Here is a 72089-nt window from a genome sequence, read left to right as displayed (position 1 = left end):
CTGTATCTATAGTGAATTAATATGACAAGAATGTTTGCAGTTTTACTGTATGGTGGACAACATAATACGTGGTCTGTAGCTATAGTAAATTAATATGACAAGAATATTTGCAGATTTACTGTATGGTGGACAACATAATACGTGGTCTGTATCTATAGTAAATTAATATGACAAGAATATTTGCAGTTTCACTGTATGGTGGACAACATAATACGTGGTCTGTATCTATAGTAAATTAATATGACAAGAATATTTGCAGTTTTACTGTATGGTGGACAACATAATACGTGGTCTGTATCTATAGTAAATTGATATGACAAGAATATTTGCAGTTTTCATGTATGGTGGACAACATAATACGTGGTCTGTATCTATAGTAAATCAATATGACAAGAATATTTGCAGATTTACTGTATGGTGGACAACATAATACGTGGTCTGTATCTATAGTAAATTAATATGACAAGAATATTTGCAGTTTTACTGTATGGTGGACAACATAATACGTGATCTGTATCTATAGTAAATTAATATGACAAGAATATTTGCAGTTTTACTGTATGGTGGACAACATAATACGTTGTCTGTATCTATAGTAAATTAATATGACAAGAATATTTGCAGTTTCACTGTATGGTGGACAACATAATACGTGGTCTGTATCTATAGTAAATTAATATGACAAGAATATTTGCAGTTTTACTCTATGGTGGACAACATAATACGTGGTCTGTATCTATAGTAAATTAATATTACAAGAATATTTGCAGTTTTAATGTATGGTTGACAACATAATACGTGGTCTGTATCTATAGTAAATTAATATGACAAGAATATTTGCAGTTTTCATGTATGGTTGACAACATAATACGTTGTCTGTATCTATAGTAAATTAATATGACAAGAATATTTGCAGTTTTACTGTATGGTGGACAACATAATACGTGGTCTGTATCTATAGTAAATTAATATGACAAGAATATTTGCAGTTTTACTGTATGGTGGACAACATAATACGTGGTCTGTGTCTATAGTAAATTAATATGACAAGAATATTTGCAGTTTTTATGTATGGTGGACAACATAATACGTGGTCTGTATCTATAGTGAATTAATATGACATGAATGTTTGCAGTTTTACTGTATGGTGGACAACATAATACGTGGTCTGTATCTATAGTAAATTAATATGACAAGAATATTTGCAGATTTACTGTATGGTGGACAATATAATACGTGGTCTGTATCTATAGTAAATTAATATGACAAGAATATTTGCAGTTTTAATGTATGGTGGACAACATAATACCGGGTCTGTATCTATAGTAAATTAATATGACAAGACTATTTGCAGTTTTAATGTATGGTGGACAACATAAAAATATTTGCAGTTTTAATGTATGGTGGACAACATAATACGTGGTCTGTATCTATAGTAAATTAATATGACAAGAATATTTGCAGTTTTACTGTATGGTGGACAACATAATACGTGGTCTGTATCTATAGTAAATCAATATGACAAGAATATTTGCAGATTTACTGTATGGTGGACAACATAATACGTGGTCTGTATCTATAGTAAATTAATATGACAAGAATATTTGCAGATTTACTGTATGGTGGACAACATAATACGTGGTCTGTATCTATAGTAAATAAATATGACAAGAATATTTGCAGTTTTACTGTATGGTGGACAACATAATACGTGGTCTGTATCTATAGTAAATTAATATGACAAGAATATTTGCAGTTTTCATGTATGGTGGACAACATAATACGTTGTCTGTATCTATAGTAAATTAATATGACAAGAATATTTGCAGTTTTACTGTATGGTGGACAACATAATACGTGGTCTGTATCTATAGTTAATTAATATGACAAGAATATTTGCAGTTTTACTGTATGGTGGACAACATAATACGTGGTCTGTGTCTATAGTAAATTAATATGACAAGAATATTTGCAGTTTTAATGTATGGTGGACAACATAATACGTGGTCTGTATCTATAGTAAATTAATATTACAAGAATATTTGCAGTTTTAATGTATGGTGGACAACATAAAAATATTTGCAGTTTTACTGTATGGTGGACAACATAATACGTGATCTGTATCTATAGTAAATTAATATGACAAGAATATTTGCAGATTTACTGTATGGTGGACAACATAATACGTGGTCTGTATCTATAGTAAATTAATATGACAAGAATGTTTGCAGTTTTACTGTATGGTGGACAACATAATACGTTGTCTGTATCTATAGTAAATTAATATGACAAGAATATTTGCAGTTTCACTGTATGGTGGACAACATAATACGTGGTCTGTATCTATAGTAAATTAATATGACAAGAATATTTGCAGTTTTAATGTATGGTGGACAACATAAAAATATTTGCAGTTTCAATGTATGGTGGACAACATAATACGTTGTCTGTATCTATAGTAAATCAATATGACAAGAATATTTGCAGATTTACTGTATGGTGGACAACATAATACGTGGTCTGTATCTATAGTAAATTAATATGACAAGAATATTTGCAGTTTTCATGTATGGTGGACAACATAAAAATATTTGCAGTTTCAATGTATGGTGGACAACATAATACGTTGTCTGTATCTATAGTAAATCAATATGAAAAGAATATTTGCAGATTTATTGTATGGTGGACAACATAATACGTGGTCTGTATCTATAGTGAATTAATATGACAAGAATGTTTGCAGTTTTACTGTATGATGGACAACATAATACGTGGTCTGTAGCTATAGTAAATTAATATGACAAGAATATTTGCAGATTTACTGTATGGTGGACAACATAATACGTGGTCTGTATCTATAGTAAATTAATATGACAAGAATATTTGCAGTTTCACTGTATGGTGGACAACATAATACGTGGTCTGTATCTATAGTAAATTAATATGACAAGAATATTTGCAGTTTTACTGTATGGTGGACAACATAATACGTGGTCTGTATCTATAGTAAATTAATATGACAAGAATATTTGCAGTTTTAATGTATGGTGGACAACATAATACGTGGTCTGTATCTATAGTGAATTAATATGACAAGAATGTTTGCAGTTTTACTGTATGGTGGACAACATAATACGTGGTCTGTAGCTATAGTAAATTAATATGACAAGAATATTTGCAGATTTACTGTATGGTGGACAACATAATACGTGGTCTGTATCTATAGTAAATTAATATGACAAGAATATTTGCGGTTTCACTGTATGATGGACAACATAATACGTGGTCTGTATCTATAGTAAATTAATATGACAAGAATATTTGCAGTTTTACTGTATGGTGGACAACATAATACGTGGTCTGTATCTATAGTAAATTGATATGACAAGAATATTTGCAGTTTTCATGTATGGAGGACAACATAATACGTGGTCTGTATCTATAGTAAATCAATATGACAAGAATATTTGCAGATTTACTGTATGGTGGACAACATAATACGTGGTCTGTATCTATAGTAAATTAATATGACAAGAATATTTGCAGTTTTACTGTATGGTGGACAACATAATACGTGATCTGTATCTATAGTAAATTAATATGACAAGAATATTTGCAGTTTTACTGTATGGTGGACAACATAATACGTGGTCTGTATCTATAGTAAATTAATATGACAAGAATATTTGCAGTTTCACTGTATGGTGGACAACATAATACGTGGTCTGTATCTATAGTAAATTAATATGACAAGAATATTTGCAGTTTTACTGTATGGTGAACAACATAATACGTGGTCTGTATCTATAGTAAATTAATATTACAAGAATATTTGCAGTTTTAATGTATGGTGGACAACATAATACGTGGTCTGTATCTATAGTAAATTAATATGACAAGAATATTTGCAGTTTTCATGTATGGTGGACAACATAATACGTGGTCTGTATCTATACTAAATCAATATGACAAGAATTTTTGCAGATTTACTGTATGGTGGACAACATAATACGTGGTCTGTATCTATAGTAAATTAATATGACAAGAATATTTGCAGTTTTACTGTATGGTGGACAACATAATACGTGGTCTGTGTCTATAGTAAATTAATATGACAAGAATATTTGCAGTTTTAATGTATGGTGGACAACATAATACGTGGTCTGTATCTATAGTAAATTAATATTACAAGAATATTTGCAGTTTTACTGTATGGTGGACAACATAATACGTGGTCTGTATCTATAGTAAATTAATATGACAAGAATATTTGCAGTTTTACTGTATGGTGGACAACATAATACGTGGTCTGTATCTATAGTAAATTAATATGACAAGAATATTTGCAGTTTTACTGTATGGTGGACAACATAATACGTGGTCTGTGTCTATAGTAAATTAATATGACAAGAATATTTGCAGTTTTTATGTATGGTGGACAACATAATACGTGGTCTGTTTCTATAGTAAATTAATATTACAAGAATATTTCCAGTTTTACTGTATGGTGGACAACATAATACGTCGTCTGTATCTATAGTAAATTAATATGACAAGAATATTTGCAGTTTTAATGTATGGTGGACAACATAATACGTGGTCTGTATCTATAGTGAATTAATATGACAAGAATGTTTGCAGTTTTACTGTATGGTGGACAACATAATACGTGGTCTGTAGCTATAGTAAATTAATATGACAAGAATATTTGCAGATTTACTGTATGATGGACAACATAATACGTGGTCTGTATCTATAGTAAATTAATATGACAAGAATATTTGCAGTTTCACTGTATGGTGGACAACATAATACGTGGTCTGTATCTATAGTAAATTAATATGACAAGAATATTTGCAGTTTTACTGTATGGTGGACAACATAATACGTGGTCTGTATCTATAGTAAATTGATATGACAAGAATATTTGCAGTTTTCATGTATGGTGGACAACATAATACGTGGTCTGTATCTATAGTAAATCAATATGACAAGAATATTTGCAGATTTACTGTATGGTGGACAACATAATACGTGGTCTGTATCTATAGTAAATTAATATGACAAGAATATTTGCAGTTTTACTGTATGGTGGACAACATAATACGTGGTCTGTATCTATAGTAAATTAATATGACAAGAATATTTGCAGTTTCACTGTATGGTGGACAACATAATACGTGGTCTGTATCTATAGTAAATTAATATGACAAGAATATTTGCAGTTTTACTGTATGCTGGACAACATAATACGTGGTCTGTATCTATAGTAAATTAATATAACAAGAATATTTGCAGTATTAATGTATGGTGGACAACATAATACGTGGTCTGTATCTATAGTAAATTAATATGACAAGAATATGTGCAGTTTTAATGTATGGTGGACAACATAATACGTGGTCTGTATCTATAGTAAATTAATATGACAAGAATATTTGCAGTTCTAATGTATGGTGGACAACATAAAAATATTTGCAGTTTTAATGTATGGTGGACAATATAATACGTGGTCTGTATCTATAGTAAATTAATATGACAAGAATATTTGCAGTTTTAATGTATGGTGGACAACATAATACGTGGTCTGTATCTATAGTAAATTAATATGACAAGAATATTTGCAGTTTTAATGTATGGTGGACAACATAAAAATATTTGCAGTTTTACTGTATGGTGGACAACATAATACGTGATCTGTATCTATAGTAAATTAATATGACAAGAATATTTGCAGATTTACTGTATGGTGGACAACATAATACGTGGTCTGTATCTATAGTAAATTAATATGACAAGAATGTTTGCAGTTTTACTGTATGGTGGACAACATAATACGTTGTCTGTATCTATAGTAAATTAATATGACAAGAATATTTGCAGTTTCACTGTATGGTGGACAACATAATACGTGGTCTGTATCTATAGTAAATTAATATGACAAGAATATTTGCAGTTTTAATGTATGGTGGACAACATAAAAATATTTGCAGTTTCAATGTATGGTGGACAACATAATATGTTGTCTGTATCTATAGTAAATCAATATGACAAGAATATTTGCAGATTTACTGTATGGTGGACAACATAATACGTGGTCTGTATCTATAGTAAATTAATATGACAAGAATATTTGCAGTTTCACTGTATGGTGGACAACATAATACGTGGTCTGTATCTATAGTAAATTAATATGACAAGAATATTTGCAGTTTTAATGTATGGTGGACAACATAAAAATATTTGCAGTTTTAATGTATGGTGGACAATATAATACGTGGTCTGTATCTATGGTAAATTAAGATGACAAGAATATTTGCAGTTTTAATGTATGGTGGACAACATAATACGTGGTCTGTAGCTATAGTAAATTAATATGACAAGAATATTTGCAGTTTTACTGTATGATGGACAACATAATACGTGGTCTGTATCTATAGTAAATTAATATGACAAGAATATTTGCAGTTTTAATGTATGGTGGACAACATAATACGTGGTCTGTATCTATAGTAAATTAATATGACAAGAATATTTGCAGATTGACTGTATGGTGGACAATATAATACGTGGTCTGTATCTATAGTAAATTAATATGACAAGAATATTTGCAGTTTTAATGTATGGTGGACAACATAAAAATATTTGCAGTTTTAATGTATGGTGGACAACATAAAAATATTTGCAGTTTAAATGTATGGTGGACAACATAATACGTTGTCTGTATCTATAGTAAATCAATATGACAAGAATATTTGCAGATTTACTGTATGGTGGACAACATAATACGTGGTCTGTATCTATAGTAAATTAATATGACAAGAATATTTGCAGTTTTAATGTATGGTGGACAACATAAAAATATTTGCAGTTTTAATGTATGGTGGACAACATAAAAATATTTGCAGTTTAAATGTATGGTGGACAACATAATACGTTGTCTGTATCTATAGTAAATCAATATGACAAGAATATTTGCAGATTTACTGTATGGTGGACAACATAATACGTGGTCTGTATCTATAGTAAATTAATATGACAAGAATATTTGCAGTTTTACTGTATGGTGGACAACATAATACGTTGTCTGTATCTATAGTAAATTAATATGACAAGAATATTTGCAGTTTCACTGTATGGTGGACAACATAATACGTGGTCTGTATCTATAGTAAATTAATATGACAAGAATATTTGCAGTTTTAATGTATGGTGGACAACATAAAAATATTTGCAGTTTTAATGTATGGTGGACAATATAATACGTGGTCTGTATCTATAGTAAATTAATATGACAAGAATATTTGCAGTTTTAATGTATGGTGGACAACATAATACGTGGTCTGTATCTATAGTAAATTAATATGACAAGAATATTTGCAGTTTTAATGTATGGTGGACAACATAAAAATATTTGCAGTTTTACTGTATGGTGGACAACATAATACGTGATCTGTATCTATAGTAAATTAATATGACAAGAATATTTGCAGATTTACTGTATGGTGGACAACATAATACGTGGTCTGTATCTATAGTAAATTAATATGACAAGAATGTTTGCAGTTTTACTGTATGGTGGACAACATAATACGTTGTCTGTATCTATAGTAAATTAATATGACAAGAATATTTGCAGTTTCACTGTATGGTGGACAACATAATACGTGGTCTGTATCTATAGTAAATTAATATGACAAGAATATTTGCAGTTTTAATGTATGGTGGACAACATAAAAATATTTGCAGTTTCAATGTATGGTGGACAACATAATATGTTGTCTGTATCTATAGTAAATCAATATGACAAGAATATTTGCAGATTTACTGTATGGTGGACAACATAATACGTGGTCTGTATCTATAGTAAATTAATATGACAAGAATATTTGCAGTTTCACTGTATGGTGGACAACATAATACGTGGTCTGTATCTATAGTAAATTAATATGACAAGAATATTTGCAGTTTTAATGTATGGTGGACAACATAAAAATATTTGCAGTTTTAATGTATGGTGGACAATATAATACGTGGTCTGTATCTATGGTAAATTAAGATGACAAGAATATTTGCAGTTTTAATGTATGGTGGACAACATAATACGTGGTCTGTAGCTATAGTAAATTAATATGACAAGAATATTTGCAGTTTTACTGTATGATGGACAACATAATACGTGGTCTGTATCTATAGTAAATTAATATGACAAGAATATTTGCAGTTTTAATGTATGGTGGACAACATAATACGTGGTCTGTATCTATAGTAAATTAATATGACAAGAATATTTGCAGATTGACTGTATGGTGGACAATATAATACGTGGTCTGTATCTATAGTAAATTAATATGACAAGAATATTTGCAGTTTTAATGTATGGTGGACAACATAAAAATATTTGCAGTTTTAATGTATGGTGGACAACATAAAAATATTTGCAGTTTAAATGTATGGTGGACAACATAATACGTTGTCTGTATCTATAGTAAATCAATATGACAAGAATATTTGCAGATTTACTGTATGGTGGACAACATAATACGTGGTCTGTATCTATAGTAAATTAATATGACAAGAATATTTGCAGTTTTACTGTATGGTGGACAACATAATACGTTGTCTGTATCTATAGTAAATTAATATGACAAGAATATTTGCAGTTTCACTGTATGGTGGACAACATAATACGTGGTCTGTATCTATAGTAAATTAATATGACAAGAATATTTGCAGTTTTAATGTATGGTGGACAACATAAAAATATTTGCAGTTTTAATGTATGGTGGACAATATAATACGTGGTCTGTATCTATAGTAAATTAATATGACAAGAATATTTGCAGTTTTAATGTATGGTGGACAACATAATACGTGGTCTGTAGCTATAGTAAATTAATATGACAAGAATATTTGCAGTTTTACTGTATGGTGGACAACATAATACGTGGTCTGTATCTATAGTAAATTAATATGACAAGAATATTTGCAGTTTTAATGTATGGTGGACAACATAATACGTGGTCTGTATCTATAGTAAATTAATATGACAAGAATATTTGCAGATTTACTGTATGGTGGACAATATGATACGTGGTCTGTATCTATAGTAAATTAATATGACAAGAATATTTGCAGTTTTAATGTATGGTGGACAACATAATACGTGGTCTGTATCTATAGTAAATTAATATGACAAGAATATTTGCAGTTTTAATGTATGGTGGACAACATAAAAATATTTGCAGTTTTACTGTATGGTGGACAACATAATACGTGGTCTGTATCTATAGTAAATTAATATGACAAGAATATTTGCAGTTTTCATGTATGGTGGACAACATAATACGTTGTCTGTATCTATAGTAAATTAATATGACAAGAATATTTGCAGTTTTACTGTATGGTGGACAACATAATACGTGGTCTGTATCTATAGTAAATTAATATGACAAGAATATTTGCAGTTTTACTGTATGGTGGACAACATAATACGTGGTCTGTGTCTATAGTAAATTAATATGACAAGAATATTTGCAGTTTTAATGTATGGTGGACAACATAATACGTGGTCTGTATCTATAGTAAATTAATATGACAAGAATATTTGCAGTTTTACTGTATGGTGGACAACATAATACGTGGTCTGTATCTATAGTAAATTAATATGACAAGAATATTTGCAGTTTTAATGTATGGTGGACAACATAATACGTGGTCTGTATCTTTAGTGAATTAATATGACAAGAATGTTTGCAGTTTTACTGTATGATGGACAACATAATACGTGGTCTGTAGCTATAGTAAATTAATATGACAAGAATATTTGCAGATTTACTGTATGGTGGACAACATAATACGTGGTCTGTATCTATAGTAAATTAATATGACAAGAATATTTGCAGTTTCACTGTATGGTGGACAACATAATACGTGGTCTGTATCTATAGTAAATTAATATGACAAGAATATTTGCAGTTTTACTGTATGGTGGACAACATAATACGTGGTCTGTATCTATAGTAAATTGATATGACAAGAATATTTGCAGTTTTCATGTATGGTGGACAACATAATACGTGGTCTGTATCTATAGTAAATCAATATGACAAGAATATTTGCAGATTTACTGTATGGTGGACAACATAATACGTGGTCTGTATCTAGAGTAAATTAATATGACAAGAATATTTGCAGTTTTACTGTATGGTGGACAACATAATACGTTGTCTGTATCTATAGTAAATTAATATGACAACAATATTTGCAGTTTCACTGTATGGTGGACAACATAATACGTGGTCTGTATCTATAGTAAATTAATATGACAAGAATATTTGCAGTTTTACTGTATGGTGGACAACATAATACGTGGTCTGTATCTATAGTAAATTAATATTACAAGAATATTTGCAGTTTTAATGTATGGTGGACAACATAATACGTGGTCTGTATCTATAGTAAATTAATATGACAAGAATATTTGCAGTTTTAATGTATGGTGGACAACATAATACGTGGTCTGTATCTATAGTAAATTAATATGACAAGAATATTTGCAGTTTTAATGTATGGTGGACAACATAAAAATATTTGCAGTTTTAATGTATGGTGGACAATATAATACGTGGTCTGTATCTATAGTAAATTAATATGACAAGAATATTTGCAGTTTTAATGTATGGTGGACAACATAATACGTGGTCTGTATCTATAGTAAATTAATATGACAAGAATATTTGCAGTTTTAATGTATGGTGGACAACATAAAAATATTTGCAGTTTTACTGTATGGTGGACAACATAATACGTGATCTGTATCTATAGTAAATTAATATGACAAGAATATTTGCAGTTTCACTGTATGGTGGACAACATAATACGTGGTCTGTATCTATAGTAAATTAATATGACAAGAATATTTGCAGTTTTACTGTATGGTGGACAACATAATACGTGGTCTGTATCTATAGTAAATTAATATTACAAGAATATTTGCAGTTTTAATGTATGGTGGACAACATAATACGTGGTCTGTATCTATAGTAAATTAATATGACAAGAATATTTGCAGTTTTAATGTATGGTGGACAACATAATACGTGGTCTGTATCTATAGTAAATTAATATGACAAGAATATTTGCAGTTTTAATGTATGGTGGACAACATAAAAATATTTGCAGTTTTAATGTATGGTGGACAATATAATACGTGGTCTGTATCTATAGTAAATTAATATGACAAGAATATTTGCAGTTTTAATGTATGGTGGACAACATAATACGTGGTCTGTATCTATAGTAAATTAATATGACAAGAATATTTGCAGTTTTAATGTATGGTGGACAACATAAAAATATTTGCAGTTTTACTGTATGGTGGACAACATAATACGTGATCTGTATCTATAGTAAATTAATATGACAAGAATATTTGCAGTTTTACTGTATGGTGGACAACATAATACGTTGTCTGTATCTATAGTAAATTAATATGACAAGAATATTTGCAGTTTCACTGTATGGTGGACAACATAATACGTGGTCTGTATCTATAGTAAATTAATATGACAAGAATATTTGCAGTTTTACTGTATGGTGGACAACATAATACGTGGTCTGTATCTATAGTAAATTAATATTACAAGAATATTTGCAGTTTTAATGTATGGTGGACAACATAATACGTGGTCTGTATCTATAGTAAATTAATATGACAAGAATATTTGCAGTTTTACTGTATGGTGGACAACATAATACGTGGTCTGTATCTATAGTAAATTAATATGACAAGAATATTTGCAGTTTTAATGTATGGTGGACAACATAAAAATATTTGCAGTTTTAATGTATGGTGGACAATATAATACGTGGTCTGTATCTATAGTAAATTAATATGACAAGAATATTTGCAGTTTTAATGTATGGTGGACAACATAATACGTGGTCTGTATCTATAGTAAATTAATATGACAAGAATATTTGCAGTTTTAATGTATGGTGGACAACATAAAAATATTTGCAGTTTTAATGTATGGTGGACAACATAAAACGTGGTCTGTATCTATAGTAAATTAATATGACAAGAATATTTGCAGTTTTACTGTATGGTGGACAACATAATACGTGGTCTGTATCTATAGTAAATTAATATTACAAGAATATTTGCAGTTTTAATGTATGGTGGACAACATAATACGTGGTCTGTATCTATAGTGAATTAATATGACAAGAATGTTTGCAGTTTTACTGTATGGTGGACAACATAATACGTGGTCTGTATCTAGTCCTCATCAACTCATATAAATGTATGTCCTCATGTTTCATCCAATTGCATACTCTGTAGTTTTGGCATTTGCAGTAGATAGTTCTCCATTGACAAAATTTGAGTTGGAGTTATTTCCCTTTGGCGACCATGTTGTAGGGCAAAATGATTGATTTTTAACAACTATTTCTGGTCTAGTGCTCAATATTATAAGTCGAAATTTGATTGATTTATGGAGGAATTTGTATACATTGCCCTACAACATGGCAGCAAAGGGAAACAACTCCTTATGTCAACAGAAAACTATCTAGACGTAATGGTTTTATTAACATGAACTATTGTTTTCCCTTTATGTCAACAGCAGAATGTTAGGGGATATGGTGATGTACTCAAACATTATGTAACATTTTGAAAAATGTAAATATCTGAAGGCATGTCTAATAGTAAAATGGAGAATGGTCTATACATAACATTTAAATATATGGAAATATAAAATGGTAAAAAATCTCCATAATGGGAGGTTCAAAACCTCAATAGGTTTGGAAACTCTCTGAGAAATTCCACAGATCTGGGCTATCATTTTATAAAATCAAAGCATGATAGCACTGGAAAAAGCATTTGCCATTAATAAGAAATATACATGCGTAAAAGTGTCTCATTCTTTTAAAACAAGTACAAGATTAGTCCCATTCACAAATCACAAATTAATTTCATACCAAATATCACCAGTTAAACAATTATCAGTTATGTGAAAACATTTAACCTGTATGAAATACAAGAGTGCACACGCTGAAATGTTTCGCCTTCTTTACTAACCATTGATATTATGTTGATATTCCTTAATATAAAGCTTTACTACAACTATCACATAAACTTAACATGATCCTAGAAAATGAGGTCAAGGTCAGATAAACCAAACGAGAAATACATGTACACCTTACAATCATTCAATACACTAAATATAGTTGACCTATTACTTATAGTTTCTAAGAAACAGACTTAACCAAGAAAACTAAACATTGACCAATGAACCATGAAAATGAGGTCAAGGTCAGATGAACCATGCCAGGCAGACATGTACACCTTACAATCATTCAATACACCAAATATAGTAGACCTATTGCATACAGTATAAGAAAAACAGACCAAAACACAATAAAATGCTCCGCTGGGCGCAGCTTGATACGACTGCAAAGGTCGAACCCTGAACAGTTGGGGCAAGTATGGACACAACATTCAAGCTTGATACAGCTCTGAATTTGGATTGTGATTAAATATTTGACACAGCATAGGTTTCTGACACAGAATGAATGTTGTCTAAGAAGTTAAAAATTTTTAATTAACCTATTATGGTCCAATATCCAAAATCTAAATACATGGTTAGATTCAGCATATCAAAGAATTCAATTTTTGATGAAATCAAACATAGTTTCATTTTGGACCCCAACTTGGACCAACTTGAAAACTGGGCCCATAATCAAAAATCTAAACACATGTTTAGATTCAGCATATCAAAGAACCCCAAGAATTCAATTTTTGATAAAATCAAACTAAGTTTAATTTTGGACCCTTTGGACCTTAATGTAGACCAATTTAAAAAATGGGACCCAAAATTAAAAATCTAAATACACGGTTAGATTTGGCATATCAAAGAACCCCAATAATTCAATTTTTGATGAAATCAAACAAAGTTTAATTTTGGACCCTTTTGACCTCAATGTGAACCAATTTGATAGCGGGGCCCACAAATAAAAAATCTAAATACATGGTTAGATTCAGCATATCAAAGAACCCCATATATTCAATTTTTGTTGAAAGCAAACAAAGTTTAATTTTGGACCCCAATTTGGACCAACTTGAAAACTGGGCCCAAAATCAAAAATCTAAATACATGTTTAGATTCAGCATATCAAAGAACCCCATATATTCAATTTTCGTTAAAATCAAACTAAGTTTTATTTTGGACCCTTTGGACCTTAATGTAGACCAATTTAAATAAAATGCTCCGCAGGGCGCAGCTTGATACGACCGCAGAGGTCGAACCCTGAACAGTTGGGGCAAGTATGGACACAACATTCAAGCTTGATACAGCTTTGCATTTGGATTGTGATTAAATATTTGACACAGCATAGGTTTCTGACACAGAATGAATGTGGTCTAAGAACTTAAACATTTTAAATTGGACATTCACCTATTATGGTCCAATATCCAAAATCTAAATACATGGTTAGATTCAGCATATCAAAGAACCCCAAGAATTCAATTTTTGATGAAATCAAACAAAGTTTAATTTTGGACCCTTTTGACCTCAATGTGGACAAAGTTGATAACGGGGCCCAAAAATAAAAAATCTAAATACATGGTTAGATTCAGCATATCAAAGAACCCCATATATTCAATTTTTGTTGAAATCAAACAAAGTTTAATTTTGGACCCCGATTTGGACCAACTTGAAAACTGGGCCCATAATCAAAAATCTAAATACATATTTAGATTCAGCATATCAAAGAACCCTAAGAATTAAATTTTTTTTTAAAATCAAACTAAGTTTAATTTAGGACCCTTTGGACCTTAATGTAGACCAATTTGAAAACGGAACCAAAAATTAAGATTCTAAATACACGGTTAGATTCGGCATATCAAAGAATCCCAATGATTCAATTTTTGATGAAATCAAACAAAGTTTAATTTTGGACCCTTTGGACCTCAATGTGGACCAATTTAAAAACGGGGCCCAAAATCCAAAAACTTAATACACGGTTAGATTCAGCATATTAAAGAACCCCAAGAATTCAAGAATAAAACCCCATTGAAATTGGTCAAGAAATAAGCAATTTATACGAAGTATCTTCTTTTGCACAATACTGTGCAATCAAATATTTCTTGCTATTGCGCAATACTGTACAATTGACAATTTCTTGCTATTGCGCAATATTGTGCTATTGGATATTTCTTGCTATTGCGCAATACTGTGCAATTGAAGATTTCTTGCTATTGTGCAATACTGTGCAATTGAAGATTTCTTGCTATTGTGCAATACTGTGCAATTGAAAATTTCTTGCTATTGCACAATAATTTACACATCCTGTTTGGTGTGTATCTCCTACCATATCATAATTATTTGCTTTTAAATATAAATCAGAAATAACCAACTTAAAATGGAAAATTTTAAAAGAAAAAAAAAAAGGAAAAAAAGAAAAAAAAGGAAAAAAAAAAATCCCACCCCCCAAATTTTTTGAACCCCCTTATGATTCATCACCCCCAAACTCAATCCCAGCCTTCCCTTTGTGGTATGGTACTTTGCAGTACAATTTCAGAGAGATCCATACACTTGAACACAAGTTATTGTCTGGAAACTAGAAAAATGTGTTTTTTTCCCCTTTTTGGCCCCAAATTCCTAATCGTCTAGGGCAATTACCCCCAAACTCAAACCCAGCTTTCCCTTTGTGATATGGAACCTTGTAGTACAATTTCAGAAAGATCCATACACTTACACACAAGTTATTGTCCTGAAACTAGAAAAATGCTTGTTTTTTGCCCCTTTTTGGCCCCTAATTCCTAAAATATTGAGGCAATTACCCCCATCATCAATCCCAGCCTTCCCTTTGTGATATGGTACCTTGCAGTACAATTTCAGAGAGATCCATACACTTGAACACAAGTTATTGTCTGGAAACTAGAAAAATGCTTATTTTTGGCCCCTTTTTGGCCCCCAATTCCTAAACGTTTCTGCAATTACCCCCAAACTCAAATCCGGCTTTCCCTTTGTGATATGGAACCTTGTAGTACAATTTCAGAAAGATCCATACACTTACACACAAGTTATTGTCATGAAACTAGAAAAATGCTTGTTTTTTGTCCCTTTTTTGGCCCCTAATTCCTAAAATTTTGAGGCAATTACCCCCAAAATCAATCCCAGCATTCCTTTTGTGATATGGAACCTTGTGGTACAATGTCAGAGAGATCCATACACTAACACACAAGTTATGTCTCGAAGTTACAAAAATGCTTATTTTTGGCCCCTAATTCCTTTACTGTTGGTACCATAACCCCCAAAATCAATCCCAACCTTCCTTTTGTGGTATTGAACCTTGTGGTAAAATTTCATAGAGATCCATTCACTTAAACTAAAGTTAGAGTGCGAAAACCAATGTGTCTTCGGACGACGCCGGACGACGCCAGACGACGACGACGACGACGACGCCAATGTCATACCAATATACGACCACAAAAATTTTTTTGCGGTCGTATAAAAACGGGACCCAAAATTAAAAATCTAAATACACGGTTAGATTCGGCATAACAAAGAAATAAATGTGGTCAAAGATTTTACAAATCTAATGCGCCATACTGTGCAATTAAAGATTACTTCTTGAAATTTTTCAATATTTGAAATTTGAAAAAAAATAATATTTGAAGAATAATTCTTTTTAATTTCTGAAATCTGAAATGAGAAAAAATTGACCCCCCACAATTTCTTTTTACCCCCCCCCCCCCCCCCCCCCCTTTTTTCCCCCAAAATTTTTTTTCCCTCAAGATATGGTCATAATCTCAGTTCAAATTTCCAATGCAGTTTGCAACCATAATAACCCATTTAAATTTACCATAGTGCTAACTTAATCTATTTTATAATAGAATTTAAAATATGGTGTCAAATCTTTCATATGGATTTTTTTGTAAAAAAAAAAAAAGATGCAACATTTCTGGTCTTCCTTTATAAATATGCATTTCTTTAAACATAATTTAAAAGCAGTGTAAGGGAAGTAATCAAAACGTTGTATTTGGATTACCTCCCTTACACTGCTTTTAAACTGTCTTAATTGTTCATTAACCATTACTTTATACATAATTTAAAAGCAGAATAAGGGAGGTAATTCAAATGTATTTGATTTATCTCCCTTACACTGCTTTAAATTATGTTTTGTACTAAAGTATTTGTCCATTAACCAGGACAACCTTGTTTTTCCCCCTTTTTCTAATTCCTAAACGGTTTGAGCCATAACCCCCCAAAGCAAATCCTAACCATCCCTTAGTGGTATGGAAACTTGTGGTATAATTTCAGAGAGACCCATACACCATTCCACAAGTAATTGTCTGGAAACTAGAAAATGCTTATTTTTGGCCCCTAATTCCTTAACTGTAGGTACCATAACCCCCAAAATCAATCCCAACCTTCCTTTTGTGGTATTTAACCTTATGGTAAAATTTCATAGAGATCCATTCACTTAAACTAAAGTTAGAGTGCGAAAACCAATGTGTCTTCAGACGACGATGCCAATGTCATACCAATATACGACCGCAAAAAATTTTTGTGGTCGTATAAAAACTTAACTATAACCACTGACCCATGAAAATGAGGTCAAGGTCAGATGACACCTGCCAGTTGGACATGTACACCTTACAATCCTTCCATACACCAAATATACTAGACCTATTGTTTATAGTATCTGAGATATGGACTTTACCACCAAAACTTAACCTTGTTCACTGATCCATGAAATGAGGTCGAGGTCAAGTGAAAACTGTCTGACGGGCATGAGGACCTTGCAAGGTACACACATACCAAATATAGTTATCCTATTACTCATAAGAGAGAAATTAACATTACAAAAAATCTTAACTTTTTTTTCAAGTAGGTAGTCACTGAACCATGAAAATGAGGTCAAGTACATCGTAACATAAGGCATCTATATACAAAGTATGAATCATCCAGGTCTTCCACCTTCTAAAATATAAAGCTTTTAAGAAGTTAGTTAACGCTGCCACTGCCTGATCACTATCCCTATGTCGAGCTTTCTGCGACAAAAGTCGCAGGCTCGACAATAAAAAACAATGATCTGTTGTACCGGTAAATCCGATTCCATCATTCATTCATAATCATATTGAAATTTCCAGTATCTATTTATTGTCTCAGTCTGTACATCATGACAATAAAAGCTAATGCTTTTCATAAAAAAAACTTTTATATCTGTTTTTAAAGCATAGTCAAGCTAATTGTTCAGGTGTTGAGTTATACCAATGTTTAACATTTGAAACTCACTATTCCCTTTGAAAAAAATGTCAGGATATTTATTAATAGTTTTTAATTGCAGTTGAAAAGGCTTATGGACGAGACAAACAATAAAATGGCCGGTATTTTTTTTTATTCATGATAGAACAAAAGTAACATGTTTGTTTGAAATCATTACCTTTAAGGTAAATTATATTTCATTTCTTGCACAACTAAATGATTATTCATTGGTCCTGAGTTCATTTTAAGTAAATCAAAATTCAGTATAATCAAAACAAAACATATAACTAAACTAACTCCAGCAAATAAAACAATAATTTGTCACATACAAAATGAGTGCAGATTTTAAACCTTACTACAGTTGTACTAATATGACTAAGGATGACATTTTCTGTTAGATTTATTTATACTTTGATGAGAAAACTTTTAAAAAAAAAACACATTTTTGCTAAGTATATATAATACTTACTACATCCATAGGAGAATCAATTTTTTTTTTATATCTATCACATTTAAACACACTAAGAAATAAACCATTTTCCCAATATTTAAATAATTATATTTACACTTGCATTGATAGGCATTGCTTATTAACTACAGATATAGACAAAACACCAATGCAGCATTTTTTTTCATATTTTATCTATTTACATACTGAGATTCATACATTATACAATTTTAATCAATAAACACAGAAATATATCTAGCTTTTGTTTCAGCAAATTAAAAACAGCAATTTGTAAACTGCCATATTACTTCATGCATAGCCGTTTCAAGAAACTCATTTACTGAAACATGAATTATAATCTAAAATTATTTTTTGAAGCAGGTTATTTCCCTTGATGGGCAGTAGATCTGCAACTATGATTGAGGGATTAGCAGTTTTTTTTTATCCTTGTTAATCTTAAGATAATATTTGGTTTATATAAAAATATAAATTACTAATGGTCTTTTTACTTCCACCATACTTGTATTCAAACTCAATTATAAATATGGAAATGTTTGTAAATAAAAGTTAGACATTCTTTTTCTTTTTACTTTTTAGCATTGCTCTGTATTGCAGCAAATCAGTATAATTTCCAATAAGGATTACTACAATTCAGGGAGTTACATTTTGTGTGACAATCATGAATTTATAATTATTGTTCGTTATTGTTTAACTGTGTCATTTTCTATAATAATGAAAACTAAAAACAAGTGAAAATGTTTAGATGAAATAATATGATATCAGAAAATTACTACCACTAACTATGTTGCAAGTTTTAAAAGTACTCTAACACATTATACAAAAGTTCTGTAAAAACGCATAAAAAATGTCCTTTTGAAAGACACAGGTGCATATATATATATTACATAAACATTACAGTGGTATCAAATCACAAAAATAATTCATAGTTATAAGAAAATTAATCATATTCTCTCACAATCTCATTTGTATGATAAAATCAGGTTTATGATCCAATTCTAGAAGGTACATGACTTCCACTTGATGAAATGTCATTATAAAATATACTTTATCATGTTTTTTCAACTTTTTGAAGATTATCATAGATGAAAACCTTATCACCATTTTAGGTTTGACAAATATTCTCCTTAAAACTAATTTTTTTAAACCTTTTTTTATTCTGAAAATTCCTTTTAAAGAAAAATTAGATCAGATAACAATCTGGATATAGTTACATGTAAAGAAGGAATGTTACACTCTGAATCATAACCATCAATTTGTACAGAAGACATTTGTGTTATAAACTTTGTAAAAATAATTCTGTTCTTCTCCCTTGCTTTATATCTCTCTCTTATAGGTATAAAACCACTAATTAGGCCCGGTCTGAAAGAACATACAAGAAATTAGTACATATTTTAAACAAAATAGTTCCTATGCATAGCTGTAACTTTGTCAATAAGTAAAATATTTGGATATTTTTGGTATCAAATGAAAGCTTAAGGATTTGGGATCAATGTAGAACTGTTGTTTAAAGTTTCTTTTGAAAAATAAAAAATATATGAAATTCAGATAGGAAGGCATATTTTCCCTGTTGCTCAGATCAAAAGTACTTGTTTTTGCACTACCAAACTTTTGGGAACTAGTGCAATCTAATATGTAATTAAAGAGATGTTGATTTTTTCAGCACAATGAAGGGTAAGGTATAATTTTGACATGAAATGACTATCACTTTATTTGAACTTGACAAAATAGCTATGAATGCTTGAAGTTGTAGAATTTAACATAGAAAGCAAGGGACTATGAATTAGTGGTTTTCTTCCTTAAAATAAGCTTTCAGTATTCCAACTTCTATTTCACAAACAACATTGTGGATGCCCATCAAAGTTCCAATCCTCACATAAAACTTAAATTAAAAAGGTGCCAAAAATGTGTTGACATGCCATGTGGTCATTTCAACACATTTTACAAACATTGATTATTATTTATATTAAACAAGAAGAAAAAATGTGACAATAGTTCAAAAAACATTGTCCATCTATATTCAATTATTGATAAAGCAATTTTCTATCTTTAATTTTGTATATATTTATTAAATTTTAATATACATGATAAGAATGAAGAAATATACATTTTATTTTTAATTTTCTACTTTATTTTAAAAATTCAAACATAAACAATTGATAGAGCAAAGCATACATCATTCTGACCTAACTTTTTTAGAACACTGTTTTTTTACTAATAATTATTTAGGATGTTTTATAATGCCAGTAGGTTATTTGTTCATTGGAATCCCTAGCTACTCTTTCATTAAAATCCTAGAGGATGTTCCTGTATAGTGCCATTATTTTCCATAACATCTGTAGAAATCTGAGCTAATTGTTTATAATTCTTCAATGATCCAGCAGAATGTGTAAGTTTTAAATTCTTCTCAATTTTCTGTGAAGCCTGCAATAATAATGATTTAACTCTTCAATTGTGTTACCTATATTTCAGTAATGTATTCTCAAGAAATCAATGAATTAAATAAAATAAACACACCTGGATTTTGATTATAGAAGAAAAAACACGATATTTAAATTGTACATTCTGAAAAATTGTGAGGATAAATGTGTTTTCTGGTCAATTTTTGTATATTTTCAGAACTCCAATAAAATTTATATAATTTTGATAATTCATTTCCAAAAATGAAAAATGAATAAAAATTTGTAGCAATCATCATTAAATACTTAGAAATGAAGTCTTCTTCTGTTTACTTTTAATTTATAATTCTATTCTGTTCTATTTTTAAAGAGTTACATTGTCTTACAAGTAATGAGTTAATAGTGATATGTTTTTACAACTCTCCCTCATCTTCGAAATCATCTCTAATGAAATAATTAATATTTAACACAAGAGCTTCCTAGTTCTTATCAGGATGATGCAATTGTTTCTTGGTTAATATTCATTTTCTTCATCTTTATTGCACAGAATATTCTACCCGAAACTCTGATTCATAAAAACAATTTAGATGGGAGGATTATCCTGTCAATTTTTGCAGCAACCCCACCCCTCCACTCTTTAAATTTATCTTTTTTTTTATAATTAAAATCAATTAAAACATATGTGAATCACTAAACACAAAGAAATTTTAAGTTATTAAAAATATATTATAATAACATGTGAAGTAAGAGAACAATATCAGAATTTCAAGATAAAATATCCCCTGTTTCAGTAACTGGGGGCATAAATAAACCCTTTTATGATGATTTATCTAACTAAACTTTATTCACCCTTCTGTGTCAATTATCTTACCTCATCACAAAAGACGTGACAAATAGTACTTTCATGCTTGGCTGATTCTAAACCATTGGACAATGATCTTGATGCTCTGGACAAGACACAAACCATGGCATATATATCGATAGCTGAATCAGAAACTCTGTTCAATATAAATTGTTCATCTGCAAAATAAATAAGTTTCATCAGACTTAATGTTTCTCAGATATAAATGAGATACTAAATGAACGAATATTTCTTTGTATTTTTTAAGATTCTTCACACAAGGTTTTTTTTCTAAATTTCTGGTTAAAAATGTAACCACTGGTTTTATGAAAGACATAAAGATATCAGCACTTTAAAATAATTTGCCTTTCTTCATAATAAAAGACTAACCACATTTTTGGCTAAAAAGTAATTGAAGGAATAAAACTAACTGAAATAGGAAATCATAAAATAAACTGTGAACACAGAGATATGTCTCGCCTATTTGTTATTTTGATAATGCAAATGTTGAAATTAAAATAGCAATACTTTAACATGTAAGTTATGCAAATATTCAAAGTTAATGAACCATGACTGAAGGTACAGGGCTAAACAATCTCCATGGAAATGAGATGTGCCAATGCTAATACAACTGCAAACCAAATACTATTGACTTTTCATAAGTCATTCCCTTTAAACAAACCTAAACACAAACATTAACTTGTAAACTATGTAAAAGTTTCAAAGTCAATAAACCATAATTAGGGGGTGGGGTTATATAATTTCCATGGAAATGAAACTTGCAAATGCCAATACATTTGCATACCGAATATCATTGACTTAACATAAGTGGTTCATCTTAAACTGACCTAATCACTAACTAATACATGTAAACTAAGCAAAAGTTTCAAAGTCAATAGACCATGACTGAGGGGTAAGGACCAAATATTCTCCATGGAAATGAGATGTGCTAATGCTTATACAACTGCATACCAATTATCATTGACCTACCACTAGTGGTTCCCCATAAACTGACCTTATCACAAACTAATACATGTAAACTAAGCAAAGTTACAAAGTCAATAGACCTTGACTGAGGGGAGGGGGGGCAAATAATCTTCATGGTAATGAGATGTGCCAATGCTAATACAATTGCATACCAAATATCATTGACCTACCACTAGTGGTTCACCATGAACTAGGCCTACTAACAAACTAATACATTGTTGACGCCGCCAGAAACAGCATACCTATGTCTTGCTTTTTCACTCTGTCAAGGCGAGACAAAAATCAGGGAGACTAATTTTTTTTCTTTGTGAACAAAAAAAAAACAATGTTTCTTAATTGTTGTAGACTTTTGCCACTGTTCTCCTTTAATATTCTGATAGTGATAAAGATGGACAAAGAAATCTTTAATGTTAAAACCTTTTTGACATGTAATCTTAAAAATTGTTATAACAATCTAACAGTCTTATTAAATGTTATAACAATCTAATGATCATATGACTTTCTGAGATATCACCTTAATTATTCAAAGCATACTCATAAATAATCTTAAATGTTAACATTAAAGATTTCCTAACATATAACTACATATTTAAAATATTCCTTGTTGAAAAATCTCAGCCAGCGCAATTGGTGGAATTATCCAGCAAGCTTTTACAATACTACCACCATATAAAAGCAGTTACAGTCTATAAACAACTTGTTTCTATTGCTACTGGCATATGATTTCTGGCATTTCCTTTCATTCATAGAATTATAACACCTCACTTTTTAAGGAACCTGGTCTTAAACTTGAGCCCTGTCTTAAGAAATTTTATCACACAAATTTTACATAATAACAGTTCTACATATTTTTTTCTGATGTTACTATCATACATATTGTATCTCTATCAAAGTGTTACTGCTGAGCTATTGACAGTCATTATAATTTGCAAACTACTTCAGAACAAATACATTGTTAATATCTATTCAAATCATACTTATAATGTTCTTTTTGTATTTCGTTAACAGGTCTTCAACTGTAAACCCAAAATTTTCTATGGCTTTAGCAGTCTGTGAAAGAAAAGTAAAAGACATGTAAATCAATTCATTTAATTTTGTAAAATGTATTCAAATTTTATTATTGCTGTTTTTATTCTAGCTTTTATGTCACAGAAGAACAAACAGGGATTCCCATTATTTCATGAAACTGAATACATTGTACAGATTTACAATGAAGGCTTGATAATACTTTAACTACTTCACTACATAGCGACTGATCTAAGCCAGATTCTAATAATATGTGTTAAGTTTGTGGATTGTTGTTTCATGTCTTCTATCTGAGGCATTGAGTTGAAAATTTAATTTATTTCCTTTCATGTTACTTTACAGGTTAACATTACCTTGCTGTATTCCCATTATAAATTAACCATGCTATAATCTTTATAATGTTTAAAAGCATTTAACTGCACTTCTCATTCATTTTTTTTGTTTGCTTGATTGTTCTCTTGTGAAAACCTTTACAATACCACATTTATTTTTTTCAAATGCTAATTATAAGTCACTATACAAGGCGCAGTACCTGATCAGCTGATGTTGTGAGATCTTTATGGACATACTGCGTTAATGAAAGACCTGTACTCATACCAGCCATTCTGAAAAAGAAAATTAGGTGTTATTATAGTTAAAGCTTACTACAGTGTTTATAGTCTATGCAATCAGGTGCTAATGTAGACATTGTAGATCAGCGGGATATAACTAAATTATTCGGGATACCCTGAAACCAAATTTCATTTAATGCCAAACCAATTTTATAGTCCTGTTACCTTTCTACTTTTCATTGTTTAAAAATGAAACCTAATGCAGAACTACTTCTTTTACAGTCCTACTGCGTAATGTGTATATAAAACATATTGGATTACTGTCTCATTGATGTACACCTAACACCTCCTTTCAATTTGACAAGTGTAAAGTGAAAATGGCATAAGATCCAATAGACTATTTTCATATTACCAACTTTTGACTCAGGATTATATAATTTGTCGACTGGTTACCTTGGACATCATGGTACCAAGTCAGGTAAGAGCAAGCTAAAGAAGTAAAACCAAGCTTTCAATCGGTACAATTTTGGGGAAAAATTACCTGGTTAATATTTTTTTTCACTACAAAAACATCGGAAAACAGTAAAATTTCCCCTCAAATTACACCGATTATATGTTTGATTTTACTTATTTTGGCTGCTCTTACTTGACCGAGTACCATGATGTCCAAGGTAACCAGTCGACAAATTATATAATCCGGAGTCAAAAGTTGGTAATATGAAGATAGTCTATTATATATACTGAATAGCTGAAACTGCTAATTCATAATAACAGACTGAAGAACAGGTTCATAATTTATATTTTCCTCAACACTTTCTGGTAATGGCATAAAAAAGGAAAGCACACCAGACTTTGAAAGGCAATTTTTGGTCTAGTAATTTATAAATATTGCCCCTGTTATCACCTTAGAAAACTACAGAAACACTAGAGAAAACTGACATGTCAGCAAGGGCCCACTTGCACATTTTTATGCGAGGCAAAGAGACTGATGCATACAAAGCAAAGGTTCACAGGTTGTCAATTTTCATATATTTCAACACCAGCAATTAATTTAGGATGTGTTCCTGATTATTATATGTTTTGTTAATATCCAAGTACTATGACATGTATTTTGGTGGCCATTTTCATAAATGGTGAGCAACCAATAATTTTGATACAGAGACTCATTTCCTTTTTCATTCAAATCCTAGCAAGAAATATGAATCTCAGAACAATTTGGAATGCATATAATGCCTATATTATGTATCAGTTTTTGTTAAAATCCTATTATAAGAAGACATTTCTCAAATTTTTTTTTAAAGCTTTTACCAAAACTAATGAGCAAAATTCCACTGAAATATAATATGCACATTTATATAATATGCATATCTTCATAATATGCCCATTAACTGTGCAAAATTTCTTTGGCTTCCTACCTATGCTTTTTGAATTAAGTGTTAACAAAAGACATGTCTTAAAATTTGTAATTTTTTTTATCAAAAACTAAAGATTTTTATAAAATTAACATGATTAATGAGCCGAATTTCCTCAAAATATAGTATGCACATCTATTTATTAATAATAACATTACATTATAATACGTTATTTTGATTGGCTAACAGCAATCTTGCGTCATTCTGAAATTAACCTTCATTTCAAATTGAAACGTAACATTCATGATGACATGAGTTTCCACAATAAAATGCACAGGTAAATAAAAGAAAACCTTAATCGTGTTTTCATGATCCTAGCAAAAAAATGTAATAAGTATTGAAAACTTCTTTTAGTAATTTTAAAGGGTTGAAAAGGCGTTGACTGTGCACACATTTTTGGAATGAAGTGCAAAAATACAAAATGTACTTCGGTCAACACTTTTACACCACAATAAATTTTCAAAAAGAAACATTCAATTCTTAAATAACAACTGTGCAAAATTTTATTGGCCTCCTACTTATACTTTTGGAGTTTTTGCCTTTACAAAAATTGTAGATGGACAGACAAACCAACAGATCGATGGACAAAGTGAAAACTATAGGGCTCCCACATCTTTGATGAAGAGCCCTAATAGTAATAATCCGATCTTTAATCATGGAACAAAAAAAAGAATATTTAAGACTTGATCTTAATACAGTGTTCAAGTACTCCTACCCATGATATGAAACAATTGTCATGATTCTTTCAATTCACAATGCTTGGAGATTTGGCATTGACAACACTGTGCAAGATGGACAGGAAGACTAGAAGGAAAGCATTATTACTCAGACAGTATGTTATCAATTTCATTGAAAATAGAAACATTCATTAAACCCCTTCTCAATAATACATATATCACAATAGTTCTAGATATCATGCCAGTTTGCAATTTTTTAATCAAAACAAGATAAGTTTGTGATAAACATAATAATAGCACACATGGTCAGTACATCTTTTAACATGTGACTATTATCTGCAAAAACGGAATACTAATTTCTGACATTCAGCAACAGCAAAGTTGTCACAGGTGAGACAATTATTGCATATAAAATAAACATGTTACTTTTTTCATAATAGTGTTTCCTTAATGTTGACTCTCCTGCGGACTATTATATTCCTTACCTTTTAGCCCTGGTTCCAGCAGCACCAAACAAAGTCCCAACATTTGCCAAAGGATTTTCTAAAGCTTTCTGTAGTTGTCGTAAATGTTCTCCAGCATGCTAGAATAGTAAATGTTTGTCAGAACCAGGCATGGATATAGTAAATGATTGTCTTTTATATAGATCTTGTACAGTTAGTAATTCTGAGAGTCTGCATATGATAAACTTTTTAAAAATCTTGTAAATTCATTTTTTTTGTTTGATAGTATGAAATGCAAACTTATATTATAAATTATATTCCTTTTAATTTAAAACAAAAGATTCTTTTACTTTCCTCATTAAACAGTAATAACAACTATAAATTAAGGCTCCCTTTGTGTAATCAATGATTGTTGTTTGCTGAACTTTTAAATTTAAACCGTTTTCCAAGTACTCAGTCGATGTAAATTCAGTCTGAAATAAGGATTGCGTCAAATTTTTGAAGAGAAGACAAGAGGTTATCAACCACCACTTCAGTTTTTATAATATATGGAAAGAATGGAAAACTTTGTGATATTTACATTCATGCCTGTCAAAGCCACAAGCAATCGAAGAATTTCATTGGTTCCTTCAAAGATTCTAAAAATCCTCAAATCTCTCACAACTCTCTCTAATCCACAATCCTAAAGGAAAAAAATAATAATACTTAAGTTTAATTTCTTCAGATTAAGATAACATAATTTGATATAAACAAATCAAAAATATGAATTTAAATTGAAATTTGAATAGAATTTTGCAGAGCAAAACATCCATTCAAAACTATTATTAACAGATGACATTGACTTCCTTTATTGATATTTAATAGATTATCATGATTTGTGAGAACTATATACAAGTAGTAACCTGGACTGTGCCTTCTTAGTTTAATACTCCTAGAACTAAGGACAGACATACAAGTAACTGATCTTGAAGTACAAACATAGCCTAAAATCTATAGTCTAATAGACTAGTAGTTAGTCAGTGTCCTTAGGTCCTTATTGGTAATATAGCTCTTCAACTGTTTTGGTTCTTATTCATCCTTGGCTTTCAAATATTCAGCTATGAGCGTTCCTGATGAAGGTAAATCCAGAAAAGCACTTCGAGTGCATGAAATTTATAACATGTTGTTTTCATTTTTATCATTTTCAATATTTTTTCTTCAATAATTCTTATTTTTTACCAGAAAGTGAGATTATGTTTTTTACATTCAAAGATTGTGTTTAATACAGAATAAACTCAGCTAGGTTAGACCATTAAAGAGGTGGTGAAGAAAATGCATAATTTGTAAGATTTAATTCCATTGCAGTTTTGTAAGTAGATTTTGATAATGATTTTTTGTGTGTATTACATTATAGTTGTATTACCCTCATATAACCCATTCCACCAAGGATCTGTACAGCTTCATCTGCACAAAACCAGGCTGCTTCCTGTTAAAAATAAAGAATAGAATACAGAATTTGAGTTTGAAAAATGCCCTCTTGTGACAAAAATAATGAATGGCCATTATGTGGGAAAATACATCAGTATTTGGCAAACAGGAAATTGATGAGCAATGTTAGAATACATCACACTGTATACAATGTTCACACGAAGTCCAATACCAAATTTGAAGTAGCTCTGATTTCTAGTGCCTGGGTTAACATGATGAAAATTTCATACATGACCATGAAGAAGATATAAGTAATCTATAAACAGGAAATCAATGCAGAAGGCATTTTGAAGTTATCTGGAAAATTTCCAATTTTTGTTTGCATTTATGAAACATGAATTGATACCCTTTTTGAACAAACATGTTTTAATGGTCTGAATGAATTTTTAGAAAATACAGAGTAACAAGATAGAGAATCTATTGATACATTGAGGCTGTACTTACAGAAGCATACACCTTACTGATGGCAGCTTCAATCTGGAATTCTGTTGCTCCTTGATCCATATTAGCTGACAACATGTATGCCATGGACTAAAGAAAAAAATTACAGAATATGCAGTTTAGAATAAAAGTTTTTGCCAACATATAATTAAATGGTTTTTAAATTTATTTTTATCAAAAGTTATGTCTTATAAAGTAACAATCTTTGACAAAATCTTCAGGAAGAGCTTTTCAAAAAAAATTTGTGTGATAATAATTAAGGCAAAAAGGTACATCCTCACTAATCATGCTAATGATGAATTCAACCACTTTTTAATCATATTTCTCAATGAAAACAGAGAAAATAATTTCAAAATGTAAGTAATAATGTTACAGTAGGACTTTTAAAACAATTCAAAAAATGTCTTATCTGGATCCACATCAATATGAAGAATTCCAAAAAAAGGTAAATGTCACAGTGAGACTTAACAATTCAAAAAATGTCTTATCTGGATACACATCAATATGAAGAATTAAAAAAATAAATAAAAGAAGAATGTGTCTGAGGACACGAATGCCCCCGCTCAATCTTTGAAAATGTGACAGACAGAAGTACGGCGGGACAGAAGGACAAGGGTAACACTTAATGCCCCGATCTCCGTTGGCGGGGAAAAAAAAAACGAGAATCATACTAATGATTTGAACTTGTTTTAATATCACAATTATGATAACTGCAACTACATGTAGTACAAGTTTTTAAAAGGTCAAAATTAGTTCTTATTTTATTATGATATTAGTGTTCTCCAAACTTTGTCAATTGGCAAAATGGATTTAAAATAGCATTTTCTCCTTGAAATTATAGCACCACATTAAATTTACATTCTATTGAAAATTCAATTGAAAAAATAATTATTAGATAGCACCATGGTACCATGGTGCTATAATGTCAGGGGAAAAACAATGATGATCTCATGACAAAATATATTTATAACTACAGTGGACTCTCCTTAAGTCAAAGTCAGTCGGACCAGAGAAATATTTCGAGATACCTGTAGTTCGACAGACCAAGGGATACAACTCTTGCTTAGCTTGGTAAGGCTAAAATAAATCCTGATGAATATGGGTAGGGGATCGATATTCTGTTCTCAGATCGATGTATCTGTATTTAATGTTCTTTTATTATTATAATAAAAGTTATGTGATTTTTGCGTCTCTTATTTATTTCTTTGTACAGTTAAAAAAAAATTCCGTAGTTTTTAGCCGAAAGTGTAATTTCCAATCGATCTTAGTGTGATTTAAAGTTGAAAAATTGTTCATTCTTGTATACAAGAGATTTTAGAAAATTAAGATATCTTTTCATTTTCTTTTATTTCAATCTTTTTTCTGCAAGATAAATTACAAAAAGATTAAAGAAGCCGACTGAGTATTTTTTAGTTGATCACTAAGTCTTAATCTCTACTTTATGCACACACAAGCTCATAAATGTATAATTACTGTTAATTGTTTTTCAAACATTATAAATAATTTGAAATATAATATAACAATGCATCACTAATCATTTATCATTGTGATCAAAGATAATCTTAGGTAAACACTCGTGGAAAAAGAATGTCATAAATCAATACTGCGGTCAGTGACCGAAAATTTAATTTATACACGTGTATTGTCAGGTGAACTCTTCAATCCATTTAAATTCCCAAGGTCATGTTTTGACAAATGTGTTACAGCTCTTTTCATAATGCTAGCAAGGCAAAGGTTTGTTTGACTTGCTTGCTTTGTTTGTATAAATGTTTGCTCAAGCATTGTATTTAAGATTGACAGCTGCAAACAATATAAGTAGGCGGAGTTAAACCTGAGTATAGGTAAATTTGATTATTTGATAATGTCCTATCAAATTTAAATATAATGTATACAAGTTTAAATCTGCCTTTTTATGTTGTTTTCATATGTCAATCTTAATTACAATGCTTGAGCAAACATTGACACAAACAAAGCAAGCAAGCCAAACAATTCTTTGTCTTGCTAGCATTATGAAAAGAGCTGTAGTTCGAGATAAATATTCGCAATTTAAAGGCTTTTGTTAACCTTGGGACCGTAAATTTGGTTCAAGGCAACTGAAACTTCGACTCATCAGGAGCAAAATACACATATATTCATATGGAACAAAGTATGGGACCACGGGAAAATTTCGACTCCTACGAAATTTCGAGTCAAAAGAGTTCAAGACAACAAGAGTTAACTGTAAATCAATGCAAACAGGACATAAACTAAGCACTTGAATTTTCCTGAATTTTCATTATAAGTTGGCCTTTTTTGTAAATGTAATATGAATGTAAAAGTTAAAATAAAGAAAGTTGTAAACACAGTTTCAATATTCCATATAACTTTTTAAAGTATACAGACAGTCAACCATTGTAAGTTGGTGCACTACAATTTGTTGTATTATAAATACATAACCTGCCACAAATTATACCTCAGTGACATATTGAACCATAACCATTCTAGCAATCTTCTCTTGAATAGAACCAAAGTCTGATAACTTCTTCTTAAACTGGGTTCTCTGTGATGCATGCTCAATCTAAAACAAACCATCAATAAATCTTAATCACTTTATAGCATTTCTTGTGTTCAATACTTTTTCTATACATTTCAACATAGATTCCAGATTGTCTTTATTGGTATATTACCCCTGGTATACCATTTTCTATCAGTTAGTTACCCCAAAACACCATTAAATTAAATAATAAGCTACAGTCGAACCTCGTTGTGTCGAAGTCGAAGGGACCGGACCAAAGTATTCGACACATCCGAGGTTCGACTCATCCGAGGTCGAGTGTGTCGTCATAAATTTGGAATGCATGAAATACGGTATGATTTGTGTAAACTAGATACAATGAACAGTGTGCCTTTTTTCGATATGACACTTTATGATTGTGCATTCAATCTCCATTTTTGTTCCTTCATAATAATTAAACACACAAGTACAGATAAAAATCATGCACAAATAAAATCAATAGTCTACACAAATATTTACAAAGGTCAGTCACTATAAATTATGAAATCACTTGCGGAACGAATTAAGTTATGAACGGTCTCTGGTGAGCCAGAGGTCGTCTGCTTTACATTAAATTATCATGAATTTATCATAATTGTTCTTATCCTTTTATTTATTGTAATTAATGAGTTTTAAATCTAACGAATTTTATCTCGGCTTAGGTCATTTAAATTCGTTTTGTTTTTATCCGATGTGATAAATGTTCAACACACTAACATTCCGCTTGAACAATCAACCAAAGGTGTTAATTACCGGTCACCATAAACATGTCATTTTAACTGTTATACAAACAAGTATGTTTACTCAGCTTTAATCTCTTTTGAAAATGATTAGGTTACATAAGAAATACATCTGATTTGAATTTTTATCATTAGGTCTGCATCTTTTATGAATTCTTACTTTCGAACTTCGAGTCATCGGGGTCAATTTACATGAATTTTACATCGACGGTACTATAAAATTTACTCGACTTAACAGAGTATTCGAATCAACCAAGTTCGACTTATCAGAGGTTATTATGCATTGATCAAACGGGAATTTTACTGGGACCGAGAAATTACTTTGACTCGTCCGAGTTTTCGACACAACCGAGTTCGACACAACGAGGTTCGACTGTACTAAGATTTGTAAATGTAGATGTTGTCAAGCTACAGTTAATACTTAATACATGGAACTTAAGCGGCAAAACATATAACAAATGATTCTTCCATTCAAATTATAGGGGGAGGCCAACTTTACAATATAACAGAATGAGTCAAACTGTGTATGCAAAAATAGGAAAAAAAAGCAATCTTTTCATTTCTCATCTATCAACACAAAACCAATAATAAAATGAAAAATATTTTTTCTTGTACATTTTACATTCTCCTACAAACCTATCTAATCCAAGTTTGACAAAATACTTACAGCTTTCTGAATACAATAATTCATTGTCCCTGAGAGAGCAGCTGCCATACCAAATCTACCATTATTTAGAACATTCATAGCTACCTTAAATCCACCTCCAACCTCTACAAAGTACAAAAAAGTAAACACGACTTGTACATTTTGATATTCATTGTCTTATTTTTAATACATGTACAGTTGAAAAAATATTAGGCTTGAATGGCACAGTGAACCTAACATTTGACACTAAATCGAGAGTAAAGTAAATCTCTGCATTCACGAGTGTTTTAAACATAATAGATGGGCAAGAAATTGAATCTTTACTATATCTATGCTTTTTGTGCAGTCAAAATTATGCAGACTGGATAAGAATAAGTTATCTATATGTAGTCACTTGTATAAAGCCTGGTTTTTAAATTCGAACTTGATCTGATATTGTGGTAATAAGCATTCAGTGTTCTCCTCAGAAATTTCTTATATCATCCTGGTAAACAGGAAATTATGAAATACCATCTTGTTTCTAGAAACTATAGCATCACATCCATAACATTATCTATAAGAAACTAGTTTCAGATAGCATCACATTACCATGATGGTAAAAGGCCCTGGGGAGAACACTGAAATTGTGTATAAGTTTCATAACATTTGGTTGAGGCAAACTTAATTTACTAAAGAGAGAGAACGGAAACCAATTTCGAGACATATGTACGGACGGACAAGGGTAAACCTTAATGCCCCCTCCGCTACGGCGGGGGTGTAAAAATACCTTGCAAATATATGAATTTCTTATAGTTAAAGTCTTACTTTCAATCAAATTTCTTATTCAAAGACAATGCTTGATTATCAAATAAATACAATAGATGATAAAATGAATTTTGAAAAGATTTTTTTTACCTCCCAATACATTTTCTACTGGAATGGGACAGTCTTCAAAATATACTTCTGCTGTGTTTGAGGCCTTTATTCCCATTTTCTTCTCTGGAGGACCACTGAAAAATATTATATTAAAAAAAAACATTATGTCTGAATACTGAAAAAAGAAGAAGTTCACAAAATTTAAATTTTACAAATATAATTTACATCCTCAATATCTATAATGAATCATTAAATAATCATATCTATATTAAAATTTAAAGGAGTTGGTTTGCTAACTCATAATTTTGTCCCTAAAAATCTGAAAAATTTTCACTGTGATAATATAGTGAAAACTTGATTAAAACATATGTTAAAATGTCCAATTGTTTCAGTTAAAACATATTTTTAGCAATTGCGACAATAGGGAAGTAATTGTGACATCATAAGGAAAGGGAATATCATAAAAACCTGATTTTTTGTAGAATTCTGCAAAATTTATGACAGTTTTCTGAAAAATTAACAGTGGAGCCACCCTTTGCCCACAAATATTTTTGCTGAAATATTCTTTATATACCATATTCTTTACATTTCAATAAAAATTTCAATGGGTGAGGGGTGGCGCCAGATACAAAATCATGAAAAAAGGTGGAAAAATTGACAAATTTCTAGAAAAATGGAAGAAAATTAAATCTATTCCTACTTCAGGTTAATATATTAATAAGTATGAAGTAGATATACAATTTTTGTTTTATACTTTTAAATATAATACATACCCATTAGATTAACTTTAATAATCGAGGTTAAAATTAGCCTTATGAAAACTGATACCAAGATGGCTTCTGCTGTCATTGCTAATAGAATAAAACCTGTTTTACAATCTATTATCAGTGACTGTCAGAAAGGCTTTATAATGGATATAGATTTATGGGTGATAATACACATCTATTGCATGATTTGATGCACTATTTAGAAAAACATAACAAAACTGGTCTTTCACTACTAGTAGATTTTGAAAAGGCTTTTGACTCTTTGAATGGTCCTTTTTGAAAAAAGCATTGAAGATTTTCAATTTTGGACCATCTATATGCAGATGGTTTGAAGTATTTTATTTGAAAGCATCAAGTTGTGTTGTAAATAATGGTCATCTTTCAAGCTTCTTTAATTTGGAGAGAAGCTGTAGACAAAGAGACCCCCTCTACCCTTACCTTTTAATTATAGGTGTTGAGTTACTATGAAAATAAGGTCAAATCCCAATATAAAGGGTACATTTGTTCATGAAAATGAATCCAATTTGAGTCAATATGCTGACGACACTTTCCTTATTTTAGATGGAAGTGAAGCATCATTGTGGGAGACTTTGATTGTTTTGATTCTTTCCAAAATATATCAGGGTTAAAAATTATCTCTTCTAAAACTAAAGCTGTGTGGGTTGGGAACAAAAGGTATTCAGATCTGATTCTCTGTCCTGAATCAAAACTTCAGTAGTGCTATTCAAATCTTAAACTTTTGGTAATTGATTTCTCTTTAGATCTTGACAGTATGCCAGAAATTAACTTCTCCAAAAAAGATAAAGGAAGTGTCAGGCATTCTTAAGAGTTGGCAACATAGAAAATTAACCCTAATGGGAAAGATTACTGTTATCAAGACTTTGGCACTTCCAAAACTAATTCACCTGTTGACTGCACTACCCAACTTGCCAGAGTCAAAATTAAATGAATTGAATGCTTTATTCTTTCAATTCATATGGAAAGGAAAACCTGATCGAATTAGAGGAAATACTTTAATTGGAGATATTCCACAAGGAGGTTAAAATATGATTAATATACATTATTTTAATATATACCTTAAGATTGGCTGGATAAAGCGGTTTTTATCCAATTTATATGGTAATTGGCAATTATTGTTATTGAAAAGCCTTGAATAGTATGGTGGAGAGAGAGTATTGCATTTTCAAAAGGAGAAACTCGGAGAAATCTCTGATAGTCTGAGCAATCCTTTTTGGAAGGATGTATTTTTTTAAGCTTTCATGTAGCAAATCCTACTACCAATATTTCTGTTCAAGATATTTTGTCATTAGATATTTCAAATTTCGCATCTCTAGTAGATTTTCCATACTTTATTTAGTGGCAGAGAAGGGGAGTGCAGTCTTTGTTTGATCTTGTTAACCTAGAGACTAAGGATTCATGTAATTTTGATCAGATGGGACCAAGACTTCAAACAAATAATTTCTTGAAGTATTATGGTCTCATTGCCAAAATTCCAAAGCATATGAGAGAACATATTAAAGAGAACATTGCTCATGTAAATTTTGAAACTTTTAACTGTACTGACAATTTTTTGGAAAGATTATTGTGTAACAAAAAGGCCAAGTTTGTATACAAAGATCTTGTTGACAGAAATGTGCAACTGCCAACAGAAAAGTTCTTACAATGGGAGGAATTACTAGGTATTGAAATTGCAGATTGGTCAGAATATTATATTATTTTAAGAAAATCATGTACAGACACTTATTTAAGAACTTTTCAATACAAATTTTTGCATAGAATAATTGCAACTAATACTTTCTTGTATAAAGTTAAACTTAAAGATTCAAAGCTTTGTACATTTTGTAAGGTTTCTGATGAAACCATGGAGCATTTGTTCTATGAATGTCCAATAAAACATTTTATATGGCAATCTTTTTCACAAAAATTGAAACAATATTTTGTGAACTTTACATTAATCTAAGAAACAAATTTTTCTTGGCCTTCAAGATGATAGTAAATTGTTAAATTTAATGATTATTATTGCATAGAACTATATATACAAATATAAATTGTATGAAAAGAAACTGAGTATTATAGAGCTAATAGCAAAAGTAAGAAAATATCAGGAAAATAAACATTATATAGCAAAGAAAAATGGTACCACACATTATTTTCAAAAGTTTTGGGCCTCAGTAGATTACATTTTTACTGATTAGTAACAGTTTTTGATTTTAATTATATTTAATAAAAAATGAAACTTACAGTTTATAAAGAGCAGATCTTTATAAAGATAACATTTTTCTTTTCAATACACAAGTTGATATATGTTATGTTAACACAAGTGCAAGTGTGTGTGTGTGATTGTTTCTTTTTTTTTTTTTATTATAATGTTGATATTTATATAATACATTTTCACAGAAGTAGAAAAAAAAAGTAGTCAATTATTCAAAATTTTTGTTTTTATATATCAAGACCCTTAACACTATAGTCAGGTGGTGATGTACAGGGATTGTAAAAGCCTGACTACTGCAAAAAAAAAAAGTATCACTCATATTTTAGAAAAATCATTTTTGCATATTGACATAGATGCAAGAAGAAATTTAAATTGTATTTCAGTGTGTATAGATTCAGTTACAATTTGCATACATCCTGGCTGTTCAGGTAACGCCATAGAAAAATTTGAGTATCAAATCTTCTCCCCAAAAAAAAGAAACTTACTTTGACACACCACCAAATGATCGTTCTACAATAAAAGCAGACAATTTATCTTTGGTCTCTCCTGTTTTCTCGTCTTTTACTGGAGTCTGTAAATAAAAAATATCAACCTTTACTAGTCCTTAACACATTTTCTGTTCATACAGCTAGAAGTACTGACTGAAGTACAAGATATGTTCTAAAGATACAGATTCTTATATATATAATAGAATGGATATAGAGTGGCTGTTCATCAGACAACAAATTCATGAACTATAACAATATAACCAATATGTCCATAGTAGCAGAGCCGCAATGAGTTGACTGAACTTTGTTTGGCAAGGAAACATTTTGGAGAATTTTGTTTGTATTGCAAAAACTTCTCATTTATTTGTAGAAGGTCCAGTAACAACAACACTTTAAGGAATGCTCCAGTAATTTATTGAGATCGACATGTTTGGGTGGCTAGGCCACCGTCATCAGGATAGAAAACAATACATAAAATCATGCTGAGGTACAAAATCGGGTTGAGAAAATTAAAACGTCACAATGTTGCTATGGTGAGTAACTTTATAAATAGCAATTGAAAGAGAAAGTGTATATATGGAAGTGAACTGTTAAAATAAAATAAAATAAAATAAAAATACAATGTTTTTGTTGTTAAAATGTTTGTTAAAATTATTCTGCCATCATGTGTTAGCACTCTTGCACAGTGGAGCGAATTATACAATAAATTATTGTCAGTTGTGTTCTGTATAAACTTTGTGTTCAATTAACGTCTTTATTTCCAAATATAGACGACATTTTACAGGCAATTCCGTCTTTATTTCCAAATATAGACGACATTTTACAGGCAATTCCGTACCATTTCGACTGGATTCCCTTTTCCAAATATAGATGACATTGTATTTGTATTGTTTTCTATCCTGATGACGGTGGCCTAGCCACCGAAACATGTCGATATCAATAAATTATGTTTTTATCGTGACGACCCTGCATACCCCAGGTATCCACTTTATGGAATCTACTGACAGAAGATTTACCAGGCGTTGGTTCACTTGTCTTTAAAAATAAAATAAAATAAAATAAAATAAAAATACAATGTTTTTGTTGTTAAAATGTTTGTAAAAATTATTCTGCCATCATGTGTTAGCACTCTTGCACAGTGGAGTGAATTATACAATAAATTATTGTCAGTTGTGTTCTGTGAAAACTTTGTGTTCAATTAACGTCTTTATTTCCAAATATAGACGACATTTTACAGGCAATTCCGTACCATTTCGATTGGCATCCCTTGGCCAAACAAACATTTTAACAACAAAAACATTGTATTTTTATTTTATTTTATTTTATTTTAATAGTTCACTTCCATATATACTTACTTTCACTTTCTCTTTCAATTGCTATTTATAACGTTACTCACCATAGCAACATTGTGACGTTTTATTTTTTTCAACCCGATTTTGTACCTCAGCATGATTTTATGTATTGTTTTCTATCCTGATGACGGTGGCCTAGCCACCGAAACATGTCGATATCAATAAATTATGTTTTTATCGTGACGACCCTGCATACCCGAGGTATCCACTTTATGGAATCTACTGACAGAAGATTTACCAGGCGTTGGTTCACTTGTGTTTAAAAATTTTCTCATTTATTTGTACAGAACAGGACAACTTCAAAATAGGACCACAGATGGTTTTAGATGAGGAGATGAGATTGAATTCTAATGATATCAAACCAAATGTAACTCTAGTATAACAAACTTTTTCATTCTTTTCATACTGGCTAGAAACGTGAAGGCAGCGTTATCTTAATAAAATTCAATGTATCAGAAGTGTGTATATATCTTGATGCTATTTTCCAAAAAATCAATCTCTTTAAATAAGTTTAGCAGTAAGATTACGTGATGTTACATTAGCTGACTATACATGCATGACAAGTATGTGTATGTTACAGTTCTTTTATCTTTCCCTACTTGAGCAAACACTGTGAAAATTTCTGCCAAACCACCATTACTGATCCAAAGTTTGCTACCATTCAATATAAAATGTTTTCCATCTGGAGACAGTTCTGCCCTACATTTAGCTGACTGCAAAATACATACATAAATATATAGGTTATCCAGTAAGAAACAACACACAGTCATCAAATATTCAAATATATCAAAAAATAATAAAAAGATTGTACACAACATTCATGATATATCTATAACTGTTCTATTTCATACTGACCAATACTATTCTAAATTTATCATATATACAACTGCTATATAATGTGGAATAAAAAAAATCAAAAAATTACTCATAAGCAAAAAAAATTATGCATACCGCAGCATCAGATCCACTGGAAGGTTCTGTCAGACAATAGGCTGCCATGTGTTCTCCACTTGCAAGCCTTGGGAGATATTGAGCTTTTTGTTCTGGGGTACCAAATAATAATATACCTTTGAATCCAATGGACTGAAAATGAAATTTTCATCAGTAACATACAAATAGGCTATATATAGCTACTTCCATCTTTTATCTAGTAATTTGAGAAGAGAAAACAATATTTACCAGCTTTCCTCTGGATATCAAGGATGAATGAATGATGAGATGTTTAATGTGTAGTGAGTAGTTTTCAACCTTATCATGATGAATGCATGTTTGTGATGTGAACCATGCTTAGTACGAGATGAAAATGCTGAATCAAATTTTTGTATCCTTTTTCTCATATATAATTTTCACCTAACATGCCAAAATCACAATGTGCTGATTTAAAGCACTGCAGCAATTAGAAATACCGAACATTATCTTACATATAGGATTCATTAAAATTCTGTACTTATCATGAAGCAGGGAGGACATACGTGATAAGCCTGACACTTCTACTTTCATAAGCCATATAAAAATATATATTATATTCCAACATAACAAATAAACATATGTACACTTAGAATGAAATTGTTTTAAGTCAGCTACTCATAAAGTGGTAAGCATGCCCTGCTCAGGCTATCCTATGTCCATGTTCAGTGAACTGTGAAATCAGGTCAAAATCAGAATTTGTCGTATAAATCTAAAATTTCACATCACAATGAATAGTGTACTAATTTAAAGCTGATGTTACCAAACATGTTGCCAAAACTTCATGGAAAACTACATTAACCAAGTTCACGTCATGTGTACTGTTTCAAGTTGATGTGACCACACCTTAGTTGATGTGACCACACCTTCACGGTAAACTATCTTAACCAAAAACTTTATCCTACTATGGGATGGACTAACGGATGGACACGGACCAAATCTAAAGAGAAATAGGAACATATCAATGCTTAACATCTTTGATTATGACAATATTGAACCAATTCATAAATTACCTGATGTGCACCTAATGTAATCCCAACTCCAAGATCATGTGAGCCAACAATCTCTACCAGTCTGGCATACTGTGTATTACTTAACCCTACACCACCTACAACACAAATAAAATAATTGGGGATGATTTGTCAGTCTAAGTCTTTTTTTTGTAATATTTTTGTAAGGTGCCAGCTGGTTATTGATCTTTTGGTTATAAATTTCCACCCCTGAATAAGTAATCACAGTGCATTTATTTTCTGTACTGTGATGACCAGGGATGGGCACGATTACTTACAAATGTAATCGATTAATAATCGATTACATGAAGGAATTTTGTGCAATCGATTACTCTGATTTTTGTATGTAATCGATTGCAATCGATTACTTTATCAAAAGTAATTACATTACTTTTCGATTACTGTCAATTACATTTTACAAAATTACAAAACAAATAATAAAGTAAGTTAAAGTTAAACACAATTATGTTGCTCAACATTTGTATAGTGGATATTTAGAAATTTACCAAAAACAGCATTTAGAGCATTGTTTTCAAATTTTAAGTTGACATTTTTTTTCTAGATGGAATCTCTTACTGAGGATCAGAAATATTCAAACATTCTTGAAATTTGGCTTTCAACATGAACGAGAGATGACATCGCATTGCATCAATCACTTATTTATACTGCAAGTTTTTTTTTCAAAAATTTTGCTTTCATACTGACTTAGAGTAGCTTTTTTGTTTTGACTCATTAAAAACAGGTAAATTTTTATTCAACATAGTTAATTGCAATGTTGGAAGTTTTCCTCTGAAAAAAGTAGAATAATTAATTAGTTCAGCTAATTTCAAAGATCAAAATTTATAATTATAATGTCATGCATGAATTAATCCTTTTGTTTGGATAACCACCCCAATTACAGGTTATAAAACTGCCAATGGAGTACAATTTATAACCTGGGGCAAAATGATGTAAATCTCCCTCTTAATTAGACATAATTGAAATGAAAACAAAGTCTACATCTTATTTATTAGAAGTCTTTTATCATCTGATTAGTAAAGACAAGAATAGTGTTTAGATTTTTTTATTCTCTAATCAAATTATAAACAATATATATTCATAGTGTCAAAATGGGATACATGTATCTATTTCTCCAAAAGAATTTCAGTGCATAGCCAATGGTTCATTGTCGAAAGGATTTTGTGTACTTTTTGATTTTTATATCATAACATTATAAGGAATCAACTGATTATCTATTCTAATCTAAAATTCCAACTCTTATTTAAAATTATGCTTTAAAGAATGTTAATACAAATAAGCTTACTACTTTAATGTAGTACAGTACATAACTTAAGATTCATTTATTATTTTAAATCTATTTTCTTATTTCAAAACTATTTTCTTATTTTAATATATAAGGTCTTGAATTATTGACAAGCACATAAATACCATTTTTTTTTCAAAAGCTAGATATAAAGTAAAATTTGAAGGGGATCTGGTTGATCATAATGCAGCTTGTGACAATGGATATAAAGCAGTTGATAAACTCTTAAATCATAATGATACATTCTGTTTAATACATACATACTTTCATTTAGAATAGGTCATATTTCATCAAACTATTTTACTAAAGTAATCGAAATGTAATCGAAAAGTAATCGATGATTACATCACAATTTTTGCTGTAATCGATTAAATTACGATTACATGTAATCGAAAATGTCTTCGATTACAGATTACTGTCGATTACTGGAAAAAATGTAATCAATTACAATCGATTACGATTACAGATTACGATTACCCCATCCCTGGTGATGACTGTATACATTTTCTGTCAAATGAATCAATACAAAATAAATAGGATTATAATTAAGCAGCTTCCATTAATTGTCAAAATCCTTTTTTCATAATGAAACCTTGTGTTTGTAGCTTTTTCTACATTTTTTTTTCTTCTTTTACTGTTTGAAACCAGTGGAAAACGTTTCATGAAACATCTGTCATTATTTAAATTAAAAGTTAGATTTAAAGGCCTTAACTGTTTTAATGTATTTTTCTTATACATGTAGGTACCTCTTGCCATTACACTGATCAAGATAAGGGGTGTTAAAAAAAAACTTTAAATCTTTCTGTGCTAGTCTAATATGTTGATTTTCTTAAGCAGATATCTTTGGTCATATTTACCTTTGAATGATTTGTTGTTGATGGTAGATCTTTACTTGTCTCTGTTAAATCATTTCCCAATTTTATAATTTTGTTTGGATTAACAACTTGACATATGTCATACACTTGTAAATTGTATAAGACCATATTTTGACTTAAGGGCATACGATACAGTAGCAAGGGCAGATAATAAAGTTTTCAAAACTTTTCGTGTTGTTTTCGCGATGTTGTTAATCAGAACGTTGTAATTTCGCGATGTTTCTTAAAAGAATGATACATTTTGCGACGTCGCTTTAGATGTAGTCACATTTGCGGAAAAAATCCACTGACGTCATAATCCGATTGCGCGAATTTGATACAGGTACCTGCTAAAAAAATTGATCCATATCATGAAAATTGTAATATTTATTCATTAGTAATGAAGTCAATAGTATTTACTTGAAATGTGAAAAAAATAATCAAATCCACAGTCATAGTTTTGTATGTGTTTTATTTCATATAGGAAATGAATAAAAGATATGTAAATAAAATAATACGTCGAGGAGACAGAAAGCCAACTACACAAAAAGCCCAATAAATAATTCAACATACTGTCTTGACCATAATACAGTATCTATATATACACCACTTGGCAAGCTCTAAATCGTATGACATTTGTACGGATAAATTAAACAGACTATCAACAAAATGTTAAAATAACATAAGAAATAAAGACAACGCCTCATACTGATCCTGACTTTGAATAGGTACATTCAAAAGTTTAATGGCATTTTTAGAACTAACCAGTGGAATATTTATATGTGTATGAAGAATAACTCTCAGTTAAGTAAACACAGTTAAGAGCCCCGTACGTATTACAGACCAAAACATAAACGCACCCGTTCATGCGCTAAGCTTATCCCTATGTACATATTGAGAGAAAACAATTGAAGTATCGACACACCGGAATTAGGTATCTGACAGACAAGAAAAGTTTATACAAGTTGCAACTCACTGTTGTTAAGCTACTGTCCAAATAAGAAGTCTTTCTGTAAGGTAGTTTATCAGATAAGAAACAAAAATTTGTTGGACCACCAGACGGACGGACAAACAATGGTGTTGCACCCAATCCTAGATTGGAGGTATAATACAGACAAATATGTACCTTATAAAAAATACCCTGCCTGAATACAAGCTAAGGTAACCTAACTATTGATAGAGAATCATGCAATGGTATGCTCTAATATCGACTGCTGTACTTCCTATAAAATGTTATACTACACCGCAATGGACTATATATATTGAGACAATTACGAAATAAATGTGGCTTTTTTGTGTGTCAAAGGCCGTGCAGTGACCTTTAATTGTGTTTATCTTCATCATTTGAACTATGATTGATAAAGTTGTCTAATACCAAATGTCCTTTTTTTTATATTATCCCATCTACTTTTTTTTGTAATTTAAAATTGTTTGTCATGTCGGGGACTTTTGAAAATTAAAACTATCTCAATCTGTGTTGTCAACATGAAATGTAGGACTAATTTCGGACAGAGATGCAAATTATTTTTTTTTTTTTTATTAGATTTATTATTTTTTTTGTTTCCGGTCATTTCTTTTCTAAAAGTAATTTACTAAAATACTTTTTCTATCCAAGTTTCATAACAATTCATAAAGGTTTGGCAAATAGTTTATGCTACTTTACGAGTAACTATCTTTATAAATATTGATGATAAATATCATTGATTTCGAAAAAAAACCTTGGCTATACCATTGAACTTGACAGCGTAGTCGTGAACGACGGGAAAGATTTCACGACGTTGTTGCGATTAAAACTTATTTCAACGTAATTTAGCGCCTTATTGGTTTGCCATTAAAAATCATGGTTTATTGCTTTTATTGAAAAAACAAGCACATGGACCCCCATTTTTTTCTTTTGCAATCAATCAAGGAATGTTTCAGGGACGCTCCGCCAAAATTCTAAGAAAAAATCAAAGATCAAATTTTTTCTGCACTTCTGAATAGACGCAAAAACATCGTCAATTTCTTTATTTCACTAATAGTAATATAATTTAAAAAAACAAAAATTAAGTTAAACCTTAAACTTGTTACAGCATTTTGATGCCGTGGTTCAAAGGAACTTTTTACAAAAAACCTGGTTAAATTGTAACTGTTCGTTCAAAAGTATTGTTACTTTCCTTAAAAGTCCTTATTTATGCAATTTCAGTGTTTTTCCTTCAAATATGCAAATTTCGAACCAAATTATCTCAAAAAGTAAGTCATGAAGGTATATTTTTCTTTGCACATTTCAAAAGTACACATTAAAATTGACCTTCTACCAAAATTTCAAGAAAAAATCAACGAGGAATCTCTACTGTATCGTATGCCCTTAAATATTATTTATCCTGGTTTTAAAGTGATGTTAGATTGCTGTTTCATTCACCTTACCTTCATGATAAATCTTCATAATTTAGTGCACCTGATAACAAACTTCTCCTTACCTAGTTCTTCAGGGACTTGTAAACCAAATGCTCCTAATGCCTTTAGTCCTTCCATAACATGGTCCTCTACTTTTTCTAATGCATCATTTTTCAGAGCATCATTTTGTTCCTACAATAACATGAAAATTGATCAAGGGTTCAATTAATGGAGGTCCAAGGTCTATGACCTTTTAATCCAAAGGTAGACCTTTAATTTGTATAATGCAACAGTCCTGGACCTTCCATGCCAAAATGTCCATGTACATGTTTGTCAACAAATATAACTTTCAATCAATTACCAGTGTATAATAAATTTTTGTACATTCTGTAGTATTGTGATAAGGGCAGTTAAAGCTTATAAGAATTTGGCACAAATACTTATGGAATTGCTGACAAAAATTTGAGGTTGGTTATTTTTTCTGACGACAATTTTTAGTGAGCAAGAGCAGTCTTAGCTTTAAAGGTGCTTATTATCCATAGTCTGGGTTGAAAAATACACAAAAACTATATAAACAAAATATGATAACTTTTTTTTCAATAATATTTCATGATACCCCGCGTGAATCTCTGAAAACAGGATTTTTACCTCTACTTGTAAGAGCCCTACAAAATCACAAGCATCTGAACTTTCTGTTGAGTTTATCAAAATTATATTTCTATGTTAATGATACTTACTTCAAAAAATTTGGCTGTAGGGTCTATTAGAGCTTGCAGCATTTCCTTTTGTTCATTTGTTAAAACTGAAATAAAAAATATGTCATATAAAAAATAAAACTTATCACACCACTATTTAAGCTGTTCAAATCTCAGATATTGAGATAAATATAGATTCTACCACTGCATCGAGTTTGATACGATATTTATCCACTCGAGACAGTTAAATTTTCAAATTTAAAACGCGAGGCTTGCCGAGCGTTTAAAATATTTAAAATTTAACTGTCGAGAGTGGATAAATATCGTATTACACGAGATTTAGTGGTGGAATCTGTTTCTCTAATGATTTTCAAACAATACGCAGGCAAATTTATTCCTTCTTTTCGAATGATCTGCAAAAAGATGTGTTCTTTCTATGTGACGTCATCAGGCATGGTCGCCTTTTTTCATGCCGTCACAATAGGAAATTCAGAGGAAAGCAAGAAAATTCGACGTCATAATCGGATTTTAACCAATGAAGAACTGAGATCAAACGAACCACACGTTGATTAAATTTTTTTTATACAATGGGTGCAGAAAGGGATAAATTGACGAAGAATTAGAGAAATAAAAATAACAAAATAACAAGGCCAAGAACATGACCTTTTCATGGACATTTTCCATAGATTTTTCCATACATATGTTACTGTTCAAGCTTATTTTGTTCACCTTCAGTTTTCACAAACCATAATTATGACCTGGAATGCATCTACCTTGCTATAATTTGTACTTTAATTATTTACAGTTACCAAACATGTACATAGTTATATATTTGTTATTACATGTGACTCAAGAAATGTCTTTTTGTGTTTCATATCCCATTTTTAAGATACATTTGATAGAAAAAAAGATTGCAGCCGCTGTTTATGAATTATATACATGTCAAACATTTTGGAATAATTGTCTACTGTAACAGCTAATATTGTTATAATTGTATAGTTTTTGTGATTCTAATTATTGTACATTATAGTACACACTTTGTCTTAAAACCAAAAGATAGTTTTATTAAAATTACCTTCTGGGTATGGAAAAACTTCATCTGACATTACCCTTCCTCGAAATAAGTTCATTGCAAAGGATTTGGTCTCCTAAAATACAAAAACATATACATGTATGTTATAATTTATTAAGGAATGACTGTTATATTTTTTCTGTCTATGAAGAAATAACATCAAAAATGGGGTGCATACCGAATAACCCATTTTTAAAGTTATTTCAAATTGACAGAAAATATAACAGTCATTCCTTATAATTTAATTCTAAATTCCATTTTTAAGGAATACATCACGAAATAATGTTGATGACGTCACAGTCACATAACAAAATTATGTCTTTGAGCTGATAGACAAAAAACTTTCAGCCAATCAGAAGAGGTGTTACACCCAAAATTAAATTCTTAATTGTTACAGACTGGTAGACACAAAATTTAGATTTCTTTCCAACCCTTTAAGCCCCAAAATAATTCAAACTGATCAAAATTACGGGTGGAAAGTTTAGAAGATTATTTCAAACCATATATGTCTTTCATGGAGGTATTTTTTCTTCTGAATTGCTTTATATTTTGTAATCTAACTATAAGGTATGAGTTTTATTTATTGCCATTTGGACTCTGTTGGATAATCTCATTGGTAATCATACCACATCTTCTAATCTCATTATTTTATAACAAATTAAAGAACCCCCCTCCTCGTCACTTGGCAAAAAAAAAATATCCCAGATTCCTAGTTCAAAGACTATTAAGTTCTACAAAAGTCAACGGATATAAGTTTCATAAAACTCTGTTGTGTTGATTCAGAGGAGTTGCGATGACAAACTCTTGCAATAGTACAAATGTATATTTAGGCCAAAATTCTAAGTTCAAAGGGGCATAACTACTAGAAAAAAAATAATTGAACCATAATTTCCTGTTGATATGCACATCTAAATAGTCTGTTCTTATCACCTAAAAAGTTTCTTGAAATTCTGTTGTGTGAATTCAGAGGAGTTGCATTGACAAACTGTTGCAGTAGTTGTTCTGTGGGGTATAATTACCTCACAAAATCTAATCACACACTTTAATTCTAAATCTGTTGATTGTCTACTTGACAATATTAACATAAGATGATGTCATGGTGTCACTTTTAAAAAATTTTTGGCAATTTAATTACAGACAAAAACAGTATGCATGGTACTTGAGGTACACAGCTGATAATTCATTTTAGTGTGAAATACATTGTAACTTAATAAGTGACTTCACACTGTACCTTAGGTTTGATTTCTGCTTTCTTCTTAACTTCAGTTTGAGCAGTAGTGACATTGTCTTCTACTGTGGCTGTTGCTGTACTTCTATATCTGGATATTAGTGATGACAACCTTGGGCTGTAACAAAAAAAACTTAGATTATTCTTCTTCCATGTTACTTTGTGATTATCAATGAGATATACAAAATACATTTTGTTGATATTCTTATACATGCAAATCATGTTACCAATTTACAATTGTATCTTAATTGGATTTAATTTGTACAACTATAAAAGCTGTTGTAATTCACCTAGCCAAATATAAGAGGTCTAGTATTGAACTATTCAACAAGATAAATCTGCATGGATCAAGATACAAATGTACTACTTTAAAGGAGAGTTGATTCAGTTTCATGTATGTTGTCATTTTTACATTTTGAGATACATGTATGCTGTACATGTAATTAGGGTTTCCAATAAAATAAAATGCTCCGCTGGGGCGCAGCTTGATACGACCGCAGAGGTCGAACCCTGAACAGTTTGGGCAAGTATGGACACAACATTCAAGCTTGATACAGCACTGAATTTGGATTGTAATTAAATATTTGACACAGCATAGGTTTCTCACACAGAATGAAAGTGGTCTAAGAACTTAAAATTTTTTAATTTATCTATTCAAACCATATCATTATTATTTGCTTTTATATATAAATCAGAAATAACCAATTTAAAATGGAAAATTTTAAAGAAAAAAAATGAAAAAAAAATCCCCCCCAATTTTTTGAACCCCCTTATGATTCATCACACCCAAACTCAATCCCAGATTTCCCTTTGTGGTATGGTACCTTGCAGTACAATTTCAGAGAGATCCATACACTTGAACACAAGTTATTGTCTGGTAACTAGAAAAAATGCTTGTTTTTTGGCCCCTTTTTGGCCCCAAATTCCTAAACGTTTAGGGCAAATACCCCCAAACTCAAACCCAGCTTTCCCTTTGTGATATGGAACCTTGCAGTACAATTTCATAAAGATCCATACACTTACACACAAGTTATTGTCCTGAAACTAGAAAAATGCTTGTTTTTTTTTGCCCTTTTATGGCCCCTCATTACTAAAATTTTGAGGGAATTACCCCCAAACTCAAACCCAGCCTTCCCTTTGTGGTATGATACCTTGCAGTACAATTTCAGAGAGATCCATACATTTGAACACAAGTTATTGTCTGGAAACTAGAAAAATGCTTATTTTTGGCCCCTTATTCCTAAACTTTTTGGGCAATTACCCCCAAACTCAATTCCAGCTTTCCCTTTGTGATATGGAACCTTGTAGTACAATTTCATAAAGATCAATACACTTACACACAAGTTATTGTCATGAAACTAGAAAAATGCTTGTTTTTTGCCCCTTTTTGGCCCCTAATTCCTAAAATTTGGAGGCAATTACCCCCAAAATCAATCCCAGCATTCCCTTTGTGATATGGAACCTTGTGATACAATGTCAGAGAGATCCATACACTTACACACAAGTTATTGTCATGAAACTAGAAAAATGCTTGTTTTTTGCCCCTTTTTGGCCCCTAATTCCTAAAATTTGGAGGCAATTACCCCCAAAATCAATCCCAGCATTCCCTTTGTGATATGGAACCTTGTGGTACAATGTCAGAGAGATCCATACACTTACACAGAAGTTATGTCTGGAAGTTACAAAAATGCTTATTTTTGGCCCCTTTTTGGCTGTAGGTACCATAACCCCCAAAAGCAATCCCCACCTTCCTTTTGTGGTATTGAACCTTATGGTAAAATTTCATTGAGATCCATTCACTTAAACTAAAGTTAGAGTGCGAAAACTAATGTGTCTTCGGACGACGACGCCAACATCATACCAATATACGACCACAAAAATTTTTTTGCGGTCGTATAAAAAATTAGCCATTCAAACATTTTTATTTCATCCTGTTTTAACCTCTTTTGTTTTTGAAATTAAAGCATACAAAGCTTGAGACATTCCAGACAATTCAGTGTTCCAGCTTGATCGTTTCCACAGGGCAGTCCACCCACCCTTTCCCGACTGCCGCCCTGCCCTTTTTGGCATGTCCATGCCTTTATTGTCGTAATATTTTGATGAACATACCATAATTCTACTGGTCTTCATGTTTCTGACAAGTTTATGACCCTCAGCTAATTAACATTAACAGCAGGTGTTATAAGTTATAAGCTTATTGCCATCGGATGGGTCACTAATTCGTAAATTAAACATAATAATTGATCCTTATAATTATTTTTTTTAATTGAATTGACAATATTAGGAAAGCCCTGGTGGATCAAGGGCAAAGAATCTAGCTATAACACATGAACAGCTGCACACAAACATGATTCACACCTGTGTGCACATTTTTGTGTACTACAAATGCAAGATTAACATTGTTGGTTTGTTGATATTTTTTTTTTGCTTTAATATTGTGTTCCTTATCATTTGCCTACTGGAATATTCTAACAAAAATTTTAATACTGTCTAGACAAACTAAATCATATATTGCTTTAACTATTTAGTTGCAAAACAGTTGGAAAATCTAATATGAAAGACAAAATTCAAAAAAATATAAATATTAATCAGTGATGTCCAACAGACTGATGTCTTATGAACCTCAGGAGGATGTAATTTTAATAATACTTTTTGAATTTAGAGTTAAAAAAAGTGTATTTATCATATCTTATCTTGAGCCTATTTTTTGCAATAATTAGGAACTGTTTGTTAATCCCCATTATGAGTTCATTTCAATGAAATAACAATTAAATATTGTTATTTTAAAAAAATTTCATAATCATGAACCTACATAAAGTAGGTTAAAAAAAGTAACCAATAAATATATTATCCAATCATTGAATTTTTAGCCAATTTACAGGGCCAAATAGGTATCAAATTGTGCATAGTCCTCACTTAAAAATGCAAACAAACAAACCTGGGCACCTAAAAATTATTTAAAACATGGCTGGACCTAGACTAATATTCACTTTTGTTCACGCCTGAAAATGATTTAAAAATAAATGGGGAATGTGTCCATGGGACACACATGATGCCCCCGCTTGCATATCATATAAAGTTATAAAGAGACATAACTGACAACGGTAAAAGTGACACTACCCAAATTTGTACTTGATCTGAGTTTTGTGGTAATAAGTATTGTGTATAAGTTTCATAACATTAGATTGAGGCAAACTTAAGTTAGAGAACGGAAACGAATAATTCACCAATTTTTCCATTTGTAAAGGGGCATAACTCTAGAACATGTACAGTAAAAGTGACACCACCAAAATTCAAACTTGATCTGTGTTTTGTGGTAATAAGCATTGTGTATAAGTTTCATAACATTTCGTTGAGGCAAACTAAAGTTAGAGAACGGAAACGAAAAATTCAACAATTTTTCCATTTGTAAAGGGCATAACTCTAGAGCGGTTAAAGTGATGCCACCAAAATTCAAACTTGATCTGTGTTTTGTGGTAATAAGCATTGTGTATAAGTTTCATAACATTTGGTTGAGGTAAACTAAAGTTAGAGAACGGAAACCAACTTTGGGACGTACGGACAAGGGTAAAACTTAATGCCCCCTCTGCTACAGTGGGAGCATAAAAAAAGTTTTTCACCTGATTATAGTCCATTCATTGATACTTTAAATAGATTGACAATAATTGTTCAGATATCTACTGTCACTCTTTTGTCCATTTCAATCAATACTGTAACAGTTCAATACAATTACAACACCAGGGGACTTCTTTACTAAATATATATATAGCAACTTTGTAGGTTTTTACATAATAATAAATATGTACATGAACTCCATTTAATGACCATACATATACATATATAATCTATTGACATATCATATGGCTTTTATTTTCAAAACTTCTCTTTTTCACATACTTCTTACATATTTCTTCCTCTTTAATTTTTACTCATCTTTAGAATTTTGCTAGATATGGTTTAAAATGTATCTGTTTAATAAACTGAGGTTTAAAGAACAATGAAAGTTGATATTGACTATGAGATATTAAAAATTCAATGAGGTCGTGATTCATACTTCTTTTCTGTTTTAATAATACAATTATGATGTTATAAAACATGGAAATCAACTTGATTTCTTAATAGGGTATTGAAAGTATTATATAAACATTTTTTTTGAGATTTTGAGAAAAGATAATTTAAACTTGAGGTCAACATTATCAATAAAACCACGTGGCCCATGTGATATCACAAGATTTGAACTAGTTTCCAATCTTGCATTATATGTCTCTGATTTTACAACCTTCTGTAAAAACAGAAAATGTAATGCATTGCACACCAATATCCTGGAAAGTTGTTTTTGAATTTCTGAAACATAAACTGCATTTAAATTTTATTATTCTAGGTCCAGTCATGTCTTAAAACTTTTTAACATGCACTTAGAGCAAATTTTGTGTTATACACACAGCCATATTTTTCATAATAAAAATTTATATAATAAATATTTTCCTGATAAAATAGTCAATTGTATGAATGTTGTCTTCTCATGTAACACCTGTCTCATATCACTGTAGAAAAAAAATAGCCTTTAATACCAGCATATATGCAATGATGTGTTGAAATCCTGTCAACTACTTTATCAATTCCGTGGATAAAGCAGTGAGATTACATAAATATTTGGGTCCCCCTTTTTTCATGGGTCAAAGTCCAGCTGGAAATGATCTTTTTTACTGCGCCTTTGGATTGTTTGAGAACTTGTTCATGACTTGAAAGTACAAACTTTACCTTATATTTATCCCAAACGTTTTTGATGCAAGTGCTCGCTGACACAATAGAAGAATCTGGACCGACTTATGCATGTTGTTACAGAAGAAATCTAGATTTCGTCGTGTGCAGGTTTGTTTACAACAGGAAGTTTGAGTACGCCGAATCGATTCTATTGTTACGTAACTTCCTTTCCATTCGGAATTTGTTATTTGACGTTTTGGCGGGAAATCTTGGAAAATTTACGTTGGGAAATTAACCTGGAACATTGTCCCACTCTTGTTTAATCTTCTTAGACAATTTCGACTTTATTTTTATAAAATGTACTCTAAAAACAAACAATAACAGCCTTTCATACGATGATATAGAAGCAGTAGTTTTGACAATAAAACATTTCCTATCTCAGTCTTGGACTATGTATCTATTATACTATTTTTAGTATAATAGTCCCAGACTCCCAGTCTCAGTTGAGAAACAAATCACATATGGTTCTGATAAGATCATACAAAACAACTGTAGTTCAATAATACAGTATAATACAAGTCGGGCGGGACAAGGTCAGTACAATTATGCCATCAGACTTGGATCTTGTGGAACATGACAATACAAAAAAATACTACCAAAATGAAATAAAACTATGTGAAATTTTGGTACTTTAAAAAGAAAATGTGTAGATTTTTTAACTATAAATGATATGTAACAACTCTCTAACTCTATCATGTCTTTTTAATGTTTGTGTATAATGTATTATTTTGTTTTTCTTGTTCTACAGACATTCATTTAGCGTGAGTTTAATTACATGTTGAAAAATTGTAATATTTGAAATACACAAAATGTACTTGTTCTGTATGTTTTTTGTGGGGGCCTCAAGGTAGATTAGTGACTGGTGCTAATTGAGTCACCCTCTTTAAATAAAGTCACTATTATTATCATTTTCATGTTAAAATAGGTTCTCTAGAAAATGAAATAGATAAAATGAAGCTAAATCCTGAAAAATTCGAAGTGATCGCTGAACTAAAGACAAAAATCTGAAATTCAATTTAGAAGGTATTGAAAAAGAATGTGGAAATGATGTAAAACTTCTAGGAGCAACTATAAACTTTTGAACTAAATGTCCAATTAACATGTCTCTATATGATATATGTAACAAGGTGTCCAAACAGTTAAATCAAAGACAGATAAGAGGGGGTGGACAGGGGTAAGGGATGATTTGAATGAGGGGGCGGGAAGCAGGAACCGGGGGAAGAGAGGGATTAAAAATAGGGATATTCCGGGGAAAAAAGCACCGATATTTTTATTTGAGTAAGGGGTAGTGAAGTTGGAGTAGGTGAAGGAATTGGAAGTATATAAGGGGATGGAAGTGGGAGTTGAGGGATAGAGAAGTGGGAATCATTGACCCCTTGTCCACCCCTCATATAATACAATGGTTCTGTTTAACTATACTATTGTCTAAAAAGAATGGAAAAAAAAAACATATTATTTTAAGTTGGAAAATTAACAATATACTATTCTTTTATAATTTCCAACTTTACTGATTACTGCCCACTATTTGGAAACTTTTTGGTAGGTAAATAAAAAAAAAAGATTGGAAAAAGTCAAGAGAGTTCTGTTAGATTTATCTATTAAGAATATAATCTGTAAAAAATAGAAGAGTATCGAGATAACTGGCTATTGAAATTTTCAAAATTATTAATAAACTTATAAGAATCATTTATCTACATGCATCATTAAATCCACATTAAGGAAAACTCTTATTCTTTTACGTACCAGAATACAACAGAACTTCCGGCACAAGTCAGATCAACATCATATGACTTACAAGTAAGGTATACGGGTGCTAAAGTTTGGAATGAGCTGCCAGATGAGATTTGTAAACAATCATCGTTAAATCAATTGAAAAACGTAATACATTCTTTTGTATGCCATCTCATGGCAATCAGTCAAGCCAATGTTTGCCTAAAAACAGTTAATTCTCGTTTCATTTTCAAGACCAATTCACGGCTTAGTTTTATGCTTTGTTTCAGCATGACAAATTTCACTAATAGAAAATTTGCAATTGTTTGCTTATTATTGTTATTTAACTAAACTCTTTGCGTTTTGTTATCATGTTGCAAGCCCCATTGCCTTTGCCTGGAACCTATATGTAAATGTAAAATCATTAATTAGTCTTAGCTTTTCTCATATGCACATGCTTCGATATATGTGTTTAAACAGCTTGAATGAACTTTTGTGTTTTATATTTGCATTTATATGTTTGTATTGTTTGATCTCCTTTTTTGCTGTCGGTTTAAAAGCTCTTCAGAGCTTATATAGAAATAAGAAGATGTGGTATGATTACCAACGAGATAAATATCCACTAGAGTTGAAATGATGTGGATGAAAGCAATTATAATATTCATTCAACAATGAGCAAAACTGATACAGTTGTAAGCAATTGAATGCCCCGACATAACAATTGTGAAAAAAGTATAAGCGGTTGTGCTGCTTTCTACACGAATGCATCCTTATTGCGACACTCTTTCGACTTGCTAACGACGGTAAGTTTTGTAACTGAATATGGTAGTTAGATATGTCTTCTATTTCATGTAAGATGCACTGAATTGTTTCATCGAGTGTAAAATTCATTTGTCCGATTGCATGTAAAAGCTGAGTTTCACAGGCAAACTGTTTTTCAACTTAACTGTGTGCTTGAACAATTTAACATAGATTTGGTCGAATAATTTTAATATCTCCACTTTCTTAATGATTTTTCTGGCATAAATTATTCGGTCTTGAATGACAGTTCTGTTATTTTTTATTTAATTTCATGTCATCTGAATATGATAGGTAGGTCACAAGCACACTATGTAACGGATAATATTTAGTGTAAAGTTATGTTTTATTTCTACTTATATTTATTAGTTTACATTGAATCAGTCACGGACGCCACTCTTTATTATGGTTTCTACTGCCGGATAGGTGACAAAATAAAGATATTTTGTGATATTAAGATGCCTATATATTAGATTTGTATAAAACATACAGCCTTTTAAATTTGTGTCTATCTTTGCTGATAAGCTTTTGTAATTTTGTAAGACTTGTGGCATGCATTGCCTGATATACAAGGTGGTGCAGCTTATTTAATAAACATTTCATTTACTTTCCGTGGAATATATTCATAAGTACAAGATTGCTTATGACGTCTGACCGCTTTTGTTTTTGGAACTTGCTGAGCACCATATACAATGACCAAAATGCAATCTCGAGGGAAATCTTTAAACGATTAACATTGAATTAATTGGTGATTTTATGTCATAAGTAATATTTCAGTTCAGACACTTTGCATGTTTTACGGCCATTTCAGTTCATCTTACTTGTGAAACTGACATGGAGTCAGTGACCTTCCCAATTTGACGTAACTGAGTATTTATACATCCATGACAGCCAAACGCACGGTTTGTAACGCTTTGAGGAATTGGTGTAAAGACTCTCATATACCTACGGCATACTTTGAAATATATTAGGACTTATCAAAGTTCTCCTTTAGTCGATAATATCAGAAAGTAGTATCTTTGTCTTTTGTTATTTGGTCATTTTTGTTGTCTGATTATTCTCATTTACTTGATACCCTCGTTTCCTTTTGTTCATATCAACTATACAGTCTATACAGATAGACACCTCAGGGGTTAATTGTGATAGAGAATATGGTAATTGGACGTCTCCCGTACGACAATACGACGCCTGTTGAAGAGGGGCAGGGTGGCATTTGTCATTGTTGTGTATATTAATACGCAGTCACATCCATTGATGGGTCACCAGGGGGGTCTATTTAAGGTCGAAATGGCTTACCCTGGCCAACATAAAAACTTTGTGCAATCCAAATTTCCCCGCCCAATATTTCGGCCGACCCAGTTTCACTGCAGAACATACCGACCTGATTAGTTATTTAATTGCTATGCCTGAGTACACCTCTCACTGGAAGTCAAGCAAACAACAATACACACTACAGAGTATTAACCACTTGCATTACCCAAAGCGTATATCAAAATATCTAATATACGCGAATTATGTAGATTTTGTAGAAGCTCACTTTTGAGTATTTTTATTATTTTTTTTTTTTTGGTGTGTGCACGGTCAAAAATGCCCTTCTCAAGCTACACTGTATATCATTGTGGGAAACTCGAAATACATGCATGAAGCTCTTGTATTAAGAATTTTAATACAGATTGAAATAAGTTTTGAAAATGACCGGTTGTTTATCAAATGCAAGTGAATTTTATCTATCTCTTTCATGTATAACATTTGATTCATTGCATACATAATTTAATGTTAAAATAAGTCACAACATCAATTGGATTTAGTTAGGTTTCATTAATTTTACATGTGCTTTTACCTCAAAGACATATTCAGTGTAGACTTCCTGAGATAGATCATCACACATAAGGATTTACTGCTATTACAAGAGAAAGGTGCAAACTGTCGTATGTTTATCATATGTACAGATGTGCTAAACTGATTTCACATGAATGTAACGTTAGAGACATAACAATGTGATTCATGGACGCAGACATATACAATATATGCACATTGTCGGAAAATATAAGATTTATTCGTATGAGCTTTAGAAACAGGACGAAAAGCGAGGCTCGCCGAGCTTTTCTCCTGTTTCGTAGCGAGTACAAATAAATTTTATATTTTCCGACAATGTACATATATTGTTTTTATCCTGAAATTTACACCCAACACTTGAAACTTTAATTGTAAAAATATAAATCATTGTCTCTAAGTTTTCAAAGAAATCGACATAGTTTAAACGCGGACCGCGAAGAGGACCCCAAAATGAACTTGTACGCAAAAAGAAATATCCACATTACCGCTTGCTCAACATGGAAGCGGGGTAACAGGAGACTTTATTTGTACAAGTACAGATAATGTAAAAAATTATTTGTTTACCTGTTATTTGTACAATAGTTAGCTGATTGCAGGATAAAATGAATTAAACGCTGAAACGATATGTTTTTTATGTCCATTGTTTTTTTTTGTTTTAAAGGAAAAATGGAAACAAGTTCAAAAGTTCCCGTGTAATAAAGGTCTATTTCATCCCTTCATTGTTTACTGATTTCCTAATGTCATACTAAATACACTTGACAGAAATGCGAAATATTTTTTTAATGTAAACTTTATTTTATAAAGAAATGAAAATTCAAAGTGTCCCACTTGAAACTTAAATATGACTTGGCTACATTCATTGTCATTTTACGCAGTGTTTGTCAGATCCCTTATTACGATATACTAATCAGATAAATCCATTTATGCATAGATGAAATTCCCACATAGACTTCCATATGACTGTTCATTCCGCAAAAAGTCAATATCTATATCTAATATACTGTAGAAATTTATCTTGTAATCAATTTGCTATTATTCTGTCTATTCAAAATATATTACATATTTACATGCCTGCTCGACGTTTCCCATGAACACAATTTGTCATTTTTCACAGGACATACGAGGTATGTAAGACTTGTTTAAATGAAAATATTTATGTATTACTTATAGATGCTTTTCTTATTGTACAGTTATATCATCTGTTTCCTTAGTGCATGATTTACGCATTAGTTTTATTATCAGGCATGTTTCATTTTGACCTTTATATTTTCAATATATGTTCGAGAAAGAACTTAAATTTGGATAGAGTATAGAAGATTTCTGTTCATTCACAAGTTAGAAAACGTATCATAATCACTGTACCATTCACTTACTTTTTACCACACTCTTATGACTTCGACATAACCATTTTAACGATAATGTAAATTACGCAAAGGCGTCACAACTTACATTCTTGGAAGTTCATAGGTTCATCGGAGAGTGAACACATATAAAAATGACACATGGTCATATAAGGTAAAATAACTGTCAATCATTCGAAACACAACCACTGGAAGATAAACATATACGATATATAGTAAAACAACGTAAGTTATTATTTACTAACTAGATACGGGAAAATTTTTCTTTTTTTTTATGAAAAACGGCGGGAAAGAATTTTGCTAACTTTTTGAGCTTCTTACTCGAAAAATTGGCAACCTTTTATTTATCGGGCATCGTGAATGTCCTTGAATATAAACATGTTCAAAGTAAAACTGCGTATAACATGATTTTGTTTTATAATGTTTTTCTTTTTGGCATACCTTTTGACGACGATGGAAGACCCTTTCATTAAAAGTCATGGAAGAAATTAAAGCACTATGTCAACAAACAAAACGAGAAGAAAGAGCAAAACTTTGTACCAAATAATAATTATACACAAAGAGAGAGGTTCTGTATATTATATTTATTCATAGATAATATGTTAAAAGATTTATTTAAGAATAATACTAGTAGTACAAAAACTCAGGATCTTTCTCATATTTAGTTATAGTATTCAACTGCATGTTCATTCTCATGTATATCAACGATATGAGCGTTGGTATGTTCTTGTTGCATACTAGTATCTAAATCATCTACAAACATAGTAATATACATATATTTTGTTTTTCATTTACAACATAAAAAAAACTTTTTATGTGTTATGTATTTTTAAAGATGTACACATCTACGAACAAACATTGTTATCTTACTTTGAAGGTTGTAATGATAGTAAGATATTTGACATACTTGATATAGCCCTTAGGATAACTAACATACTATTATTATGCATGGCCTTGAGTGACATCTCTTTGTAAAATATTAAACATATTCAAAATGAGAAATTTATGAAACCAAGGCGTATTTTTTTTAAAGAAAGGTCCTTTGGGTCGTTGAGGGTTAATAGGTAAAATTATTTGTATTTGTTGAGGAAAAATACAGAAGGTATATTCTATATGTACTAGTAGGACAATTCCAGAATATATAAACTATATAGTATTTTGAATATGTTGTGTATTCAGTGGAGCATATTTTTATTCTTTTAACTGTCAAAGTTTTGATACTGATTTATTGCTTTTCTCATAAGATGTTGTTATTCATGTTTACACATGATTGAACATAGTTTTCTATATCCTTGCCAACTATTTCTATACTACATGTATACTATAAATCGGAAGTGCTTCGCCTGTCAATATCCGGAACATGACAAATGATAAACCGTAGTAAATATATTATTTACGACGAAAAGTACATACAATGTATTTGGATTCGTGCTTAAAAGAGATTGCAATTCAGCAATATATCATAAGCCAACAACATCTAGAGGTTTTCAGTAATAAACAAGAGAGAGAAAGAGAGAGTCGAAAAATACCAAAGAGACATTCAAACTCATAAGTCGAAAATAAACTGACCAAGACAAGTGTTTTGTGTCTTTAAATCTATCCAAGAGTCGTATAATGTTCACCACTTTCTAATACTGCCCAATAACCTACATACACAGTTAACTGAAGTACTTTCATTATAATATTCAGAAATAAATGTGAACTTCAGAAATAAATGTGAATATGTATGATGACTGTTTACTTTCTCTGCAATCTTTATAAACCTCTATAAGACCACCAGTGCATTGAGGCCTTTTATCATGCAGAGAATACAAAATTTAAAAAACAATCTCAAATAATCATTTTCACCTGTGTGTAAAATTATTTCATATTTTTCTACACTTGATTCATCCCTCAGCTTGGGAAAAAATGTTCAGTAGATGCTGTATTTTTTGTCCAATAACAGTGTTCAGATGCATTGCTAAGTAAGGTATACAAAAGAGAAACCTTGTTCCCGGAAAGTAAATACTACCGTTCCACCTAAATCCGTTCGAAAAGTCACACCCTCTCTGCAATTTAAAGAACTCTTGCAACAACTTTTAATAGTCCGTAGGCGGCCTGTTGCAACGCAAAAAGTATGCCTTGGACTTGTCCTAACCGTTAAACTCCGGGTTTCTGAGCTAGTCGAAAACAAGTTTCGATATTTTTTTTTTTTTTTCAAAATCAGATTTTCGTTTGAATGATTCATACATATTAATAAAGATGGGAACACTCCGTCCAATTGTTCTAACGGTAATTTCACTAATTGATTAAGCATAGTAAATATTGGTTGAGCTTAACATTACACTCATCATTATTAGACCGCACTGAAGTAGGTGCATTGTTAATTTTTCCAAATTCAATAATGAATAATGAACCCGTTAACAATATGTTTCTGTACAATACGCTTGACATCTCACCAGACGTAAATGTTATTGTTTGTTTTTGTTTTGCTTGTTTTGTTTTTGTTGTTGCATTTATATATTCTTAATTTTAACGAAATAAATTTGTAAGATTAGAAAAATTCAAGACATACAAAGGTTGGCATTGCATTCATTTGTTATTAATTGCCTTTCGTATTGTTTTTTTTTATGTTTTGTTTTGTGTTTGTTTGTTGTGTTTATTCTTGAACTGTACACATATTGGTTTAAGCTAATCTTGAATATCCCAGCTCCCGATATCCCCCCTTTCGATTGCTAAGCAAACAACTGTTTCAGTCAATGAATAAAACTTGATAGAAGCTGGACATTTCATGCAATAGTTTTTTTTTTTAAATTATATTCATTTTATAGAAATATGGTCACTTGGTCTGTTTTCGACCGGCAGTAAACCCCTTGCAAATGTAGGGCGTCCGTTTTGGTTGTGCGGTATGTATAAATTCGAAGCCACACCCGGCCAGAATGGTGACGTTAGACCCGATGCTTCATGTAGAGCGAGTGACACGCTTTCTGCACGTTAAGAACCCTTGCAACAAGTCTTTGAGGGTCCATAGGTGGCCTGTTGCAAGGCTAAATTTCAGTCCCAATCCAATTTATCATAATTTTTTATGCATGTTCAAATTTCCCATCCGTCATCCCGATTGATCGCATTTACAGGTCCTACTTATTGCAGTATTTGTTCTCGTCCTGAACATGCATGGAATATACCATTGAACTTTAACTGCCAGCGATCAACCAATAATTTTATCTTATTAATATTCTCATTGTAACGACAAAGACAGGGCATTTACTTTCAATTATATTCTAAGTATTGCTGCAGTGTTATCTGAACTTGGAAGATTTCCAATATATTTTAATATTATAAAAGGAATGTTATTGTACTGGTATAGATTAGAGAATTTAGGTCATAATTTTCCTCTATTAAAAGAGGCATATACACAATCAAAGACACTACATCACATGAATATAACATCATGGTATGGTTCAATAAATGTTGTTTTTAAAATACTTGGTATTGACTATACAAATGCCATAAATGCTCCATTTTGTGAATCCTTATACAAATTTAAGAAATATATACAAACCAAGCTATCAATATTGTTTATTAGCTGTTGGAAAAAACAAATAGATAAATTTTCAGACAGTAAACTGAAAACCTACCTTTTATATAAAACAAATTTTGGTTTTGAAAAATATCTAACATTGATCAAGAATTTTGAACTTAGAAGAAGTTTTACTAAATTACGTGTATCTTCTCATAGATTACAAATAGAATTAGGTAGATATCAGGGTATTCCCCGAATTAACAGAATATGTAATAAATGTTCTTCCAATACTGTCGAAGATGAGGCTCATTTTCTATTTGATTGTAACAAATTTGAGGATGATAGAAATTGTATGTTAGCTAGTATTGCACAATATAATTCTTATTTTAATCATATGAACAGTCAAAGCAAAATTATCTGGTTATTTAGTGTAGAAAATGTTGAGTTACTTAAAATAATATGTAATTTTATATACAAACATCTTCCTTAGTGAAGATTAGTTAAAGGAAATCTATGTGTGTATATACATTTGATTGGACATAGAAAATTATATTCATCTGAATATCACAAACATACTAGCCGATTAAAAAAAAATAATTGTTAAGATATATTATTTATTCAAATGTTCTCTTATATCCTTGAGGCATCGTCCCCTGGTATCAACTGCATTCAAGTTACCTATGATGCTTCCTTGTTTGCTTTTGATACAGGTAGGAAAGAGACATTTACACACATTTTACATGCCTATGGCCCATAAGGTATCGCCCCCTGGTGTCAGCTGCCTTTAGGAAACCATAATGCTTTCCTATTTGCTGCTGACACAGGATGAGTCATGGACATGTTTAATTTCTACTTTCTTTTTGGCTAATTATTATATATTTAATTGATCCAACTTTTTGTGTACTATACATATGTGGATATCTATTTTTCTTTTTTTCTTTTTGGGCTGCTTGTTTGTTATCTATATCAACCACACTTGCAATAAAATGCATTAGTATTAAAAAAAACAACATACTATAGATTCTTTATCTACGTATTCTTTAAGAACTTAAATAGTTCTCGTTTAACTTTTTTTTTTTTTATCTCATTGTTTGTATTGTATTATGAAAAAATTATTGATGTTGTAATGTTTATGCCCTTTGGGGCCCATAATTGGAAATAAAATATCTTATCTTATCTTATCTAAGTATGAGGGTAAACTTTGAAATGGTTGTAAATAACTTCATCATGTTTTCCTGTTTCTCATATGGGGTAAATGCAAACAGATTCGATATCATATAGGTCTATTCATTAACATTTAATCAACCACCCACTCAACAATATTACGCCTACAACGTTTCGCTATTCAATGACATATGTTTTCATGCTCCAATTGATTGATGTATTCCCTAAATGCTAATAAATATTATTTCCATATCAGTACATCAATGTGAAAAATAATATTCGGATCGAGTCATTCACTATAATTGTACTTTCTCACATAGTATCTTATCATTTCAACTTGGATTTAAATTTATATTTAAAATGATGTTAACTTCTTTTTTTTTTCAGGTGAAACAACAAGATGGCGATTGGATGTGGAGCTAGTATAGTGAAGATTATCTTATTTGTTGTTAATTTTATATTCTTTGTAAGTAATTGTTGATCAAATTGGTCATAAAACTGTGTACTACGTATTTAAAATTAAAAAAGAAAGATAACGTAATCCATTTAGTTTTCCAGTCAGTACACGAAAGTACATGTGTCTTATCTATGGTGTATTTAGCAAATTAGACTATCCAGCAATAGTAAGTTGGCTTCATATAAAAAATTATATCAAATTTGACACCTCTTAGCTCAATTTAAGAAAAAAAAAAACCAAATGCTAAATGATTCATTTGGACTATTTTTTTCAAATTGCTTTATGAGTTGTGATAGTCTATAGAATATCCCTTAACCATTTTCCAATAAACATATTTGTATCTATCAAGTTTAAAGTTATCCAGCGACACAAAATGCTGTTGACAAATTTTTTTTGGCATCATTGCTGATTATACACGTGTGGGAAAATTTTGCCATCAAGATAAATTTTGACCAATGAATTAAGAGGTTGGGCCAAATTTATGTTGACGTGGCTACGTATTTATACATCCCACGATCTCAAAAGATAGTAGTGCAGGTAAATGTATCTAAAGAAAAACCATAACTGATGGACACATTCAGAAACGAAAACTGCAACTTCTTTATGTTGATGCCATTTGGATGAAGCACATTTAGTTCTTTTTTCCAGAATCCTTGTGTGTGTGTGTGTGTGTGTGCTGTAATGAATAATTAGACACTTCTATTTTCAGTTTTTGGGAATTCTAGCTGTAGCATTAGGTATAACTGCAATAGTAAAGAACAGTGCTTTAGAAGTACTAACTCAATTTGGCGATGCGGAGAACTACGATGTGACGTCATTATTGAGAACAGGCGCCGTTGTGCTGATAGTTGGAGGAGTTTTTGCTTTAATTGTAGGATTTTTAGGATGTTGTGGTGCTTGGAAAATGCACAAATTAATGCTTCAAATAGTAAGATTTTCATATAAGATTTATCCACATAACAAGTCAACTTCGTTCCATTTATTCAGCAACTTGTGATTTAATTTGTTTTACCATACATTTACGTAGCGGTTTTATCTTAAGTTTTTATATTGATTATAAAAATCAGAAGATGTCGTTTGATCCCAATGAGACAACTTTCCACCAGACATCAAATAACATAAAAGTTAACAACTATAGGTCATCGTACGGCCTTCAACAATGAGCAAATCCCCCTAAATAACTAATGTAAAACAATTCAAACGAGGAACAAATATGATATACAGTAACAAACGACAACAACAGAATTACATGCTCCTGACTTGGGACAGGCAGATAGAGCATGTGACGGGGTTAAACATGTTTTCATGGCGACGAACCCTCCCCTAACCTGGGACAGTAGTTTAAAAGTACGACATAAGAACAAACTATAAAAATTAGTTGAAATGGGCTTAACTCAGCAGATCGATAAAAACACATCAAAACCCTAACACAAACACAGAAGACACAAAGTACAGATCTGAGAGTACTCGCAGTTAATTGAAAGCCAGTTGAAAGCCAATAACAACTCATAAAAAATCATGTGTCTAAGACTAATATATCAATCAGTACACATCCAACATCATATGGATTTCGTGTAAAGACGTCATTAACAGTCAGAGAAAAACATGACCTTATGCAATGGCAAAATATCGATATCGACAGAACCGTGAATGTACTTATATAATGACATTTAATTTTGGTTTTAATTTACTAACAACAAAATCAATATTTATACCGATAAAAACAAAATTCAAAGATCTTATTACAGTGTTGAATTGGTAAACTTTTAGAATAAGTTTATTTAAAGGATGGATAATTTTACCCAAATCGTATCTAAATTTACGGGCTAGGTAAATAACATCGCCGTAAAAGTTATAATGATTTTGTGCTATCCCGTTTGTAATAAGGTACAGCCAAATTATTGTGTGTATTCAGCAGATTTCAAATACATAATCTCATAAATGAATAAAAACTTAGAAGAACATTGAGATTAAATCAATATTTAACAGAAATTTGGGATTACATCAATATATTGAAACAAATATTCTTATTTCCGCAGATAGCTGATGGTACTGGACCTCCCTCCAATGTTTTTGTTTCTTTCCATATGCAATTTCATTTAAATCTTTCACAAACTTAAACTGTCAATGTTAACAGTATCACAATAATTCACATGTAGCATTCTTTGTCATGATAATTTCCTTTATTTTAGTATGCTGGTATTATCATCATCATACTGATAATAGAACTGACAGCTGCGATAATTGCAATAGTCTTCACGTCCGATGTAAGTTAATTTTGCATGTATACAAATGATATCAAAATGTACTAAAATGTCTTCTTTATAAAAGTGGAAGGTGTAGTATAATTGTAAATAAGAAATCTATCCACCACAGTCCAAACCCAAATAACGTGAATGTAACAACTATTGATCACAATTCGGCCTTCAACAATTGGCAAAGCCATACCGTATAGGCTTCGATGTGAAAAAATGTCAAATGTTCAAATGAGAAAACCAACGGCCTGATTTATAGTAAATATGATAGACAACAACCAATGAATGATTACAGGATCCGGGCTTCGGACAGACACATTCACAATATGGCAAGGTTAAACATGTTTGAATGCCCTTAACCCTCTGCATAACCTGGGAAAGTGATGTAAGAGCAGAGCATAAGAACAAACTTTAAAAATCAGCTGATAATGTCAATAAGGAAAAAAAAAACAAAAAAAACAACAAATAACATAAATAAAAAAGCCACAAAGTTCCGACCTCTGAGTACTGGCAGTTACTGAAAGCTAGTTCAAAATTTATTAAAACATGTTCTCCCAGACTCTTAGTTCAACAAACTGTACTGTCGAATTTCATGCTTATTATTTTGATATATGACGTATATTACAGTAATTACTGTATGAATGTTATATCACGATCTCATTGTGTGTAAATTATTTCAATTTAAGTATTCTTCCCCCTGATGTTGGTGAGGTTCATGTCGCCTTAAATCAAAGTTACTAGTATATGTGTAATGTTTTATACACTGTTGTTTGTCTTTTCATTCTTTTCCTTTAACTTATTGTGTTGTCTGCCTTCTTTCATCTTAAATGGTTTCAATTAATCCTTGGTATCCTTCACTTTTTTAAATCTTGAGATACAATAAAATTAATCTTTCTTTATCTTATCTATTCAAGGTAACTTCAAAGTTAAAACCAATTCTGTTAGAAAGAATAGATGCCTCTTATGATGGTAAACTGAATACTGGAGACGCATTTACACTTGGTGTCAATTTCGCTCAAGTGAAGGTATGCTTTATTATAACCACTTAGTAGTTACACTTACTTTATTTTGATTATTATATGTTTTGTTTGTTTCAAGATACTAAGGACATATGATTAGATTGCTGAAATATTGAACCTATATTTCCGAATTCGGTAGAGGAGTAAGACTCGAGAGACAGCTGTTAAACCTAGAAACCAGTGTTTCAATATGGCATTTTTTATATGTTACAATTAGCTTGTAAATACTCAAGTTCAATATATTTTTAGTCCCGATTTAAATTTGATACACAAAAACGTTGTATACCGTAGGCTCTTCAATCTTTTCGGTCTGAGTGGATCTAATGAAAATTTTTCTAGCAAACACGTACTCGTATGCATTTGAATCAATAAGAGTGGTGGAATTATATTGATACCATTTAGCATTAAGTCTTAAATCACTGAATATACATTAATGTCAATTCGTGACATCCCCCTCTTAGAGTCCAATGGTTTATATCATGTTTTAACATTTAAAAGATAAACTATATTATAAATACCGTGATAGAATCGTATAACATTGCGCAAAAAGTTAATAAAAAGTAAAAGAAAAAGTAACCATATATAAAAGAACCAACTAAAACCTAATTCATGCATACGATTTCAGTTTGATTGCTGTGGAGTAAATAACTATACAGATTTTGATGGAGCCACAAAGTGGAACAAGACCTTAAGTGATGGTGGTACCGCACGCATACCTGTAACATGCTGTAAAATTACCAACAAGGATTCTTTTTACGACAATCCATCTTCTGCTGAATTTGATAAAGATTGCCAAAAAACACCAACTAATGTGAATTCTAACTGGGAAAAGGTATGCATATATTTGCAAGCAAAAACAAAAATTAAAAAAATTATAAATTAAAAATCAAAAGATAAAATCAAATAACAAATTAATTAACAGAATAAGTTGCAAAGTACTCTTAACATATTGAAATTGATTTGAAATAGACAACCTTGAATTTGCATCAGACCAAGATTACAACCATTTACACAGACCTTAAAAATGTATGCATTTTGAAACTCTCCCTATTTATACATTTATTTATTCTATTTGTAGATATGTCTTTAAATCTGTTGAATTTTTAAATATAAATGTTTCCCAATAATTGCTTATGGATTTCATTGTAATAGCTATATATTGCAGGGTTGCTATAGTTCTATTTATGACTATGCTAAAGATAATGCTGCATTAGTTATCGGAGTTGGAATCACTATTGTCATAGTTCAGGTATGTGTAGTTCACTCAAATTTAATTATTTTCATTTTCATTCATCTGTCAAATGGATAGAATTAAGTTGGCATAATGTATATTAAAAACTTTAAAAACCTTTAAGACCCTTAATTGGCAAAATCTTTAATGAAAAGTGAGGACTTTATTAAAAGGGACAACTTCAATCTTCTAAGGTCAAATTTTAAAGGAGTATGAAAGTTAGTAAAAAAAGGTAATGAACGATTTTAGTTGTTTTATACTGTCGGTGGGTCTATATTGTTCACGGAGCGACTTTATAGTGGTTTGATTGAAAATTTTGTCCGAATATAGTTTCCGATACAGAATAAATGCGATATAAATAGCAATAGTCATTGATAAAATTGTAAATGATATAAATTTTCTTCGCAAAACGCCTGTGTATGGAATCACCTACTTAAGGTACGACGCTCTTGGCCAAAAGTTTTAGAAGCCAAGTTTAGGGGCAAAGAAACCAAAAGAGTCTAAATAGAACAGATGAAGCCATCCAAGATTTTGCCTGCCTATCGACATAGTTTTAGCACAATAACACGATTAAATGAATAAATGAAGTGGATATCTACAGTAGAAATGTCGCATTAGAATTATTCCATGTCAGAACTGAAAGCGAATAATTTGAGGTAGATTGATAGATTGATTATTGTTTTATAAATGTTCTGTGGTATATACAGAACTAGAGCAACTTTTACACGAACTTCAATAGATAGGTGTTTATTTTAAACTGTTACTGGCGTAAGATGACAGTTGGATAGGGACAGAAAAATTGCGTACGACAGACCTATGTGCTATTCTAGTTTTTAATATAACGAGGTATACTAAAAATCCTTTTTACTAACGATAATGCTTTTCCGATAATGTAAGGTGTCATCGGGAGTAAAGAAAATGTTAAAAAGTCTTAGACAAACAGATGTAAGAATGTTTTGAAAACGAAGCAAATAAAAACAGAACTCTGAAAACCGATCAACACGAACCACCCAAAAATCTCAGGACTAGTGCAGGTGCTCCGGACCGGGTAAGCAATACCTTCTACATTAGGTAATCTGTCGTTTTGCTAATGGAAAGTAAGGTGACTTTCCATTCGTTAGGTTTAATATATGTCCAATATGCTCCGCTTGGTGATACATTGTATTTTGTCATGTACAAGAATTGTGGACACTTTTGAGGGAGATGACTCAAATTAAGAAATAATTCTTTTGAACTGGGTTTCTAATCTCCTTGACTCATCTGGTGTCCAGTTCGCAAGATAAGACAACTCTCGATATGTGTCGCGATGGTCTATATATGATCATATATGTGCTAATTGATTGTAATCAGTGGGAATCCTTTAACATGTTAACTATCAGCAAGGATTTGTATAGTTTTAAATCCTTGCTATCAGCAAGACACTTGGTTTTAAAGAGAAAGAAAAATTATATTTAAATATGCAATTACTTGGGCTGTAGTAGAAAGAATTCACGACTAACTATGTCAAAAAAGTTCATAGTTTAATTTTCATTTGGCATAATTACAAATCTTTCTTTCAAAAGAATCTTCTTTGTCCTTCTTGATTATGTAAAAAACAATCTGAAAAAAGGTATTTACTATCTGTTTTATACGCCTCTGAAACCGTAAACGATTGACTTTACAATGGTAATTATGAGGTCATAAGTAAAGGTAATTTTTCAGTCCTGAGTTGCAAGTAAATGGCACAAAGTCCCACGCCTGACCGTCACATAATTGATAGGACAAAAATTCACAATGAAATAGTAAAACTGTTTACTATCGTTTGAATATATTAGAGAAACTTAAATTATTGAAGTACTTTCTTTTTATCACATAAATTCATTATACAGCTTGGGATATTGTTCGTTAGAATTGATAAATGAAGACTTATCAAATTTTATTCATGCAAAGGATATATTTCTTGGTACCATAAAGCCAGTCAAGTAATAACAAATTTTCGCAGCCTATTTTCTAAATAATCATTAGATCATTATGAATTCTTTTACCGTGAATTAATTTTGTTTACAAGTTGCATATACTTATAATTATTAATGTTCAAGAAAACACAAACTATTACTATGAAATAAGTTTTTCACATTGTAAATCAGAGACAAACTATCTCTAACCTGACTTTTTTCTGGTACCATCTTCGTGTCCGGGGCTTTTATGTCCTACATTTGAAATGTATCATCTTAATTCAACAAATGGATATATTGGCTTATAAATAAAAAGTTGTGGTATGATGAAAACTTTCCGTCAATTGAAAGAACAAAATACGAGGATGTTATCAACAGTTACTATAGGACACTGTACGTCATTCAACAATGAGTAAACCCAGTTATACATGTTATAAAAAGTTATGTTATAAAATGCCCCGGTATGAAAAAATGAGAAATCATTTAAAAGAGAAAAACAATGGCCTGATTTATGTTCTAACATAGTTAAAAAAACTAAAATCGCAACTAGTTAAAATAGCGGTGGTTTTTTTTTCTAATCTTAAAAAATCCATTTTTCGATTTTGAGACGCTTTTCAGAAGATTTGGGTAAAAAAGACTAAACCTGTGAATTTTAGAAAGTCGATTTGATAAGTTTTGACAATTTTAAGGCTACAATAATTTTAAAGAGGTAAATTTAAAGGCAATCTCACGTTTTTTCTTCTTTTTTTACTAGTGTGAAATACATACAGGTTGGTATAATTCCTATTTTTGGAAATATTTGCCTACTTCGTGTCAATTTTCGCTGTATCTGTATAACCGTTAGATAATGATGTTTATTCTTAACATAAACCCATATTGAAAAGAAAAGATGGGAGTAATATGCAAAAACCAGACACAATACAATTTCATATGAAACTCAGTCATAAATTTCGAAAACATATGCGGTGTGAATCTAAATTTTTCAATAAACTCTTCACATGTGTATCCGGGATCGTTTTCCGTCTTCCTCAGGCAAGTTTAAAAAGCAATTCATATTGATGAAGATAACAAATGTTTTCATATATATTAACCTGCAAAATCGCTAAAAAAGTTCATGAAAAAGCATTATAGGTCTGCTATATACAACTTTTTATACAGCCATTGTATGAGGATTCTTTGAATTTTAGACGGCCCTTTATAGCTTACTGTTCGGTGTGAGCCAAGGCTCCATGTTGAAGACCGTACTGTGACCTATAATGGTTTACTTTTATAAATTTTGACTTGGATGGAAATTTGTCTTATTGGCACTCATACCACATCTTCTTATATCTATAAACAATACATGTCTATCCAAAATAATTTTGTAATCACATGACCCGGTAAGCAGAAAGGCAAAATAGATTTTCAAAAATATTTAATATGCACTCATGTGGGACGATCATTTTTATATAGACACTAATAGGAGGCGAATTGGAACTTAGACGATTAACTGTGAAAAAAGCATAGGATAGCAAATTTACGTACCAAAAATAAGATGTGTGGCATAAACTTAAACAAACCAGAGTTAAGCTCTTTTCTAGAACTTGTCTGTTTTGTATTTTCTTTTATGCACGTTCTGTTAATCTATACTGAGATTCAAAAGGGGGAGGGTTGAGACCTACAAAAGTAAGTTTAACTCGAACACATTTCCATATACATGTACTAGTACCTGTCAAAATTTGGGGACCTCGTAAGTAGTTGTCGTATGTCATATCTTATTTGTTTTCGTTATTTGGAGAATGTTTGTGTTTATAACAGACCTTAAGAAAAATAAGAAGATGTAGTATTATTGTCAATATTAGAAAACAATCCACCAGAGACTGAAAAACGAGGATGTAAGCAAACACCTTTTAAATTCACATTGAACGTATAGAATCTGGGCGATTTAGATCCTGACATTTTTATAAAGGCATGTCTATTGTTGAGTATTGAAGTTG

The 72089-nt window shown here is 31.0% G+C and overlaps 2 protein-coding genes across 5 annotated transcripts in view; one reads left to right on the top strand and one right to left on the bottom strand.

Moving 5' to 3' along the window:
- Positions 1 to 18391: 18391 nt before the first annotated feature.
- On the bottom strand, positions 18392 to 52979 carry LOC127737844 (very long-chain specific acyl-CoA dehydrogenase, mitochondrial-like). The gene is made up of 20 exons (XM_052248786.1): positions 52844 to 52979; positions 48086 to 48200; positions 46858 to 46930; positions 45825 to 45889; positions 45171 to 45279; positions 40558 to 40652; positions 39530 to 39661; positions 39178 to 39291; positions 37224 to 37309; positions 33799 to 33893; positions 32926 to 33029; positions 31438 to 31542; positions 28989 to 29075; positions 28480 to 28542; positions 27658 to 27759; positions 27120 to 27217; positions 24527 to 24599; positions 23946 to 24018; positions 22012 to 22160; positions 18392 to 21165 (listed from the first exon to the last, which is right to left on the bottom strand). The coding sequence occupies exons 1-20, from the start codon at positions 52915 to 52917 to the stop codon at positions 21028 to 21030; spliced, it is 1950 nt and encodes a 649-aa protein (XP_052104746.1). The 5' UTR covers positions 52918 to 52979; the 3' UTR covers positions 18392 to 21027.
- A 5316-nt stretch (positions 52980 to 58295) lies between these two features.
- Positions 58296 to 72089, top strand: part of LOC127737839 (23 kDa integral membrane protein-like) — a 17541-nt gene continuing 3747 nt past the window's right edge. The window contains exons 1-7 of one of the 4 annotated variants that reach the window (XM_052248783.1): positions 58296 to 58314; positions 63605 to 63683; positions 64384 to 64602; positions 65867 to 65941; positions 66844 to 66954; positions 67574 to 67780; positions 68114 to 68197. In XM_052248783.1, the coding sequence (XP_052104743.1) occupies positions 63618 to 63683; positions 64384 to 64602; positions 65867 to 65941; positions 66844 to 66954; positions 67574 to 67780; positions 68114 to 68197 (762 nt within the window). In that variant the 5' untranslated portion in view covers positions 58296 to 58314; positions 63605 to 63617. Of the gene's footprint in view, positions 58315 to 58574; positions 58777 to 58906; positions 59120 to 63604; positions 63684 to 64383; positions 64603 to 65866; positions 65942 to 66843; positions 66955 to 67573; positions 67781 to 68113; positions 68198 to 72089 lie in introns of those variants that run through there. The other 3 variants (XM_052248782.1, XM_052248780.1, XM_052248781.1) reach the window with 3 other exon arrangements.

This window comes from Mytilus californianus, unplaced genomic scaffold (genome assembly GCF_021869535.1).
Source record: "Mytilus californianus isolate M0D057914Y unplaced genomic scaffold, xbMytCali1.0.p SCAF_4, whole genome shotgun sequence".
NCBI lineage: Eukaryota > Metazoa > Mollusca > Bivalvia > Mytilida > Mytilidae > Mytilus > Mytilus californianus.
Note: the sequence above shows the minus strand (reverse complement) of the source record. Positions and strands in the feature narration are given on the sequence as shown.

Excerpts from the sequence above, each read along its gene's own strand:
- LOC127737844 (XM_052248786.1), bottom strand. The coding sequence starts at position 52,917 with ATGCATAAGTCGGTCCAGATTCTTCTATTGTGTCAGCGAGCACTTGCA. Across the intron at positions 39,662-40,557 it reads TTACATTAGGTGCACATCAG|TCCATTGGATTCAAAGGTAT; the intron begins GTAATTTATGAA and ends TTTCATTTTCAG. Across the intron at positions 22,161-23,945 it reads ATACAAAAAGAACATTATAA|ATGAACAATTTATATTGAAC; the intron begins GTATGATTTGAA and ends TTTATTTTGCAG.